The following is a 72089-nucleotide window of genomic DNA, read 5'->3' as shown; positions in this document are numbered from 1 at the left end:
TTTTCAAAATGATAGATTTTCAAAGACTCAGCGTTAGCCTGCTATGCATCGGCGAGAGGAAGAACTCAGAAAGCCCGTTGCAATCAGGCCTGCTTGACGAAGATGCCGTTGCCAAACAAGTGTAACACCCTAACTCAAATTTAAAATTCGACTTGCAAACCACGTCAATAATGAATCACTTACCGGGGCAATGTTTTGGGCGAAAACACCAATCTGTGCGTACTACAATTATTCGCCTGTGTCATAGCACTTCTCATTGGAGGCGAGTAGCGGATAGCTTAGTCTGAATACAAAGCGTGAAAGTAAATTGCTTAAAAGGAAGAGCTTCCTCGTCACTCTAGTGGCCCTCGCCTCAAGTGTGAATGTATGTTTGTTTCGTGTCGAACTGCTTTGTATCTCGGCCACCAGTGTCAAATCATCAAATTTTAATCAAAGGTTGGCAGCATTGAGATTGACACTTCTGCCTGTTTGACCAAACCGTATTGATCTAGAGACCACGTAACTAGAAAGTACTGCAAACCTAATAGACTTCCAGGAAAAGCCGAGACTTCCATGATAGTGCAAGCTTCGGAAGAGAGTGCTGGATGGAGCCAAATTTCTTCTACACAATGTTTTAACACGATTTGTTTCTCATGTGAGATTCTGGCACTGATGTAGACTACTAGTCCATGGCAGATTATCTTGTACAGTGAGGTGAGCCCAACTGTCCATAATACTGTCTGGAACTTGTAGAGCACGATAGGTTAATATTTCTCTCACTCAGTACATGATAAATAAAGGTGGCTACATTTCTCAAATGTGTGAGACACTTATATGGCCTCTGTGTTCACTTCAATCCGTTATTTGAACTTCGAAATATATGTATATGCACATATATTTCAACTTCGAAATATAGCTATGTTTCTTTTGTTGTTCTTAAATTTGCCGGTTTGGACTGCTTTGTTCAAGAATCATTTGTCGGAATTTTTTTATTCTACATTAGTATGCATGCATATAACAATTAGGTTCTCTCCCTTAAAACACACCGGGAATTGTGGAATATGAGTTTTCAGTGAGACAGTTGTTATGAATATGGTGTTTTAAGAACACTGTTTTATTCAATTTGGCCCTTTCTATTCGGTTTTCTACTTATATATAGTTCCAAGTGAATCGTCCGTATTGTTGCGCTTTTACTGGTCTGTACGTCCAAGGAAATCGAAGTCCTTTTGGCTCATCCTTCTTTCTGGATAAACGTACAGGTTTACAGAGGTTCTTCATTCATAATTCCACTTCTTAATATTCAGAGGAACTAAATTTATTTAGTGAAATGTGAGGTAAATCTTTCCGTAGCCATCGCTAGATGTTGCAGACGACACACACACAAAACAAACAGATTTAGAGTTATCTCTCTTCCACCGATTTGCATTCGCAAAATATCGGTATTTTCCGTGCATCATGCGTGATTCAATGATACTAGAGATAAATAAGTACTACCACGAAGTACCGAATCAGTTGCCACTGGCAGCTGGTTATATGAAATGTACCTCGCTTGTATTTGATTTAAACATATTTATTCAAGAGAATGGACTGGGTACAAGTTATCCCAACTTAGTGAAACCCTCTCCTCGCTTGTAAGTGGGGTACATTGAAAATAACAGAAAAGGGCTTAGTCAGCCAGAAGACGACATTTATGCGCGAGGTAAGATAATTACCATTGTCTTGAAAACAGGAAGTATAAGATCTGTGTAAGATCATCGTTTTGCCTCTGTCGTGAAACTCACGAGAATGAACGCTAACGCTAATCTGGATTCACACCTTTCACCATTGGTGAAGTTCAAGGCGAACTCTGACCTAAGGCCTGTTTGGAGTGAGTGAGTGTGCGCGCGTGCGCGGAACAGAGCCATTACTCTCTTGGATCGCAGTGTACCGTAGCAAATACAACGAGGGCAATGTCACAATTCTTTTTCAACTATTGACTTGTTTAAGGCGCCACCAGGCCATTTTAGTTTTCACATTTGCACGGTCCCATCAATCAATTCAATGGAGCTCCATATCAAGAAACAAAATGTACATCCGACAGAGACATAACTGCAGCTTGTATAGTATTTTATGTTGTATTGATGATACAAAGCTAACTTGGGATTAATTACAGATCTAATAATACATCACTGTTTTAGGTGATGATTTTGAAATACTTGGTGGTTGGTTACCAAGGATATGTAATGTTCATTTCAGTTCAGAGTGGAATACATAAGCTGGCAAGGATATGACATTACTAAATACACAGGAATTTCTGTGTTTTCTTAAATGTCAAAACACAAATTTGGCTAAGCGTTGATTTTCACGAGGATTAGAGCTAGAGTTTAATTGTATACTTTGACATAAGACGGAAAACGTGAAATATTTTCTATACAATTGACTCCCTCAAATCATTAAAGAAAGAACATTCAAGGCAAAAATGATACTCTGTATATTGTTTTGGAATAATACACATGGGACATAATCTCTAGACATTAGATAGATTTCGCTCTCTAGCTACAGTAATCGTCAGCTTGTGAGTAGTACAACGTAGCCTTTCAGCTATCAATATATGTATATATGACACTTTTATTTGCCGGTATAAATGTTGAGCATCGACAGACAGACGCTGTAATTAGTAGCGGATGATTTGACAAATGTAATTTGTTATTATGGATAGGATCCACTTGTTTGAAATAGGAACTGCATACAAAGAGAACCCAGCTGTTACCCACTCCTTTTAGCATACGGTGGCTGGGAAACAGATATATAGATACAAACCTCACTGTAAAACATACTATTAAGCGTCATGGCCAACAGCAGGTGTTGTGAGATCACATGACAGGATATACCTGGACAATAAAGAATAAAGGAATGAATGTTTGTTTCCATGGCACTCATTACAAACAGCTCTTCCAAAAAGTTTCCATTCGATTTAACTTAGTGAGTGTGTTTTATGCCGCTTTTAGCAATATGCCAGCAATATCACGGCGAGGGACACCAGAAATATACTTCAAACATTGTAGGGGAATCGAACCCAGGTCTTCAGCGTGACGAGTGAACAGTGGGGCTACCTCACCGTCCCTCTAATCGATTTAAGTTTCATGTGGAGAGAGTATTGTTTACACATCTTTAATCATGCAATTTAAATGTACTGTTTGATTTGGCATTTTAATGCAAGTTAATGAATATTTAAAAAAGCATGACACTTTACAGATGATATATTATGATGTGACGTTTCGGTATCGGTTCTCATGCGGTTGGTAAGCAAGAGCGAAATACAACAAAGATCAGATTTGTAAGCATCAAACAGGGAAAAGCTAAGACAATATATGTCTGTTTCATGCATACCCACACGTTGCAACCTCACAGACCCTCCCTGATGATGTATATATACGCTTGTTAACTAAACCTGTCATCGTTGGTTTAAACGCTTCCCCCTAAATCTGTAGCCGACACACTGTGATATAACTACACTAATCCAAACTGGCGTGAAACCCAACTCACTCACTCATTAAAGTTTAATATATATATATATATATATATATATATATATATATATATATATATATATATATATATATATATATATATATATATATATATATAACTTTTGATATATTATTTATTTCACTCTACGTAACTACTAATCAATCTCGGCCTTCAGTCAATATGATATCTGTCACTCGACGCGGCACTTACACGTGACACATATCCTGAGTGTTGGAATGATTGAGTAGTGCCAAATCCTATAGTAAGTAAGTGACATGCCACCTGCTCATTAATCACACCGAAAACCCATATACACAGTCAAAATAGGCCAATCTTTCACACCTTCTATTCTAACCATCCCAAAGAACTCATTAAGACGAATGTACGAAAACGGCACTGAAGATAACGACTTCGGATTGATTTTCTGCCTTTGGTTCAGTGAGTTGATGAGTGGATTTGGTCCTTCCGGTCAATGTCGTCTGCTCCATTGTGTCGCCTGCTCCGGTATGTCGTCTGCTCTCTAACAGTTGATTCACTATTGCGGTGTGATGATTTAGCTTCCTGAATTTGCTTGAGACACAGCGAAGGCAGACAAAGATTTAGTTTTCGTCTCGCCTTTAAATTACGGAGTGGCGATGACCTTCTCCAGAAATGTGGCTCTAGTTTGTCGTCAAGGGCGATGGAAAAACCCATCCAGAAATATGATGTTCAAATAACTGATATTTTACGGAATGAGCAATTGTTCAAGGCTAGGCTCCCCTTGCTCGGGAGAAAACAAACGAGCAGCGCCGGATGAGTTCTTTTAGATCTTGTTTTGTTGCGTTTTAGCATGGGTTACTGTACTGTCATTCATCAAAGGACATAGCGGTCTCATGTTTTTTTATAGGCTACGTTTTATTTTCTGCATGTGAATACAAAGTTGACTTTGCTTATCTTGCATTCTGAGTTTTATTGGAAGAATTACAATTTGAATCAGGAACACAGTCTCTATCGTAGCAGTGATATTACCAGTATTATATAACGACTTTCGTGACATTTTATCGCGTTTTTTGTTCACGGGACAGGGGATATATATTTCGATGTTAAATAGTTAAGAAACATAGTAACGTTTCACATTATTCATATCATTTCCAGTGACCGTTTAAATGAGACGTTCCTTATTTATTTTCTTGCAACAACAAAACCACACTAAAGGACCTGATTGTGAAACGAAATGTCGTACATTTATTGGTAAACTGGTTCACAAGGAGCGTGATCTAGCAAACTAGAGAGATAATATAGCATACATTCATGCCCTGTCCAGTTGCTCGCCCTTACGTTATAATGTGGAAAACAAGTCACATGAATTGCTCTAATTTATGAGACTGGCAAGACTTGCTAGAATGTTGAAATCTCATGTCACTTCACGAGACTTGCTAGGACGCCCAACTCGCATGTCACTTCACGAGACTTGCTAGGACGTCCGACTTGCATGTCACGTCACGAGACTTGCTAGGACGTCCGACTTGCATGACGTCCGACTTGACTTGCATGTCACTTCACGAGACTTGCTAGGACGTCCAACTCGCATGTCACTTCACGAGACTTGCTAGGACGTCCGACTTGCATGTCACTTCACGAGACTTGCTAGGACGTCCAACTCGCATGTCACTTCACGAGACTTGCTAAGACGTCCGACTCGCATGTCACGTCACGAGACTTGCTAGGACGTCCAACTCGCATGTCACGTCACGAGACATGCTAGGACGTCCAACTCGCATGTCACTTCACGAGACTTGCTAGGACGTCCGACTTGCATGTCACGTCACGAGACTTGCTAGGACGTCCGACTTGCATGACGTCCGACTTGACTTGCATGTCACTTCACGAGACTTGCTAGGACGTCCAACTCGCATGTCACTTCACGAGACTTGCTAGGACGTCCGACTTGCATGTCACTTCACGAGACTTGCTAGGACGTCCAACTCGCATGTCACTTCACGAGACTTGCTTGAACGTTCAACTCTAATGATACGTCACGAGACTTGCTAGAACGTCCACCTCGCATGACACATTGCATTGATAACGCGATTACAAGCCACGTTGGCAGTCTGTACTGTTCCCAGTACACATGACGTTGCTTATTTCTATCAGCTTAGAATCCTTGATTCTTTCTATTAGCCCTATGTACACATCTCCACCGTGCGGCTCTTCAATTTCAGTCTACTGAAGCTAATATAGAAGGAACGACAAACCAACCGGGATGTTATTAGGGACGTCGGCGAACATGCTGACAAAGCACACGTCCAACGTTTTTCTTTGTACTTCAACCAAATCTTTTTAACCAAAGGTTAAAAGCGGTACTCCATCGACATCATCAAGGAACACGGTGCATTTAGGTATTTATTCAAGACCTAATAATGTTTGTGATAGCCTCGCCAGCTATACGTCAGCATCTGCGATTAGCAGCATATTGAGTTGATCTTCATTCCTGGATGTATCGGATGTTTCCGTGTCTCGTAAAAGACCCGTTAGGAGACCCGTTAGAAGACCTTTGCTTTGATGTCCTTGGTCGGTTATCGAACGTCTTAACGTCGCTTGTTGCCGCGACCGGATTTGCAAAGCCACTCCCGTGATCAGCAGTGACTGTTACGTCACGGGTCATGTGATCTGGCACAGTGGCCATATCCTGTCCTATGTTGGTCATGCGTGTTGTCGGGCTGATGATAATTCGGACACAGACACACCTATCTGTGTGTCAGTAATACGGAAGTAATTTCATCTGTAAGTCTGTTGTCTTGTGAGACTGCTTATCCGTCAAGAATGCAATCATATATTTTTACCATTGAACTAAATCCCACGTCAGTGATCTGTACAACCACTCATTATGTTTTGCTTGTATTTTACATATCACTCGGTCTGTTACTAATCAAGTGTGGACCAAACAATCCGATAATCAATAACATGAGCATCGATCTACTCAATGGACATGCAATCAGAGAGTGTGACCACCACCCAAAAAGCTATTTTCTCGGACTCAACCAAAAAAGTCCTAGAATTTGTACATTACTGAAAATGTGTAATCCCAAATATAACATATGTTACATCCATTTCCTCGCTTGTTATGACAAGCATTTGCTGTCAGAGTCAGGGATCTTTAAGCCAACACGCGGATGCCCAGTCAAGCACTTGATGTGTTAATGTGGGGTTTAGTCTTCTACATGCGGCGTTACCCGCCCTTGGTGCTTACAAAGGCAAAATTCACTTCGACAGAAAACTAGTCGTCCGCGACCATGCCATCTGACGCCATCCCACCGCAGTGGCGTGTACACCACATAGTACAGTATTGTGTATTTTTGTCTGTTACATAAGTTATATTTTTGCTTTACAAGTTCCGTGGTTGACGATTGTGTACACCAGTTAAATGACCAATATGAGAGATCATGTCAAATAGCACATGTATTATTCTAAATGACAAAAACTCGAAATTCATACTGAACATTTCGCGACATCGTAAAGAGCGCTGTGGTTTGTTAGAAAAGTGAAGTAAAATATGAACTATAGATATTAGGAAATGTGAGTAACAAGTAACTCTGCATTTCATACAGGGAGTGAGGTGCTGTCAATTGCATCCCAGGGGTCTAGCTATCATATTAAAAGGCCGGCCTTACGCGTGTTTGCCGCTAAAAACGTTGGGCAAGCTCTCAAAACTATCAGAGATAATCTGCAGCTGTTAGAGACTCCTGATTTTACCTTCTTACCTAGCTTTGAGCACCTTACGGACATACGCGGAAGAATTGGCTTGCTATGCGCCTGCATCCATTTGGTAGTATACGATAAAAACATATTTTCATTATAGTTTATAATAAGGTTCATTGTTAAAGTTTTGATTGATACAGCTGTGAAATTAATCATTAACGCTTTCTATCAGACCGTGTAGTTGACATGAGTCCTCAAATCATGACACATGTAAACTCCCAAGTCAGAAGGCAATAGCGATGTCATAAAGTCGTATGAAAGTACCATTAGAACAGCGATCTTCGTGTGATGAAAGGGACACGATAGCAGTGCCTTTATCGGAGCTAAATGTGTCCTGATTCAGCTTCAAATTGAAGGTTTTGCGAGGACACAACCATGTCTATTTCTGTTCTACAGAGGGCGGCGTCTTCCTCAGGCAGGGTCTCGTTTTATCACGAAACGTTTTTAAATTTCACCTTTCGGGTATTAAAAAAACATGTTTGGTTTTGTCCTGTGAAGGCAGCACGTAACTGAGGAGTCACACTGTCCTATGCCTAGATTTTCGAAGCTCACTTTGCACTAGGATCGTCGCAAGTGCCATATATTAACATTAACTTACGACTATCCTATCGCTATGAGAGCCTCCAACATCTACACCCTGTCCGGTTTTTACTAAGCTCCGCACAGCGGCGTCCTTTTACGTAGTTCACGGTGTTCGTAATGTGAGTAAGTGAGAAACCCCGCACTCAGCAATATTCCAGCTGTATGGTGGTGGTCTCTAAATAATCAAGTCTGAAACAGACAATCCAGTGATCAACAGCAGAGAATCGATGCCATATGCCAATTAACTCAGCGAGTCTGACCACCCGATCCCGTTAGTCGCCTCTAACGACAAGCATAATTGTCTTTCATGGCAAGCATGAGTTGGAGATCGTAACGAAGTTGTTACGCGCTGGTCAAAATAGGGTTAAAGGATTTTGTAACGTTTTTGTTCGATTTGTGGATGTTTTGATGATAAGTACATTTCAGCCTTTCTAGTTCGGGAAACACGTCTTTGGCTTGAGACAGTGAACGATACCTCATGACCCCAATGACTCGATCCTTTTTCTAGTTACCAACACGCACTACCATCCCAACGTACCCCACAGACTCGCATTCCTGCCTAATATGACCGATCTGTAATGAGTTTGACTTGGTTTCTGAGAAACAAGAAAAAAATGAAATTTCCTCGTGACCTTGTCAGTTTGAAAAAAAGATAACCGCATCTGCTCAGACGCATCTTATTCACAACGTTACGCGTACTGTTCGGCCTCACGCTGTAATGTTTCGTGATTCCTAAGAATGACATTTTTTGTCTCAACATTCCGGTACATCAGTTTATTTTTAATGAGATCATTTGAATTAAAGAGAACTGTTCCTTTTCGCCACAATAACGGCTCCAGTGAACTTCATTTGCTTTGACTTATTGTGTTTGTTCCAGGAAAAAACAAGCTTTTGGCAGACACTTGTTCTATGTACAGCAAGACGACAAACTGATGTTGTATGAGCGGCTGGTGTGGCGCACAGGGGCTAATGCAGCGTTTATGTATTAAATCCCATTTGTTAGATGATACTGATATTGATTCAGTAAACGCGGAGGGCAGTATGAAAGCTTCGGCATCTCTTTCACTCCTTTATCTTGTGCATAGTGAACTGTTTTTGTTGGTAAGTCTTCCTTGGTAAGTTGGTAAGGCAACAACAAAATATTTTTCAAATGTTCACATCCACCGCACATCTAAACACTTTCCTGACGGATATCCCGGAGATGGGCACATTTGTCCTGTACACACAACAGTAAAACAAATACATAATTGAACTAAAATCTCTTTGAATCTCATCCGTCGAACAATGGATGTCTCGAACGATATGACAATATCTAGATTTATTGTTGGCTAATTTTCAGTTCACTGTATTCCAAAGAATCACCTGTGAAGGTTCTAGTTAGATTTGGTCTTAAGCTAACGGGATCTGGTGGTCAGGGTTACTGACTTGGTTGACACATGTCATCGTATCCCAGTTGCGTAGAATACTGTTCATGCTGTTGATCACTGGAGTGTCTCAGACTCGAGTATTTAGAGACCGCCGCCATATAGGTGGAATATTGCTGAATGAGGCAAACAAACCAAGCAACCCACTTCTACTGTAGCCAATAAAACCAAGATAAATATTTTTGCTGTTACTTAACAGTACGATAATGTTTGAAGGTGTGCTATCCGGATGCTCACCATCACTAAATGAACCATTTGGTGTCTTGAATTAGATTTTCAATTTACGTGCTCCTGATACCATGGTGAATGAATGCCAGTATATCGTGATTACATGTGTTTGTTGTCTAAAACTCTGGAATTGTCATCCTGTATAACGACGCTATGTTCACAACTTGAACCTCCCAATCCAATGATTGACACTGTGACCATCGCTCTATGCAGTTGGGATACAATAGCACGCAGACAGGAGTCTACACTGACCGTCTGATCCCGTTAGTTCCTGCTTTTGGCAAGCAGTGATTGCTGAAGACAAATTCTAATGCACCGGGCAACATGTAATGGCGGAGATGTAATCCTTGTACGCTTTTGGTCCATCTTGCATTGTTTCTTCTTGAGTAACTTCGTGTTGTTTGAGATAAACAGTATATGTTTTTAATTTAAGTGTTTAAGGGTTCGATGTAGAAATGAGTTTCAGCGATGGTGTTTTGCCGTGCCCTCGACCTTGGGTAGGTGAGGTTAGTTTACGTCGCACTCATCAATATTCCAGCTATATCGCAGCGGTTAGTAAACAACCGAGTCTTGACCAGACAACCCGGTGATCAACTGAAGAAGCATCGATCTGAGCTGTTGGGAACCGATGACGTGTCAGCGAGCCTGACGACCCGATCCCGGTGGCCTCCTCTTACGACGAGACCTATTGTACCCCGGATCTTCACGGGTACCTTGACCTTGAATGTCAATGACCACGCAATTCTCCTTTGAATACAGTTTAACGCGACCCATGACATACGAGACCCGATTGTGTTTACCATTCACACTTTATCATTAATTGTAACGTCGCATTGGCAGAAAAACGGTAAATGTGGACATATATTCTCACAAGTCTTACAACGTTTAGCACCTAAAGAAATAGAGCCTCAGGTAACCGACACCTATGTAAACACAGTGGCTGCCCAACACAGGCCTGATGCGGCGTTGGCTCGTTCAGTGACGAGGCGAGCAGGCGTCGCATCATTCTTTAAGCACATAGTTTGTTGAAAACTGCTACTGATGTATTAGTTTGGTGAGAGATTTATGAGATAGAGGAAGACTTGGTCCAAACCGCAGCCTCTAAAACGACAGATACTACCTCACTGTGTGGGTATCGGTTTCCCAGCTTAGCTTGTTTCAAGGACGGGCAATCACGGCAGTGTGGCTTCACGAACTTCTGTGCTTGCTAGAGTCTGGAACCCAATGAGCTCAGGTCGAGACTATGTCGACAAGCGGCATGGCGGCGGGGTTAGAAATACATGGAGAATAGTTTGAAATGTTATGGATTCAACTTGTCCGTCCTAAGTGATGTTCTTGATTTTACATATTAAAAAGTGACCATCATCTGAGGTCGTCTGCCCATTTCCGGATGGCATTTTTTCAAATGTAAACTTAACAATGCATTCAGTATATGTGTTCTCTAACTTACCAGTACAATCCTAACGTCGGTATATGTTTCACAGTTGAAAGCAACGTCTGTACTAGTCTGTCTCACAGTATTTGAACACCATTATTACCTATTCAAATGCTTGAACCCTAAATGAAGCAAATTAAAATTTCCCCGGGTTGTGAATCTCCTTTCTCACTGGAGCTCCTTATCAAATTAAAGGAAATTGTTTGTTCCCATCAAGTTGTATATATTCATGCAGAGACTAAGATTTAGTTTACGCATGTAGCTATATCTAGTCATTAGGCAGGCGATGTAAAGGTAGCGGAGAGTGACAATGGCGTACGTCTATGCATAATTTACTTTGCGTATAATGATGAAAGTAAGATAAAACCTGATTGGCGCAGTTCCCCCGACATGCCAACTGAATAACTTCATTATTTACAGTAGAGATCCTAGTTCCGCCTTACCGGTTTATTACGTTATTACATGCATACTGTGAGGCAACGAAACAAAAAGTAATCCGCAATGGTGACAAAATAACACAACTGCAAAATCCTTTCCTATACAGATTAACATTTTGCGCTATCACTCTAAAGTTTAAAGATAATTTTCTTTAATTAGTTCTCATTCAATTTTGGCATTCAACTTTGTTAAGAAAAGGTAATCAAATACGTTCTGGTTTCTGTGTTGAACAGTTTCGTTGCTTCATGACATAGTCGAGTGGCATGCTTTACTCGGACCGATTGGCAGTCTGCAGCCAGCTAGTAAACAGACAGATCGGTCTGTGACGCAGGGTGCTCTACATATATTGTACTCAGCTTTTAAGATAGATGCAAGACAGAGCACACACACCCCCAAAAAAAACAAAAACAAAACTGAAACAACAATAGCAAAATATGCGATTGTTGTGGTCTTGAACTTTGACCTAGTCCTAGTTATGTGACATGGTTCGGCGGAGTGATTATTGGAGCAACACAGGATTTCTCAGAAAAGATAAACGAACATCAACGGTGAAGATTACTTCCTTCATATATAGTGGTGTTCTCTGTAAATGTTTGGTTACCATGGAAACACTCCCCAAAGTTCATTTTGCCTTACTCCTGGCAGGTCTGGCAGGTTTTAGGAAACAAGTTATTCCAAGCTTTCCAGCGATACCAAGAACATCTTGTCAGTAGACGTGTTGAAATTAAATTGTTGTCACCACTAAAGAGCTGGAATATTGGTTCTGTTGTTTCTGTCATCTCAGAAGCCACGGCTTTAGGGATACAATTGGATGGATGGTTACTAAAATGTGGCACGACGGTGGCATCAAGTTTCTGTTAACGTTGGCCATTTCTCTGGTTCACTTACGAGATTCATTCTGCAGCATTCCGAAACGGCACCGCCATACCGTCACCTAGCCACTACCAAAAGGTATAGCTAGATGGACAACTCCATACGGGAGAACAACTGTTGGTAAAGAAGCGACTTTATCAGTTCAATGAGCACGACGCCACTTCGTCAAGTCGTGGTTTTCACGGAACCCGCACCACGCTGGACGCTCCTGCCTGTGTATATTTGGACCTCCTTTCACAAAGCACTAAGACGATCATGATTCACTAAGGTAACCTAAGTGCAGTGTTAAAGAACAGGACTTAAGGCTAACCTTAGTTTTGGTTACTTCGTGAAAGGAGCTTCTGGAGAGGAAAGATGTCTCTTCGGAGGACGTTCCCTCGCAGTGGCGGTACCGGTGGAGAGCTCTGTTCCCATCCTCCATTGTCGGCGCAGTTCTTTGGCTTGTGTCGTGAGACTGCGTCTTGCCAGACGAATTAGGATTCGGCCATCAAGGTTGTTGGTCATCATCGGTCTTCCAGGTCTTTGATGATGATTTGCTTGACCGATGGTCACGCGCTTCCTCACAAGTAGGCCAGCGACCGTGTGGTTAATGCCCAAGTTAACACCGATAATGCAATAAGACATGTCATGCAAACTAATAATGTGTCGTTATCTAGTTCCTGAAAATCTACGTCTTGGGATATCAAGAAATGTTATATTCTTATTTCAGGCGTCTTTGAAATTGTTTAGAAAACCGAAGAGATATTGTGCGATGCATTCTAGTATACTTGGTAACTATGATAGTCTGTTTGGATTTAGATGGGGCTTAATTAATGCTCGCGTTGTTCAACTGTAATCAGTAGTTGTCCCACAAAGAGTGTATTTTGACAAGATAAGCACAAGGTTTATATTCCGAAGATGAAAATATCACCTACACCGGATGCATATAATGTTTCTGTCCGAGTGATGAACAGCGTTTCAACCAGCCTTTTGACAGAGAGGTTCCTAGCCCCCGCCCGACTGGCAATCATTCAACGTAATGATACAGTAACTGTAAGTGAAGCTGCATATTTGTCCCCTGTAGGTGACAGACTATTCTGCTCGGAGTGAAGACTCAGCAATTTTGAGAAAATAAGCAAACTTTGAAGCCGTGCCAATAAACGTATAGACCTCGCCAACCCAGGACGTTTGGGTAAAATACAAACTGTGTGAGTTTCATAAGATCTCCTTTGAGAGACACAGCCGTAGTGTAGTGTCGTAATATATGATGGTTTGAAGTTCAAATCGAAAGCAATTGTCTGAGGGGACGCGTTTGTCCAAATTCAGTGACGGGATGAGAGTCGCAGATTTTGAAGATTAGTAGATTGTATTTAAACGATGTAATGCGTAAATATACTCAGTGGAATAGATTCATCAGCACATGTGCGGCGTGCGGCGTGATGGACCTTCAAGTGTACGGGAGAGCACTGGCAACGGCGGGTAAAGGTCACGTGATGCTCTAGGTTCGAAGACTAGATTGCTTAATATCCGTTCGTTTTCGTAATAATCATGTTTCCAAGTTGGAAGGACACGCACGTAACTATACTGGGAGGTCGACTTTTGTTTGCACGATAGACGCGGCCGACAGCCAATAATTTTCGATTATTGGCCGTTAAATGGCAGGCTTAAGTCAAGTTCCTAAGCGAACTGGGAATGGGTTGTATTTTTCTTCCATTACTATGCCAAATTGACGTGGCCGTTGCATCACCAACCATACCGTTTGCTCTCACGGTGTTTATTGGTTGAGAAGAACCCGTGTGTGTGACATTCGCGATCAACTGGTTTGGCAAAATCGTTGAAACAAAATTCTGACATTTCCCTAACGAATCAAACTGCCGACAGCTGCAGAGGTATCTCAATTTAAGATTCTTTTAAAGTTGCACCACTCGTGTGTGAGCACGATGCGCGTTTCCCGCATCGGAAAACTGTAGCAGACGGCAAGCCAGCTATATATCTCTTCTTGTTTTACAGACAAAATTGAAAGCGTTGCTCATCTACGAATGGTGTCTTCCTCAAATGAAGCTAGCTAGCTTGTTTGTTTAGCATCAGGGTGTGATTAGATAGCGCTGATAGGATAAGTAGAGTGCTGTAGAACAGGGACAAGCGAAGCTCCTTGGGGTCAAGCACCTAGAACTAATTCAACGTAACAGCTCAGTTTACAGTGTTACGACACACAAGGGGCAAACGTTACTCAATTCATGTCAAGAGCGGAATTTAGAATAGCTGCCAATTCTCACCAGCCTTAAAATCAATTATCAAAGAACTGTTTGGTGTGATGCATCGCAACGAACTGGTGTTTCCACCGGGGAGAATGGTCCACGGTTCCATTGGTTTGAATATTTGTGCTTCTGTTTTATTACATATTTTTGACGAAAAAGTGTTGAATCCTCAAAGTTGCAGATGCAGGGCTGACGAATTTAGACGCTTCCCACCGGGAGGATCTCCTACTTTAGGTTAATTAGTCCCTGTCATATTTTCATGGACATTGCCATGTTCTGTTACATCGCATCAATTCCTCAAGAAATTAGGTCTTTTCTTTTTTTAATTGTGTTGGTTTGACGTTGATGAATTGGCTCGCTGAACCATTGAATAGAATTCAGTGGTAGCACACCGTGATAAATACAGCCTGACCACATAAGTATTGTACCCTGTCCCTTGGACAATATGTCTGTTAGGAGCTTATACATAAAGGTAAAGGTAAAATTGCTGGTTTCGTCAGTATATCGTGGTTTAATCCCTGTATGCAGGAATGCTGAAATATTGCATGGGTATATTAATTCAAGTGGTGAATGATCATGAAGCAAACATCTCTCACACAGACCTCAAATACATTAACCCAAATTAGTCTAGCTGAACAACAGTGTTCATGAATTATCTGCGAAATGAGTGAGTTGAGTTTTACGCCGCACTTAGCAATGTTCCAGCTATGTGGCGGTTGTCTGTAATCACTCGAGTATGGACTTGACAAACCAGTGAGTGGTCAACAGCATGAGCATCAATCGGCGCAAATGGGGTACGGTGACATGTTTTAACCAAGTCAGCGAGCCTGACCACCCGATCCCCTTAGTGGCCTCTTACGACAAGCACGAGTTACTGAAGACCAGTTCTCTTACTTACATAATATACTAGCACCTACCATCAACGTACACCACGGGCGTAAGTCATATGTGGCAATCTATTCAGATGATGTAAATCTTTGCTCACGCTTTCAGTCACCAGCCTGTCTAATCGAGACTCGATTTATGATTGCCTGCCTCCAGGGTCTAGTGGATGGAGTGTCTGACCGCACATCTTGAAGTTAGTAGTTCGATGCTGCTTCATGGAAAAATGTTACCCTGCCTGGTGCCCAGCATAAGTAGGTAAGTAGGTCAGTAGGTCACGGCGCCTCGCGAGACTTTAGCTCTTCCAGTGACAAACAACATTTCATACCTTTTCGAATGGCCTCAGTTGTCAGTTGAAAGTAAGGAAAATATATTTGTGCAGGAATAACAGATTTCCCATCTAACCATTCCCAAATTAGCGACATATTTCGACTGTCAACAGCTCTGACAGTCAAGCATAGTCGTTCATTTGGTCCTGTCAGTAAAGTCACATTTGCAGGTCGCACAATTTGGAACTGGAACTTGTCCTTGAATATACGCTCGTCATCGGAAATCTGGCACCGGAAGTAACTTGCATATCAAGTTGGTGCGCATATGGGGAGCGGTGAACCAGCATAGTAGGGAGACTTACAGGCCTTGTATAATATATATTATAGAACAATGTCTCTGAGCATTGCATGACTCAGAGATGGGTATCAATGTTAAACTACGTTTGGTATCTCAGAAGGATAACTCTTTACAAAGAGGCACTTATACAGGCTCACGGTATTTGAAAAATGGTAATTACTGCAGTTCATTCACTCACTATGTGCAGCTGTTTTAAAAAAGTGGAGAGAGAGTACAAAACCTATTTCGACTGTCTGTATGTCACCGTGTCAGGCCACTTATATCAATGCACCTAACAACGTATTCATATGCACAGAAATGGGTTTTTTCAGCAAAATATTTAATTAATGGCCACTGGCACTTTCGTTTTGATGAACCTTTTTGACATGTTACACTGAAAAAGCTACGAGCTCCCAAAGCCGTGTTCAGGGAAGTAATGTCACTTTAGGGACAGATAGCACATCTTTGCGCGCCTTCAAACAGACTATCATTAAAGATGTTTTTGATGGAATGAGTGCGATACTTCATCAGAAGACAGTGGCAGGCCGGACTCCCCAAATCAGATTGAAATAAGTATTAATCACCAGAAATGAAAATATAAAAAATAATCCGTGAAAATAAAAGCTTTGATCTTGTCATACAATTAAATAGTCGATGTTAATGGTTATATTCCCCTTAATGACTGCACTTCTGAAGACGTTTCCTATGACGCTGTTTTTTTTAAGCATGAGATGATGAAAGATTCATGTTGAACAGACCTAGAGCATATTAGACACCAGTTCAGTTTTTGCATCGGGCAATAAACGTGCAACACTTAAACCCTGCCTTTGAAGGTTGAAATACAGCTGAAGTCACTCGGAGTATAAGAATTGATTTCAACAATGCACCTCACAACTCGATGCAAATCGTGAACGCTTCAAACGTTTGATTGCTATGAATGAGTAGCCTCAAAGGCCTCTCGTTATATGTTTGACAGATGGGGCGATGCCCATAGAATCAAACAGTGTCTGTGCGAGGTCTCGCGGAAAGATAGGCTTACTCGTTTAAGTGAAAATGTACGTTTCTCTTCCGGGTTTTCTGGTTGTCCCGAAACTCAGGTAGTGAAACTTTGGTTATTGCAGGTGTGTCTACACTGGGGTTCATAAAACGTATTTTTGGTGGTTAACGAGGTTTCGTTTGATACGCTGTTTCACCCTGAAAGTATTTCGACATGGTGTTGTGTTACTTTATTTTCGTTTTCTACATGCAAGGGTTAAGTGCCATTTGTAACACTTGGGTATAATGCACACAATCTTCATTGTGACGTATTACTTTGTGTCTTCCAGTTCTTCGGTACCTATCAATGGCTTCCTGTAACTTCAGCTCGCAGCTGTCCATATGCAGCTGGCTTACATACACACACACACACCCACACCACACACACACACACACACTGCATATCGCTATATAGATGCAATAATGCTGTACTTGTTCATTAATCAAATAGAAATTCTTGTCCGGTGCGATAAACAGACGTTATTCATAAAGTATATATCATACTAAGAAAACTGAGAGACGTATCGCCATTGTTTACTACCAGACACTGTTCGACGATTTCTTAAACAATCCGCTTAATAAATTTTACTCACTCACTCCAGGATTATTCAATGAGATCATATTGAAATTGATTGTCAAGCTCATGTATTGCCAGTGTCTTAGAAATGAGTATTTCAGGTCTGTAATGGAAACCAATTCACGAGTGAGAAATACCATGTTTTGTTTCAAAACTGTCTTGAGGTTTGATGGAGATCAAAGTGTGTCTTATCCACGACTCACGATGCTTCAGTAGCTAAAGGGCGCAGCTCTGCAAATCTTGCAGAACGGTGAATTTTACAAACATCATTGAAAAGCTTTAATGAAAGACATGTATTTATATGTTAACATGTCACCACCCATTTGCCTCGTAGTCCACGAAGATATTACTTTGAACGAGGTCAAATTAAAGCCACACCAGTTCAAGCTATGGCCGTTTCTTCCATGGAGATGCTCTCTTCCTCGGCTCACGTAGGTTGTTTCAATGTACCTGTAAGCGCAGATCAATGTTCAGTTACCCTTACTGTATATATTTTAGTCATCTGATTCTATGTATTCTCATATTTTTTCGTCGTCCAAGTAATCACGTCAGTGTAATATCACCGCTGTTCAACAGGGAAGAAATAACACAAAAGAACATTTAATTGCTCTGACACTGACGTCTAACGTTATCCTTTATTACCTTGGCCAGTGGCACTAGGTCACTTTCGTGACTGATTGTCTCTGAAATCACTAACCTTTCAGGAATATCTTGATGTTTGACTTTTTAAATTATATTACGTTTGTCGACAGTTACAGTCTTATTAGAAATGTTTCTATAGATTTGAAACAAGAGACAGTTGTGAACCAATCGATGCTAATGAAACGAAACAATTTGGTTTCTGTTAAATTACTTGTCAAATATACTGGCGCACGAGAGGAAGTATAACTCTTCTCTCTACTCCTTAGCATGTTCAGGGAAATTACGCCCCTCGCGTTCCCCGAGACGTCACGTGCTCGTCACTGATGTGACGCAGGTTATATCGCCAGTGATAGTTACCACCAGTCTTGGCTGTACAAGGGCAGCGGTTTAGTCGAGTGGTTAAAGCGTCCGATCGTCACGCTAAAGACCCGGGTTCGATTCCTCACATGGGTACAATGTGTGAAGTCCATTTCTGGTGTCCCCCCCACTGAGATGTTGCTTGATATTTCGCAAATCCAAATTCACTACTCACTCACTCACAGGTGCACATTTTCCTGCTCGCCATCTGTAGTTTATATAGTCTGTGCCCTTCAGCATTCCTTTTTTGTGTTTGATGATATTTTTAATTACCACCCGTTCCATTTATTTCCTGTCTTAGCTGACGTGTCTGTAAAGAATGTCTTAGTACGAACCGCATGCATCACTGGGAAGAATTTCTTTTATCAATATCTTAATAAGAACCGTCAATATTACTGCAAAGAATCCGTAGACACATTAAATAACTGTGCTATCAGCAAGTCCAAGATTAGTTCCTTGCATCTTGGGACCTCTATGATATAAAGGAACTTAATCAATTTTTCATTCACTTTTTAAACCGAAATGAACAGATCCGACCCTTGGGTGTCTTGGGTTCTGGCCCGGTTCGGTTATCCACGTGAGTTCAAGCTATTTTAAGAAGTAAGGTTTCTATTCATAGGTTCCATTGGGCTTCCAGATGTTTTGCAATAATTATTGTCATCCTGTTTCCTGAATTGCCTGGTTATATTTTATCCAATTCCCATGTCAGGCTCCCAGCAAGCTTTGCGTCTACGAAACGTGGCCCCAAGACAGCAGACTGACCAATGACGTCTCAGGCCTGGTTCAGGCGCTACGCTCGGGAGGGCACCTATGGCGAGGTTTTATTTAGATTGATTTGAGAAGGTAGTTTGGTTCGATGTAATTGTCTGCTTATTGATATAATATTAGGACCTGGTTAAAATAGGATGAGCTTCCTCTGGAAACCAATTACACAGCGTGATACTCAGGACAGGAGCAGTCTTCAGTTTGTTGCTGTAAAATATGGATGTCTAACATTACAAGGTGGAACCGCTTATCATTCCAAGGGTCAAACACATTTGGGCCGCACTGGGGACGAGCAAAGACATAGATTGGATTTATTTTTTCTTTTCCATGTATAGTGAAATTTTGGTGACATCCAAACTTGCTTATGACTAGAGTGAGAGAGTGGGTATGAGTGGGTGAGTGAGTGAGTGAGTTAAGTTTTACACAATATACCAGCTGTATGGCGGTGTGTAAATAATCGCGTCTGGAGCAGACAAGCCAGTGATCACTAGCATGAGCATCGATCTACGATAGGGATACGATGAGATGTGTTAAGCAAGTCAGCGAGCCTGACTACTCGATCCCGTTAGTCGTCTCTTGCGTCAAGCATGGGTTACTGAAGATCAGTTCTAACTCACAACTCCACAGGTCACAGACGATTAGATATTTAGGTTTGTTGTATTTCAGATCAGTGTATGGAGTAGTCATTTTAAGATAGGCAACGTAAAGATTGATTTATCTAACACACGCTTGAGGCAAGATTGTCCTTCTGTGTTCTTAATACCCTGTCTAATCAATACCATGTTCAAATAGCTCGTTCTTAGCGACCATGTGGATAAGGGTCCCCTTTCACAGAACTGTCGTAAGTCTAAGGTCTCGTGACTTCAACAGGCACGAATGCTACGAGAAACTCTTAGGCTTACGAGAGCTTTGTGACACGGGGCCCAGGTGACCAACCTGGGTGACTTGTGGAACGATATTCAGAATATCAATCACTATATTCTTTAGATTAGACTTGTCATTTACTTTCATGTTGCCGAAACACTGGCGAGGACCGGTTTAACCCAACAAACAACAAAAATAGCATCCAGCCATCTCTTGTTTCATTGATGCAATTGTTGAGGACACCGTGATTGACCATGAACAGCCTGAAACTATTGCTAACTATATTCCAGACACACCTGCACTGACCAGTCTGAATGTAACTGACCTCCACTCCACATCCTTGCTTTCAGCTGTATAGCATTTAAAGCAAGGTTATATTCAGTTAGAAATCTCTACAGAAAACATTATGGTCCATCACCTAAATGTACGTAGTTTCATACCCTAGAATATGGAGATTTGTTAAAGTGTTGAGATACCTGTGGAGATTTACGGCGATGTATTCCGACATTCTATATATTACTTACCAGTATACATCATAATGTATGTTGAGGCGTATCAAAGGAAATACACTGAGGCATACATGTTACAGCATGAAATGTACGTAAAAGCAAGACTTTTTATTCAATTAATACATCATCACATTTCCTGAAGTAGACAAAAGATTTATGGGATGACTAAACCATATTCAGTAGATCCCGTGAAGACGTTGCACCATCTCTCGCAACCCGAAACAAAGGTACTCTATCTGCCAAGTGCTCATAGTATTAATGCTGCAGACGCAATAGGGATATACATAATGAAAGAAGAATATCAATCGATACAGCTTTGACAAAGACAGAAAATGTCAAACGTACGTTTCCCAGCTTCTATTGATTGAACTGCGGAAGCATCATTTTCGTGTGTGATTTGTTGAACGATTTCATACACAATATTTCGTCTGCAGTCTGCAGCGGTCCGTAACAGCGCTGGAATTGCATGAGTAGTTGACAGGGAACAGGTACATCAGTGATAGGACAACGAGGAGAGTCATGCATGAATAGGAGACAGGGAACAGGGTTACCAGTAATAGGACAACGAGGAGAGTCATGCATGAATAGGAGACAGGGAACAGGGTTATCAGTAATAGGACAACGAGGAGAGTCATGCATGAATAGGAGACGGAACAGGGTTATCAGTAATAGGACAACGAGGAGAGCCATGCATGAATAGGAGACAGGGAACAGGGTTATCAGTAATAGGACAATGAGGACAGTGGTGCATGTGTAGGAGACAGGGAACAGGGGTAGGAGTGACAGGACATAAGTTGTCGAACATGCTACATAGTCATGCTTGAGAAGTGTAACAGTATACTGGCATGAGAAATATAACATGGAACGAAATATTTCAGTGAAAAGATGTATGCGTGAGAACAGGGAACATTTATGCACTGCACATAAAAGGGATAGATTCACGTATGGGAAACATTACCGGGACAGAATCATGCATCCAGAATATAACAGGGACAGACATGCCTGTTCATGCCAGACAAATATAACAGGGCTAGATTCATGCATGGGAAATATAACAGGGATAGAAGCATACATGAGAAATATATCATGGACAGATTCATGCAAAAGGAATATAACAGACATAGATTCATGCATGAGTATTATGTGAGGCGCAGATTCATGCGTCTGAAATGTAACAGGGACAAATTCCTGCATGAGGAAAATAACAGGGATAGATTCATGCAAGAGAAATATAAGCTGGTCAGATTCCTGTATGAGGAATATACCAGGGACAGATTCATGCTCGAATAATATAACAGGGACATATTCATACATGAAGAATATACCACGGACAGACTGATGCATGAAGACTATATCAGGGACAGATTCATGCATAAGAAATATACCAGGGACAGATTCATGCATGAGGAATATACCAGGGACAGATTCATACATGAAGAATATACCACGGACAGACGGATGCATGAAGACTATATCAGGGACAGATTCATGCATAAGAAATATACCAGGGACAGATTCACGCATAAGAGATATACCAGGGACAGATTCATGCATAAGAAATATATCAGGGACAGATTCATGCATAAGAAATATACCAGGGACAGATTCACGCATGAGGAATATAACAGGGACATATTCATACATGAAGAATATACCACGGACAGACTGATGCATGAAGACTATATCAGGGACAGATTCATGCATAAGAAATATACCAGGGACAGATTCACGCATGAGGAACATACCAGGGACATATTCACGCATAAGAAATATACCAGGGACAGATTCATGCATAAGAAATATATCAGGGACAGATTCATACATGAGGAATATAACAGGGACAGGTTCATACGTGAGGAATATACCAGGGATAGAATAATGGATGGGAAATATTACAGGGGCAGATTCATGCATGAGAAAGATAACAGATTATGCATGAGAGTTATACCGGGGACAGATTCATGGACAAAGGTTTTTTTTTCAGAACCTATTTAAGGATTTGCGAATTGATGTTAAATCACGCTGCCCTCAATATATTTACATATCACATGCGCATATTAGGCAGTCCTTAAAGAGCATAAGGTTTTATGCTATCCCGGCAAATCTCGTTTTCTCACTTTGAATGCCTTGACAATTAAGGCATGTCCTTTTCATAGTCTTCATCGAGAACTATTGTGCTTCAGCCGTGAAAACAAAAATTTCATACATTTAAATAGCGTCTTCTATATAATTGTAGTATTTGTTCTGAGTAATGGGAGTACCAATAACTGACACAGAGCATATGATGGGCTTTATTCAACGTGATAAGAGAGCCGATTGAAGACAAATAGCGTCGTGATGCCTCAAATAGCTGTAGCCTACAAGAACAGACTAAATATATATCAACTTGCCTGAAACATCAGTCATTGTTTTCCAGTGCCATTTGTTAAAATACCTTTTGGTAATTATCCTTCTCGCCATGATAGAAAATGGGTTCTTCAGGACTGTGGTACCAGTTCCTATTAAACAGAATATATATTTGAAATTCTTAAAGCGGCACAAATATAAACTCAAACCGACCAAAAATATTGTACAGTGTGAGCATAACTGAATTCGTGTTTCAGGAATCGAGACGCTTGTGACAAATAACTACATATCAGTTAGTTGTGTAATAAGGTAGACAGTGGACTTTTTGATTCCATCAGTAATTAAGTTTCAGTTGTGGATCTGCTACCTCCGCTGCTCACGGAGCTTATGAAGATGTATAGAAACAGAGCCACGCTCCACAAATCTCACATCTCTCAGGGCCGAGGATGCAAATTAAATTTGGAAGTCTGGTCGTAACCGTACAAATATCAGCTCAACACGGACTGTTTCTTATTTTATTACGGTTGCCGCGTTGTGGAGACCAGTTCTTCTGGCAATGCTCCTGTGCTGACCGTCTCTCCATTGTTGGACTATCCGCTTCAGACGTCATGATTAAGTTTGTAATGCCTGCATCACGTAAGTCCACGGGCTTGGAATTGAAAACAAGCTGTCATGCGAAGATTAGGCTGAAGACGCTGAGGATCTGTCACGATAGGAAATTGTGCGAAGATGAAAGGCAGGACATGATTTGGGTAATTAATCTTACTCATGACAGTCTGGGTTTGACTCCATTTTTTGTTAATTGGCGATGGTGTCCTTGGTAGGGGTCTATCCCCATGAGAACGACAATGCGTGTGATGAGTTGTAAAACAACCGTTGCCCATCTACATCTGCTACCTACAGAGTGGCGTGGATATGCTGAAGTCATGTAGCGACAGACGATAGAGATCTTTAGCCAGATCCCACCCGCAGGATATGGCAAATTCACATTTGTCTTCATAATCCGGTTTGGGTTGTTGATACTAATGTCGGGCTCGTAGGACAGGGCACACATATCTTATACGGGCAATGGTAATGCAGAATAGGCTAGACACATATCAGCTAATCTGGACAATTAGGAGTGGGTGGACATTACTTCAGCTAGACGGGAGAGTAAGCAATGGGTGGACAATCTTTCAACTACACATTAGAGTGCAGAATACGGCGGGCAAACTAAACTAAAGGGGGTTGGAACGAATCAAGTAGACAGACTTTAAACAATACACTAGTAAACTAAACAGGGTGGAAAGAATAAGCTAGACAGACATGGCCCAGCACACGACAACGATATTACAGAACAGGATAGAGACTTCAGCAAAACAGGGCAGTAAAGAAGGGATGGGCAATCCTTTGACCATGAAGGACTATGGGATGGGTGGATGGATGGTTTGATTCATGGATGGGTGGATGGTACAGGGACACAAGAACCTACGTGGAACATCACATTCTGTATCTGGTACAGTCGGTTAGGAAACAATACGATTACCTATGTGTATCGGGTGTACGGACATTGAAGCCATCTTGCAGCTGTAATGCTGTGCACCAGCACAGAACGGCGAACGGTGACTACAACACTACAAGCACTTGTACAGATATGCCGCGTCTGCAGGCAGAAGGCTATGCTGCAATCTGCAGGGACTGAAGTGAGCATCTCCACGACCCCCTGCTTCACAGGCCAGCACGCCATCACCGGAGCGAGGTACAGATAATAAAACATTATGTGGCTCTGTCGTCATTAATCAAAACGAAAATGTAAATAAATCATGTAGCCCTTCAATCGCGCAAAGTGGAGTATTGAATAAAATATCAAATTTGCGAAAATGCTCTCCGTGATATAAGCATTCTTGGCATGCTTTTCGAAACTGGTATTTTAAAGAGCACATCCTGGCTGTAAAACAGCTAAAAACAACGTTACACCACACAATCGGGCTGAGTGGATCATAGGAATCACACATTATAAATATCATAAAAAAACCCAAGAAACACAATTTAGGAAATGCTAAATTCTTGTTATCTGGACATTCCGATACATCACATGACCAGTAAATAACAAACGCCACTTAACTAATATCATTCTCAAGTAAATAGAACCATTCGATTTTCACCATCGAAAATTTTGTTTTTCGTGTATGCTCAACTTACACTCGATCAAACCAGGCTGTCATGCCTTCAGATTGATAAAACTGCACTTTATTTTGCAGAAACTTGCGCCACCGAGTTGCATATTTTATATCATCAATTTGTTCTAGGCAGTCTTTTGTGGAATTGTCGTATCATTCCGGCGCATTGTAAATTACATTTTAAACGGAAAACGTGACCGGACCGTTCCGGAATGGCTGAAGCAAAATCCAATATCCCACATGGACTTGGAGAGCACGGCATTCCATGAAGGCGATCTAAATCAATTGGCATTTGCCGTTCCAGGTCCCGATGTAGAGAACACCCACTCTCACTACAAGAGGAATAACGTAACTGCCTCAACAGCAGATAATTGAGATAATGAAAATGGCGTTATTTTGAAGTCCTTCATATCCATTTGGATTTTATCCCCTTTCAAATAATTGGTGGTATTAATGTGTTGGATCCACATTTACAAAAGAGAGACACGTCAAAATTTCAATTAAAAATTAATTTTTTTAAAAGGTTAATGGTATTTTAGTTTGATTTCGCCAGAGAAGAAACTAGCATGATCTGACATTATAATCTGACGTCATGTGTGAGAGATTACGATCAGTGCGTATTTTTGTCTTACGAAACTTATGGTTCTACTGGAAGAGAAGGTTTCCGACTTGATTTTCTGTGATCAAGTCATCCCCATCGAATGAGCTTACAAGGATAATCGAGGCTGGCCATTCTCTGGCCTTTACGTCTTTCATTTGAAAATTAACATTGGGTCAAGTGCGGCCTACAACTAACCCAGACTCAAACACACTAATGTCGTTTTACCTCGATGATTTGTTTTGGGTTCAGCAATACCTCATCCGTAGTGTGAACCTGGGCTCATATATTGAATCTACTTTAATCTGAACCCCATTATACAGGACATCCACTTATAGATAACTCTCAGGCTTCAAATGACAGTCGGTTGATCTTGGTGAAAGCGACACGTTTGTAATAACGAAGATTGAAGGACACTAAACTGCGAGCTGTTGTGTAACAATACGTCACAACGGCATCAGAAAGACACAAAACGTTTATAAGTGCAGTCTCGCGTTGTTTTAGAGACAAGACCGACAATCTCCCTCAAGGATGCCAATGAACAGCGTTCGCAAACCATCGATTTTTATACAGAGAACTAGCCTGAAACATGATAAATCTTTTGCGCTCCCTCGCTGGTGGAAACTGATTGGAAACGACTTTGTGCCTTTGACGCTTGCCTGAAAAAACGTCGCCTTCGATTGGAGAAATGGCAAATAAGCACAGTGATAAATTTTCAAACCGAGAAAGACGCAAATATCGATGAGCATTAAGCTTTGTTTATTTGAACAGAGGCGGTGCGTCTATTGATCTGGATACAGGATCAAGTGTCGTGTTGTATCGCGCTACGTGTTTCCACAAATGTGTCTAACGGTAATTAGATTAGAAAGAAGGTGTAACGAAGTAACCTTAACGATCTATCAGAACTATTTAGAAGCAAGGGACGGTGATGTTTTGCATAAAAACACAAATGTAATAATTATTAAGAAAATCGCAAACTAACAGGGCGAATTCAGACTACACGCAATTATAAATGAATCGGCTAATGAAAGACTGAAAGTCTGTGTTGGCATCATCATGTTTTCAGCGACTGGAATAAGACACCATAGATTGATAAAAAGGTCCCGTGATATAACTGAATGTGAGATGGATCATAGAATAGATTCAGTTCATAGGCTGAATCATGATGATACTGTTGGGCGGAAAGGAAACTATGGTCATAAACTTTGATTGAGTGACGGCAATAATGATGATCTGACGATACATTTAGATCGCCTTGTGTCACAGCAAATCCTGGCCAGCCTAACAAAATCTCTCATTGAGAGCGTTAAATATTACACTGTAACAAGAGTGTTAAATAGCTACACATTACACTGTAACAAGAGCGTTACATAGCTACACATTACACTGTAACAAGAGCCTGAAATAGCCACACATTACACTGTAACAAGAGCGTCACATAACTACACATTACACTGTAAATAATTTTATTGGTAACCGGTCCGATTTTCAGGCGTTCAAGACTCTTACTGAGTCTCGCTAATGTTACAAGGGATGTGCTGTAAGACGGTATCAGCGTGTGTAATACGTGGGAGTGACGGCTTAAACAACGGTAAGGTCTGTACGAAGTGGGAGGAGCGCCCGAAGCAACGTCCTCAACGTCTGTATCGCCTTCACGAAACCCTAAGAGTTGGATCAATGACCGGCAGACTATGTCTGATAGATCTATTGGACCACCAAATCACGCTTCACATGACGGAGGCCCTGATAGCTTTTAGTGGCAGCATGATTGATAAATATACTTCGATTCTCTCGTCAATCATAGTAACAATTATCCATCATTAAGCATTGCCATAAATTTTCCACAGCATCTCGGGACAATCAGACAATTTGCCTTCCAGAATTGATATCTGCTGACGTTAGCAGAACGAAGACGGGTCCGCAGTATCTGTCCCATTATCAATATGAATTTGGGCAATAACACCACTTCCCATCTTCCACCCCCGGTACCTTTCCCCCAATGTCTGACAGACACCATTCCTCACAACCAGACCTACCTCCACTAGACATGTTAATGTTTGCATGACGAAGATGTACAGGGGTGACTATTCGATAATCTCTCGAGTTTCTCAATGATGGATCTATCGTGGACGCTAACTCGATTTTTTTATTTGATCAGTAGAGAAAACACATCAACCTGTGTACAACCTTCTATGAATCGGCCACAAGGGAGATGGTTTCTCGAGCTGTCGACGGGGTGTGCACGCACATTACTTTAATTTTCCCTGATCTCGTGAATAAAACATGGCCGGTCCCTTAGGTGCTGACACTCGAATGAGCAAGACACAAGGCTAGCTTCCCTGTCGTGTTAAACGTGTTGAAATAGAATTAGACTTTGAATAATTGTTGTGGAAGGTATGTTTCGGAAGTATTCAAACAACCTTGATCCCTTCCAAAGAAGTTAGCGTTTTTGCAGCAGGGAGAAAAACCTGTTACACCGAAACCGAAGCTGAGGAGGTTGTTAAAGTTGGAAGCGGGAGTCTGTTGAAGGTGATTTAAAGTACATGGTTCCCGTACACGAACGTCATATAATTTTAACACTAACTGAATGTAACCTTAAAGCTTCCATACAAACATCAAGTGGTGGTTTCCGTTATTGAGTTGGTCCAATGTCTTCCATTGCCGTCATAGTTGTTGTTGACGCTGTTGTTGCTGTTGTCATTTGCTGTTGTTTTCGTCAGTAGCAATGGGGTCAGTTATTGTTCACTGATAGGGGGCTGGGCATGTGCACATGTGAGCAACGCGTGCGACTGCATATAATTTGTTCTGAAGTCAGCCATGTTCTGCGCCAGAGACTGACACAGTGAATAACAGTGTGAATATAATTCTATGCAATGTTTCGGAAATGTCAGTAAACAATGAACGTGTAACAGCTGGACTATCCTACGGCCAGAAAATCATAATGTGCACCCAAAAATAGCTTTGTGTTTGTTTGTTCTAAAATAGATTTGTGTCTGTTTGTTCTTCAAGGCCGCACTGAGGAACACAACGGCTTCATGAAGGAGGCCTGCAACTAGTGAGTGAGTCAGTGAGTTTAGTTTCACGCCGCATTCCAGCTATATGGTGGCGGTCTGTAAATTTTCGAGTCTGGGTCAGACATACCCGTGATCAACAGCATGAACATAGAACGCAACGAAAAGAGTCTGGACCAGGCAATCCAATGACAGACATCATGCGCATCATAGGTTTGCGTGTCAACCAAGTCAGCGAGCCTGACCACCCGATCCCTTTATTCGCCTCTTATGATACGCACAATGGCCTTTTATGGCAAGGCCTGCAACGGAAAGAGTCTGCACCAGGCAATCCAGTGACAGACATCATGCGCATCTGTCAGCGCAAGTGTCCGCAAGTCAAACCATGAGCCGCCTACACCTCTTCAAACAGACATAGGTGGAAGTTTGCTTCTAACCCGACCCGGATCCCCACGGGTATGATCTTTTAGACAGAAAGAGGGATGTAATCTGCTGTGTCATCAGGGGCTGATAATATTGGTTATTGACAATATTAGACTTTCATTTTTTCATTTCCTCATGAGTACTCCTTTTAGTTGTGAACAAAATTTGACCAGGAATAAAATGTTTCTTGTCATTAACATGTTGGCCAGATTACCACGTCTGCATTTGCTCTCTCTTTTTTTTTCTATTGACCCCTCGCACACACACCCACCCCTGCAGTAAAATTTGAACACAGTTGCCATTCACTAATATTGAAAACGGAATTTCTAACGGACGAAACCATGAAAAACTACGGCTCTGAAACGTCAAAGCATTGTATGACAGACATGATCATGAATGTTTTCGTTGTTTTCCAAAGGTGAAATATTCTTAAATTCTATTAAAAAACCAACTTTCTTTGGGTCTTGAAATGTCTATGATTATGTACATGAACTCTGGTGCAGAAATAAAAAATCAGAGTCGTCATTTATGAAATCCATGTCTGTCAGTTCGGCATCAACATTCATTCTAAATATTCAATAGTTACATTTTACATGCACCGGGTTAGTCAATCGACTAAATACATATTTGCCTAGGAGGTTTTTAATCTTTAATGTTGACTTGATCAAATACTATAGACTCCCTCTGTAGACATAAGCCAACAGATTGATCCTGGGCGACCACTGACAGACAGACACAGACATTCCCAGATGGGAGCTTGAATAGGCTACGTGTATGCCCACACATCCCCAAGACGGTTTCATTACAGATTTCTGGATAGTACTATCGATTTCTACTTTGAACATTTACAAAAAAAATGATCAATTAAACATATCATGGAATGTGCTGACGACATCTTGAAATTATACGTCTAGTTTCCCAGCGGGTGTATTTTGTCCATGGTGTATGTAGGAATGACGTCATTAATGACGTCATATTCACCATACAAAGCGATTCTTATAAGTGTATATTGATTTTTTTTTCGATGAAGTTAGTTGTAATTTGTTACTGAGACGGCGGAGTTTTGACATTTGTAAATCTCTGCAACTTGTCAGTAACTGTGAGCGTTTCCGATTTACAACGGTGTGTGTCTTTGTAAGTGTAATTTCAGTAATCTGATTGAATACGGGCTCCTAATGGTAATTTGCAGCGGACCAGCTTAATACCCGTCTGACTGATTTCAGACGTACTAATCGATAATTAAATAGATTAATTTTCAAAGGGAAATAACTACTCTTAGAGACGAATCGAAACGTGTTATTTTCTTTTCTGTAGTGTGGCGAAATCGGAAAATTGAATAAGGTTTAATTAAACGTCAAAGGTCAAGGTGACCCTAGACGCGTGAACTATTTATAGACACACTTTGTCCTGGGAGTTGATCTCAAGTGTATCATGGGCATATCAAGAATTGAGTTACTTCTTATCAAATAATCGCAGAAATAATATCATCCCTTCCTCAAAATATGTCGAAGTGATTGTAGTTGCACGCGGTGGTCTTTGTGGTGGGATTCCATGCATCGTCTTTGTGGCGTTTGAAGTGTCCGAGTCGCACTGATTTGATATCGATTTTCTAACAATTTTCAAATAAAACTGAAAAAAACATAAGTCTATTATGGTCTTTGAAAAATATATATGCTTTGAAAATTCAATTCACGTGAAGAATTTCCAAAATTTTATTCGAAATGATCAAGATGTGTTTAAATATGCAACATATCAGTTTAAAAAACATGTTCTCCTGAAAATTCAATTTTATGTTATGAATTCCCGACTTAGTATCGTCAGATTTCAGCATCCAACATCGCCGGCGACTCGCAAATGGGAAGCTCCACCACAGCGCATGTTGCATGATATGCTCCCTGTACAAACACTGCAGAAACAAGATGTCGATGTGAGGAGATTAGTGCTTTAAACAGCTACGCCACAAGAATAGATGCCGATCAACTCTGGTGATGCTGAAACGGTGTCTTCAACATTCATGTAGGAAGGTTGTAAATATTTGAAATAAGACTTAAGTTAACTGTGGTGTATAAAAAGTTTTCATCAGGATAAGTATTTGGATTCCGGCGCTGTTTGATATTTAGGTTCATATCAACAGATGATTTTAAGGAAAAGGTTACAGTTACCTTTGGCGAGTATTGTGATCCTCGCGTCGCTCGTTAAACCTGAATAGTCTGCATAGATGTATGGTGTGATGTTTGGGCCACATTTTCACCACGAGCTTCATCAAGAGCTCCTTGTCATTCACGACTTAATTTACCCTGCAATATGGAACTTACAGTTAGCTCCAGCTGCAGTCCTATTGCGGCAAATAGTGGCTACTAGAGATTAGGTGGTAACAATGACTTATGCAAAGTTAAGACACGCGCGCGCGCGCACGCACGCACACACACACACACGAGCAATGTACGCAGTTCTTGATTGTACATGTCTTTACGGCGCAAAAGCAAACATCGGTACTGTCACAACAATATCGTAGATCTCGGTGCAACACTCAGAGGTACCCCATTTTGATGTGATTGCCATTTTGATGAGAGGGTGGCTCAGTTCAGTGTCTGACGTCATGAAAATCTCATTACTGGAAGCCAAACAACTTAAAATAGCATCCATACATGTAAATAGCATCCATACAATGTCTTCCCAAAAGCCATGACCTTGAACCCAGGCAGTGCAGGAAAACGTCGACATGAGAAAATATACCCCAATGCGTTCACAATGATCATGATCTTCAACCCAGACAATGCAGGAAAATGTCGATGTGAGAAAATATACGCCAGTGTGTTCACAAACAACGTTGGAAATAATCGCCGGCCCGGAGGCCCAGCGTTGTTGGGGGCCCGGTTGTTATTGCATGGGATCGACAGTTTCAAATACGTGCAGGCCCCTATTGGCTTCAGAAAATTATCGGTCAGTTATTTTTCATCTGGAATGTTTCCCCTTTTTCTGTACTAACGTTCTGGAATTATCCACGATTCATCATGTTACGGTAACGTACGCTTTGGCGTAGGAATGTCAACATTAGTCTAACACATAAAAACTCCTGTGTGCCACAGGTTTCGCTTAAAAAACAGTGTGAAATAATGCAGTCTATTTTGGTTGGTTTTTTTTGTTTGACTTTAACCAAATGGGCGTGCAGATCCCATTCAGGGCCTGCATATTTTAAAGCCTGCAGATGGCAGAAGGCCCTGGTGGCCATCTGGTAAATTAAAGTATTACATACACTCGTCACAAAGATCATGACCTTCGTCCTAGACAATGCAGGTAAACATCGACATGAGAAAATATACACCATTGTGTTCACAAAGATCATGGCCTTGAAGCCAGACAATGCAGGTAAACATCGACATGAAAAAATATACACCATTGTGTTCACAAAGGTCATGGCCTTGAACCCAGACAATGCAGGTAAACATCGGCATGAGAAAATATACGTCATTGTGTTCACAAAGGCCATGGCCTTGGACCCTGACAGTGCAGGTAAACTTCGACATGAGAAAATATATGCCAGTGTGTTCACAAAGGTCATGACCTTGAATCCAGACAGTGCAGGAAAACGGCGATATGAGAAAATATACGCCAATCTCTTTACAAAGGACTAGGCTGAAAATGAGAATTAGAAATGATGAAACTCAAAATGGAACCAAATCAAATTTCTACAGGACAAAATAGAAGCTGTAATGTTCTGCAATAAACAGGATATTTAGGACAATATCAAATTACTCTTAAGTCCCTTAAGAGTAACAATGATTTGTTTACCAGGAAGTCTGTTATCAGGATGATTTCATAGAGAATGGTGCACACTGAATTAATGGGATTGCACTGTAAATCTCTGTGTAGGTTGAGAGCACCGAGTAACTGAGCGTTTCTTGGACATGCAAACTTGTGACCAACTGGAGGCAGTCAGGGTTGCCTCTCCTTGATTGCAGAGGAAATTGATTAGGGTGAAATTACAATATGATATCAGCGTCCATATGTCATTCCACGTCCATATTTATGGTGTCTGGATATTGTTTACACTCTGATAACCGAGTCTGTCTAATTAGACGACAGTCTAGGAGCCTGAGGAATGCAGACGTGGGTCAAACCAAGGTCGCGTGACCTTGACCTACATCCATGAACACTCTAATGTTTTATTGCCGTCGCGAGTGCTACTGATTGCTGCATTTGCAAAATCTCTCGACAGCAGCAGTTCTCGCAGAAATGACACAGAATGGAGAAGTGATAAGGCATGACAAGGATTTTGTGTCTATTTACTGTTCTATTAGAGAGGTAAAGTGAGTTGACGTGACATAATGTAAAATTGGGTTTAACGTCATCGCTTTCAGGATTATATGCCCCATGAAGCGACGTGCATACACATGTTTGTGCGTGTGTGTGCGTTTGTATGCATGTGTGAGTGTCACTACTTGTGGGCCAATATGTGCTGGTATTTATTTAACGTAAATACCAATCTCAGACACATTATATTGTTTTACATCCTGCGGCTCCTTGTTGGAAGCTATAAACAAGGGCGTAAGCAGTAACATGTTTAAACGTCTTTTGGTATAACGCGTCTGGGGATTGAACCATTGACCATGTAGACGTTTCTATCCAACAGCCCACAAAGTCGGTATCATCCAGCACAGAATGCTGTTAGACCCGCACAACACATACAATAGGTGCCCATAACAAGATATTACAAAACTACCTGACTCCCTAAATAAATAAATAAATAAATAAATAAATAAATAAATAAATAAATAAATAATTGCACCTTATCACCAAGCCACCCCCCATTCACACAATGCCCAAACGGTACACATAAAAAATGATCTTCAAACATGGCATTCCATGGTATTCCTGTCTCATATTAACATATTAACGATTCTACATTAAACGAGAGACGAGTGACGAATCACCAAGGACGCAGATATGCCAAAACCTGGTGTCTGCATCCCAACAGTTCCCTCCCTTGTGTCACATACAAGACCCGGGGAGCGTCGGCAGAGAGACAGGAAACCTGGACTTGGTCCTTGTGGAGAATGCACTAGCCTGTCCCCTCCCATAGATCATCTAACTTGTTGCAGCTGGGAAACTACATGAGGGTTACAGCGGTAAAAACGCTTCTCACTAGAGAAACCATTTCGAGAAAATGAAATTGTACTGAAACCCGATGAAGCGAGATTTCACGCAGTCCTATAAATTAGATTGTAGATGGGTTAGAATAGCCGAGTTAACTGCATCGTGATGTTGCAGAATTGAATTATTTTAATGGATTTGTTGTGTGATCTTACTGTAGTAGCATGACGTATATTTGGGTTATATTGGGCCAGGTTGAGTTTAGGTCGTCGTGAGATTCAGTAACGTGTATAATCTACAAAGGCATGAACGAACGAAACCTTCTAGATTCCTAGAGACCCGTGAAGGTCACGGGGTACATTAGGCCTTCAGCAACCCATGCTTGCCATAAAAGGCGACTATGCTAGGCGACTAACGGGATCGGGTGGTCAGGCTCGCTGACTTGGTTGACACATGTCATCGGTTCCCAGTTGCGCAGATCGATGCTCATGTTGTTGATCACTGGATAGTCTGGTCCAAACTCGATTATTTACAGACCACCGCCATATAGCTGGAATATTGCTGAGTGCGGCGCAAAATTAAACTCACTCACTCACTAGATTCCTGGAGAAAAGCGAGACTAAGATCAGTTACTTGTAAATATGTCTGGTCAGTTACAAATGTATTTACTGTTCTTCGTCAACAGACTTTAATTCTACTCTAATACAATAAATAATTGTTGTCGTCACGATATGGCTGAAATATCGCCGATGTGACGATAAATATTAAGTCACCCACCCACTCACGACAAGTTTTACCCATGTGAATTTGATTCGATCATAATGATATTTCAAAGTACATAACCAAAGAACACTAATTTGTAAAACTGCCTACCATTTCCAATGAGTCAACTGTCAATTCGTTAGTGAAATACGAGTGTAATCTATATAACATTATCTTTTCACCTTGGTGAAGCCGAAGAGATGATTCCACGAGCTATGCAAATGCGTTCTTTCTTCTGGTCTTGGTTAAAATACTGGAAAAACCGACTCCACAAAATATACAACCCTCTTTTTATCCTGTTCATCTTGGAGACGTTCAGGAACTACTGACACAGTAAAGCACCATACACCCTTGTTATTTCATCTCTCCCAGTGTTTTACGTGATGCTGTGAAGCAACCAGAATGCTATCTACCACCGGCCGGCTTACTTCGTGCAGCTACAGAGACGGTAAGAAGGCAGCCTACTCAGATATCTGTATGTCATTATCTCAACATTCAGACAGGTCAAGAACTACAGGCAAACTGGTTAATCTGATAGTCGAAATGATAACAGAATCATAACCCAGCATGTGAATCCCAAATCAGACGATTCAATGTCACTCCATTTGTTGGGACGGGACCCATGAGACCACGTGGTCTCAGCCGCTGCAACCAACTGCGATGATTGGTTTTCCTTCCAGAGATGGACTTTAATGCACCTTACAGTCGCAACATATTTTTCACGTTCATTCTACATCAGTCGTAGGGCTAGGACTACTGGGGTCCTAGTCTGAGTTTGTACCTTGTTATGGTGTACGGTCAGCTCAAAACTGGCTTGGACATTAAGAAGGGCCTTTATTGTATAACTATCTGAGTTCATTGCTCATGATGAAACCGAAATATTGTCTCTGATCACTAAGGACATTCATTAACACTTCAGCTGGTGACAATTTGAGTTAGTTGACAACCAGAGTTAACCACGAGATGCTCAAAAACAAACTAGGAGTGCAAATTACAAAAACATCAAAATGACACTGAATATATATTATTAAAGACTAGGGCTGCAAACTGACTAGGTCTAAAAACTGCAAGAACATTGAAGCCCAGATGATTCCTCCTTCAAGAGACATTATAATCGGCGTGTTTGTGTGAGGTCTAGACGTAATTGATAAATTATTTTTTTACTTAAAGTTGAGTTTACAGACAAAACCGTTTTGAATTACTTGTCTGAATCTAACCAGGTCTGTGAAATGACCTCTGTATAGCCTCCCATTAAACTCAAGTCGTTACTATTGTCGGAGCCTTTGTTCTGTTTCCTGTGATGTTTAAGATGTTCTTTGTACTCGGTTGTGTCTTCAATATCCTTACATTGACCCTAATGGAAAGGATCCTTGTCACAGATATAGCGTGCTGAAGAGACATTGCTGTGAGGTTCTATCGTCCTTTGAGACCTCTGTCTCGAGAAAAGTACTACATCTACGTTCCGACCGCGACACCAACACAATAAATCTTAATCATAAGATCATTTGATTTCTATCTTATCAAAATGAATGAGGCCAAACTAGAAAGAGTACAATAAATCTACCTTCTGAAATACATCTTGCGATGGTTTCTGTGCAATAGGCATTTTCTATTGTCTTTATTCGATTTATTTAGCAGATACAGCCAAGATGAATGTTGCTCTCTTCAATTTCATCACGTTTGTCCATATCATTTAGTGATCTGTGTTCGTTTCGAGGCCAGGGCCATATTTGGAGGCCTGTGATGGATATCCACGGTTCAAGTCAGGCACACAGTAGCATGGGCCCGGATTCAGTATACGCTACAAACAGCGATCTGGAAAGTCTGTCAATTACACTCTGACCTTTGTAAATTGGATGATTGATTACTGGGAGATGGTCTATTGATAGCGTTTCTTAAGCTGATTCAAGACTTGCGCAACCAGTAACGTTCCTACTGGTCTCTGTCGATATTGATAATGGTTTTATATGACAGCAGTAAGGGAAAACCTACGATGTCCGTTCTATATTGTAGTTCTTAGAGTGTTGGTTTTCAAAGTGCCATCGGCTCTCATCCGTGTTTCGAAAATAGAGCCATGCACCTTAAAGGCACAGCAACGTTTGTAGACTTGCCGGAAGAACATAGGTTAAACATGAAAGTATTCTCAATGTACATTTATAGGTGACATTAGCTTTGATTAAAAAATATGGGTTTTTTTTGCCAAGAATTGATAACAGATACGAAAGAACCAGTATTGCAGAGTGGATTAGAACCACTCTGTTAAAGTTAAAGTTCATGTTAAGTATCACGCCACGAGTGTTCTACTACAAACATAGTCACCTTTATGGCAAGCATGGGTTGCTGAAGGCCTAGTCTACCCCGGACCTTCACGGGTCCACTGAGTAGAAGTCGGCTCGAATGTCATACTGTGATTAAAGGTCGAGTATCAATCACACAACGAGTGGAAATCAACTCTAAATCACCAACCGCTCCAAAAGTAGACATCAACCAGCAACCTAGGAACGGAAGGCGAACACGAACTAACAAGTGTTCACACCACTAGTAAAAGTCGATTATCACACCAAGAATGGAAGTCAACCATTACATCAAGAGTCGAAGGCAACCATCACACCAAAAGACCAAAAGTAGACCATCTTCCCAAGAACGGAAGTCGATCGATCGTCACACCAGCAAAAGTAGAAGTCGACCTTTGCACCGAGAGTGGAAGTAGACCATCTTCCCAAGAGTGGGAGTCGATCGATCGACCATCACACCAGTGACAGAAGAAGTCGACCATCACACCAGTGACAAAAGAAGTCGACCATCACACCTAGAGAAACATTCGACCATCTCCTCAACAGTTGACGTCGATTCATGTCGTCCATGACCTAACAAACCAAGCTGAGTAATACATCGTTAATTCTGACTTGATGTATTCTGACCAAGTTGAGAATTACATCGAAACACGTTGTCAGTATCTCTAGAACACTGTGTAGACATCGACTGGAATCTGGCTGCAGATTAAGTTGGAGTCAGGGTTCTTGAGGACGGGTTGTATACATGGTTTGTTAATGTCGCATTCTGTATAACTATAGACCTCTACTTATTCTGGAAATTTAAGTTTTAAAAATGGTTAAAAAGAAAGATCATAAATGTTTGATCTGCACGGTATATTAAAGTTCAACCTCCTCAAGAGAGAGAGAGTACTCCCACTTAAGATTTAAAAGTGGTCTTTCCGCTACGACGAGCGACGCCAATGGCTATGAGTGATGTGCGATCCACTAAAAGCTGGTGGGGTGTTAGAAAATACAACTACTGCTATCAAAAACATTATCTCAGATGTCAAATCTCAATAACACACTTTCTTACAGTTTATTCAGTTTTAAGTTAGGCATACAAAACTCCACAGTTTTTTTTTCGGAAACTAGATATTTATATATGCATTTTTCGTAGTAGAATGGTACACTGCCTGTCAAGTAGAGTGTCACACGACTGGAATTATGTAAGAAAGCAGTAGGTACTGAACGATAAGTTCATAGATATAAACTAATTTTAATCTGTTTAATATGTAAACCTGGGTTGGCGAACAGTAAAAAGGAACACACTGGGCGTCATGTATATACTGGAAGTTAGACTAATATTTACAATCTGTATTCTAATGAAGGTTCGTCCTCCTTGTCGTCTATGACCAATTTCGTAAAGCGCTACAACGACCTTACTGCCTGTATTAGTTATGGGATTCATGGCCACCCTTAGAGTTTCGATTCCTTCGTGAAGCGGGTCGAGGTCGAGGTTTACTAATCGGCGGCATGGAGCATAAACCTTATTTCGGTTTCAGGTTCGTGCCTAGAAATAAAAAAAAGCCCCGAAGAATATAATCACAAAGAACTCGTAGCGCTAACGTGATGGTAACTACCGCACTTTAACAAAGACTACGATAGACGTTGATCTACGATCGCTTTGTGGAAAGAGGCTCCCCAGATGCTTCAGATCGTGCACCAGTTCATGCAAGTCACTTGTTCTGTGGCAATCTGGACTCGAACCAGGACGGGCAGGCCAGGCGGTGCACCTTTACAGGCGTTTGATGAACATTATTTCAAAGTTCCCACTCTGCGGGCTGCACGGTGAAATGTGTTATACAACTTCAACACACCATCAGGTACTTGAGATGAAACAAGCTCATGAAGCATGCGGGACACGGAGCGAGCGGGATTCATGACCAAATGGTGCATGCAATGACTGTAAGTTAATACAAAAGTAGATTTCACGTGCGCGGCTTCTCTTTCATCTTACCCGATTTAACTATTCCTACAGGTATGCAGGCTAAAAGCGTTTGACAGTTGGTATTATCGGCATTACATCAGTCTGTGAGAGATCTCCAGGAATATATCCCCTCTGACCCCTCTTCTTCTCGCCCGGCCGACGGCGGCAGTCACTATGTTCTGTGTGAAGTCCCTACTGTAACCACCATTGTAACTACATCACAACAAACTTTTGGCAGTTGCATTGAAGGTAACCTGCAGGAGTTTTACACACTTCCAAGTATCATCTTTGTGTTACAAATAAAATCGGGAAACTATTTCGGCCTGTTGATTTCGCAATTTGTTGTTCACCTGTATAATCACATGTTGACCGCAGTCAGACGGATTTAGGCCACGTTTAACTTTAGGTCCTCAAAGCCACTGAGTGTGACTCGATGACGATCTTTATCGTCTCCTGATATCAACCATAAATGAATTGGAGCCATAAATATCACAGTAATGTCTTTTTGGATGTTTTCAAGGGCTATTCGACAGACTGAAATGATGTCACTTCACAAACCAGATTTCAAGTTTGAGTTTCAGAAATCTAAAAGTGCTGCAGCTGAACGCGACCTTCTTTGTCCTTGTACGCTACATATGGATACGTCCAGTGGGTAAAGTGTTCCATCTAAGATCCAGGTTCGAGGTACCACCAAGGTATCTTTTATGTAACTGCTTCTTTAAGTCTGTCGATGTAATATTGTGTCTGTCAGGACACTGTTGTAATGTTGTGTCTGCCAGGACACTGTTTCGCCAAAGCAGTAAAACCCAGGGCCATTTCATAACCAAACCTCCCTCGTTAAAAGCTACTGGATACGACGCCATATGACCTTAAACCTAGCCCCACTCCTCCTCCTTTACCGCTACCTGACTTGACGCCATATGACCTTAAGCCTAGCTCCACTCCTCCTTCTTTACCGCTACCTGACTTGACGCCATATGACCTTAACTCTTGCTCCACTCCTCCTTCTTTACCGCTACCTGACTTGACGCCATGTGACCTTAACCCTTGCTCCACTCCTCCTTCTTTACCGCTACCTGACTTGACGCCATGTGACCTTAACCCTTGCTCCACTCCTCCTTCTTTACCGCTACCTGACTTGACGCCATATGACCTTAACCCTTGCTCCACTCCTCCTTCTTTACCGCTACCTGACTTGACGCCATGTGACCTTAAACCTTGCTCCACTCCTCCTTCTTTACCGCTACCTGACTTGACGCCATGTGACCTTAAACCTAGCTCCACTCCTCCTTCTTTACCGCTACCTGACTTGACGCCATGTGATCTTAAACCTAGCTCCACTCCTCCTTCTTTAACGCTACCTGACTTGACGCTAGATGACATTAAATACTCTATAAACCCAACTTATATCCTCCTTTACCCCTAGCTGACCATACGCTATATACGTTATAAACAAATGAAACCAATTTCTTCATCGTTCATTATGATGTCTGGCGACTGTAGGTTCTAGCATATTCCCACTGTTTACAGTACTGTCTGATGAACCGCTTTATTATGTGTAGAATGAATATCAGCTATTCGACAGTCTCGGGAACAACAATTTATAAGCAGCGACATCTTGTAGGTTCATTTAGCTTTAGAATATCCTTAATGTTCAAAAACAGGCTACATATTACATGAGACTAACGCTTAGTCTTTTAATTCTGATACAAACAAGGAGCCCCAGTAAGCTGAGAGATTCTGAAACTGTTTTCATCCAAAGCTTTTGCATTGCAGAAAGGTTCACAGATACTCATGAACATATTTACATACAGATGGAACCGGGGGCGGTGGAGTAGCGTAGTGGTCAAAGCGTTCGTTCGTCACTCCGAAGACCCAGGTTGTGTGGTATCCATTTCTGGTGTCTGTTTCCCCCAGTCGTGATATTGCTGGAATATTGCTAAAAGTGGCGAGAAAGGAAAGTTTAACTTATTATCTCACATAGAACCACATTCTGTGCCAGTATCGTGTGTGATTGCACATATTATCCAGTCCATATTTTACCCATTATTTAGAGCTACGAAGTATATACCGCCTGACACGCGTTACACAGGACCAATACTGGGTGCACTTTGCGCACACATGTCTGTCTCTGGCGGCACACGCAGAGCTGGGGGTGGTATTTCCTGTACCTCCTGCCTACAAGCGTGTTTACACCTCTTAAAGATGGGGTGGAGTTCAGCTCGCCTGCTCTTTACATCCCAGGCAGGCCGTCTTCAGGATGAGAGGAAATGTCGACTTCACAGACTGCAGCTACTTTGTCAAATATAAACCGCTTCACGCTTTAGACCCTACTTGCACATATTTAACGTTGTCAGCAAGAAAATATTGTTTCACATGGATAAAAAGATAATCAGGACGACTTCACGAACCTGTTTCCTTTCAATTTGTTCTCATTTTTCCTCAAGGTTATTATCTTGAAACGGGATTTTAAGGTTTATTTCGTCATGGTTATCATAATTTTAGTAATTTGATGTCATCATAACAGTCATTAACCAGAGAGGGGAAACAGAAAGTATGGTTTGGCTTTCGCTTTACGGAGTATTCAGCAAAATCCCATTTATATGGCGGTGGTCTGTAAATAATCTGCTTTGGACTAGACAATTCAGTGATCAACAGTACGAGTATAGATATACGCAATTAAGGTACCATAACATTTGTCAACCAAGTCATGGAGCCGTAGTTCTGGGATCCCTGAGACTCGCTCCGCGTCAGACCGGACTCTCGAGAGTGCACTTTCTGTGTTGGCAGAGCGTCACGACCTTTTCTGCGGCGGTGAGAAGGCCTTTGGGAAGATAGGTCGTCGGTCTTTCAGGACCTTCGACTGTTATAGCCCATGAGAGATGGCCACTGTGGGACCGTGGATCGTCCTGTCGTATGTCAGCGGGGCTTCTGCGTTCTGCGTTCGATTCGGAGGGGACTGGTTCGCCGTGCTCCCTGACTGCGCTGCCTGAACCAGCTCTGCGATAGCCTTCGACATGTAAGGATCAGTGACACCTGATCGGTAATCCACCCGTCCAGTTTTGAAACACGGACCAAGAAGGCCAACATGTGCGTAGTCATTGGGTCCTACGAAACCTAAAGGCGTATTGTAGGTGAAGGAAGGTTCGGCCCGTGGGTCGTCTCTTTCCAAAAGTATGTGTCATTAAAGGCCGATTCTAATCCGAATTTTCACGAGTGACTGCTTCAGCATCTGCAGCAGCGTCAACGTCAACGTCAACGTCAACGTCAACATAATATTTGGTTATCTCGGCTCACACACATTCACACTTCCTAAACCGAATATAGCGAATCTCCCTCACTAAATATGAAGTAGATCTAGTATGACTTTTAACCTTCAGCTCCAGACAAAACAAACGGACCTAGATATGCTTGCTAAAATCTGCCATCCACGAGGTTCACGTCTAAAAACAACCCGATATGAAGACACTTATACACAAATTCACGCCAGGCTGGTGGTTGGGAGAAACCTGTATTCATTCACTATGCATCCTGACAGATTAAGAGTAGGGAGATGGATGGTGGTTCCATTCCCATCACCCACCCTTCCTGGACCTAATCCAGATGGCGCTTGTCCAAGACGTTGTATAACCAGGGGAGACAATCATGCTAAACCGTAAAGTCCCGAATGGCTCTATGATTGAATAGGGCAGTAAGTATTTGATAAGGTGTAATCCGCCAGGACGGTGACCACACGTTACGCCTAATGCCCGCCACGTACATTCAGACATGTTTGAATAAACCATGTGTTTTTGATTGCCGAGGAACTACTGGTTTGTAACCAAACGTCTCGGCCGTGTGAGATATGAGTACACGATAACCCTCGGGACTAGAAACGGAGGGAATGTATATATGAATGAGACGATTTTATCATAATTCTTTGACGGGTGAAATAGTTTATTTCAGTCTTTACCTGACTAGAGACTAATGATGGGATAAATAGTCCACGCGTGACTCCCCTGCGTCAGTTTACGTTAAATTTGCATTCTCGCATTGAGTAATATATTGGCCACTTAAAGCGGGCGGCTGTTATGATATTCACTCTGTGCACATATCAATGCGTCGACTTCACAGCTGAAAGAGCTTACCTCACTGTGCGAACAACTGTAAGGCTGGCTTTATGAGAAAAGGCAAAGTTAGCCATTAAATGTTATCCGTCGTCATCTGATAATCACTGATTCAGTGCTATCACGTAGAAGCCTCTGGGTAACAGGTGACAGGCTTGAAAGGGTGACTAGCATGAGTTAAGGAAAGACTAACGGGTGCCAGGTGAGAAAGGGTAGCTGGCATGTGATAAGGAAAGGCTAACGGGTGCCAGATGAGAAAGGGTAACTGGCATGAGATAAGAAAAGACTAACGGGTGCCAGACGGGAAAGGGTAGCTGGCATGTGATAAGGAAAGGCTAACAGGTACCAGGTGAGAAAGGGTAGCTGGCATGAGATAAGGAAAGACTAACGGGTGCCAGGTGAGAAAGGGTAGCTGGCATGAGATAAGGAAAGACTAACGGGTGCCAGACGGGAAAGGGTAGCTGGCATGTGATAAGGAAAGGCTAACGGGTGCCAGATGAGAAAGGGTAACTGGCGTGAGATAAGAAAAGACTAACGGGTACCAGGTGAGAAAGGGTAGCTGGCATGAAATAAGGACAGACCAACGGATGCCAGGTGGGAAAGGGTAACTGGTATGAGATAAAGAAAGACTAACGCATGCCAGGTGAGAAAGGGTAACTAAATGTAGTATGAAAAAATGAAAGACTAACGGGTGTCAGGTGAGAAAGGGTGACTGGTATAAGATAAGGAAACACTAACGGGTATCAGACGTGAAGGGTAACCGCTATGAGATGATTGAAGAGTAGCGGGTAGAAGATACACAACAATAGGTTGACATCCGATATCAGTAGAGGACAAGGGGTACTAAATAAAGAAGTGCTGACGGGTACCACAGAGATGACCTTCACATGTTACACATATTGGAATTGATGTACCGTATTTTTTTCTGAACACTACTAAAACATAAAATGAAAGCATAAAATTAACAGTCATAGCCATATGACAAAAAGGTGGGTTCCCAGTCACGTGCCAGCAGATTTTCATTTTAAGTAAATCCCATTTGCCCACTCAAACGATATCTTCGCGCTCGTCACAAAAGGGTTGATAACGGGTATCATGCTTTCCCCGATAGTTGCCTACTGGTTTACGCGTTCGCTAGCAACCCCGGAGATCCGAGTTCAGTTTCAGCAATGTGTAAGAGTGTCATTTGTGAAATTATTCGTATATGGCTGAAACGGCTGAAAACCTCAGTGTACGGCAGTGTTGACAAGTTCATAACAAAGAAATGTTCAGTAATATAGAAGACCCATCAAACACCATAGCAATCTACTCTGTTGTAAAAGAGCATCCATATACCACACACATATATCTGCCACTATTCATACTGTTATTGTTGGTGACATTGCCAGATACAACGAGGTAGAAATAAGTTGGCGTCTATACTTATAGCTACTGCCATAGTTTTAGACGGTGTTCGGGTTCGGTAGGTTTAAATGAACATTCCAGATGAATATTTCATAGGTCAGTTGCCTATGTAGTTCAAAAGCAAATGTGAAATTATCACGATTTAGAATGAAAGAAATCCACTTTATTTAAGCTGACGAGTAATACTCTTTGCAATATGATTAGCATGAGCACGGGTCTATTTCAAGTAATACGCGGTCCACGGCGATTAACCAATTAAGCTATTGATATAAATTATCCAGAAGCAAGCTGAACAAAGAATGACATGTCTCAAATCGATGTGAATCTGCAGCACGGGCATAATTTCTACCACGTGCTTTTCGTGAAGGTATACCCCACGCCACGCCCACTTGCACAATGTGGTTAAGACAAAGCCAGTGAACCAATCAAGGTTAACAGGTGCCGCCATGTTGACATAGGTAGTCTGGGATTAGGGACCAGTCATTGCTCATCAATAATATCTTTTGTTACTTTTGTTACTCAAACCAGCATCCCCGTTCAGGTGAACCCGAGGTGAAAGTGTGTTTTTATTGATCGGCAATAATTTCAATTGCATGTTCCCGAGAACGTTCGATTTCGGAGCTATAGACGTTATTCAAACGATGACACTCTTAACAGAGTCAATAAAATGCGATTATGTTTGTTCCGACACTGGTCTGCCATCTTTCTTTTCCCGTCATGATTTAATTAATACGTTTTTCAAAAGAAATGAACTATCGATTATTGTGCCAAATGGTATTATCGCAAATTGTAATTGTATTGTGTTTTTGGCAGCGCGACCGTAATCATTATTATTAGCTGCTAATATTTCGTCCCTCACATTTTTCTGCTTTGTATGAATGCGACAGTTATTAATATTATCTATTGATGAAACAGACAGACGCTGTGACCTTAAGTATTGACATAAGCAGTTTAAACCACTGCACAGCACGAAACGCGCTCATTCTTCAAGTATCTATCTTTAGCACCTGGGAAGTGCTGTCGGTTGCCATAGCAACCAATTGCACGTGAGCAGGTGATTTGGAATTAAAATTGAAATCAAAGGCTTCAGACATAAAGTAATCTCAGAAAGGCTTGACGAGCTATGAATTATTAATGGTACGAAAGCGATACTATCCTTTTTTCTCAAGATTTCTTTTTTTTTTTGGCACGTGTTGATTTGGTATTTTGTGTTGTATTTGAAAATCAGGGTTTATAACGTAGTGGCATGCTGTGATAATGTATGTAAATTAGTATTGTCTTATACTCAGTCCTTATGAAGGTCACGCCATGCAGCATGAGTCACGCACACTGACGCAGATGACACTTTCGATTGAGTGTCATCTCAACCTTGGTTGACATGTCGTCACCACTAAAATCTCTAGAATAGTTAATTGTAGCACTTTAAGGCAAAGGAAGCTGTTTCCTTTGCAACAATAATGTCTTGAACTGGGAAAGGGATTGTCAAGTAACATATTCTTGTGCAGACATGTAATGGAAGAGGTGTCGTACTAAATCGTATTAGACCACATTAAAGAAACTATTATGCGTATTGGTGATATGACTTTTGATATATGATGAGATCAGGGAATACTCTGTGTGAATCTATATATGGTGTCCATCATGGACAGAGCCCCAAAGGTCTATCTATGCACAAGCCATGTGCCTGCTCACATGAACAATTGCTGTTGTTACCCTCGACCTATTACTTTGATCTCAAAAGAAATTTAAAGATGATATTCTCTATTCTTCCAATATTTAATTATTGTGATTTTCTCGATGAAAAGAGAATTTTATCCGTCTGTTTCATGCAGAGTGCTTTGAAAATGGCCAACAAATCCTAAATAGGACTTTGGCAAGGTTTAGGTCCCAGGAATTGGCATGAAAGGAGAATCTGACCCGCTTTATACTGGAGTGCGGTGTAAAACTAAACTCACTCACCCACTCATGTTTTATATCGAGGGATTGTTTCAGTAAAATCATGGGAATCGTATCATAATAACCTTTAACAACAATGACACAATTCTGGTCACATCAGGTACATATGGTTCACAAAACTTAATCAGATAGAACAATGAAGACCAACACAATAGTCAAACAAAACTTCTCACACAGACTGATAAGAAGGTTCACGCAATGATCTGAACAGATGGTACTCACACAAGTCTCACAAGACGGTTTGTACAATAGAATGAACATAAGTGTACATGCAATATCCAAACAGGAATGTCTAACAAGATGGTATGCACATTAGATTGAAAATCCACACATTCGCCTAACATGACTGTTCACACAGCCTTCACAAGAGGGTTTACACAGTAGCCTGGCAAGAAAGTCCAGATAATAATCGAAGATGCAGCATCGCAATAGCCTGACAAGATGATTCACACAATCGTCTGGAACAGGACCCACAGATTGTTCTGACAAAAAGGCCCACAGAATGTTGTGACAAGAAGGTCCACAGATTGTTCTGACTAAAGGCCTACGCAATAATCTAGCAAGTGGGCTCATACAACAGCTTGGCATGGGGACTCACACAACATCCTGACAAGATGGTTCACACAATAGACAGAAGGTCATGACAATATTTTGACAAGCAGGTTCACATTGCCTTCAGTAGACACTTGGTTCGAGCTCTGTTTGAAGCTAATTATTGGATTTCTATATACCTACATGTTGTCGGCGAGGCATCAAGACCGGATACACACATATACATAACAAATACTCACACGGGCAAACTTAATTCATGCAGAGCTAAATAATCATAGATAGATGCGAAAAACTGTCCTATACATCAGTTAAGACTCATTTGATTCACGTATTGAAAACGTGTTGGATGTAGGCCATATTAACTTTGAATACCAGGTTCCTTACCACCCAGTTCCCACGAATAGTTGTATATAGTTCATTAGCTCAAGAAGGACAGTACACCTTGAACATACAGACAGGGACGTGAATCAACTCACTTGAGGTTCTCGAATTTACCTTTTGTCATGTTGTTTCTAAACAGCATTGAACAAACTATTGACAACAACGTCTTTTATTTTTATTCATTTGAGTGCGACTTTTCTATATTGATTCCTGTACCTTTGTCAAGCAGGAAACGAAAATATAAGTTGTTGTCCAAGTTTGTTCAATCACAACGTCTAAAATGCCTCTCAAAGAAGTACTAAACTGACCATGTCTCGTCAAGGGCTCTTTAAAACAGTGTCTCGAAGGAAATAAAACCGAAAGCGTTTAATGAAATGACTGGAACCTAACGTTCATGCTGTAGGTCGGCGTACACTGTTTGCAAATGCTTGCAAATGCTCCAGGATGCCTTCATGACGTCAGCATGTGTTACAATATACGTACGGCTAGTAGCATCTAGTTCGGTGGTATATGATGTTGCTACGTTGGACAGACACATGCTGTGCATGTTGCAACTTGCTAAAGCTGGCACTGATACAAGTCGCGTGTACCACGCGCTGTGTAGAATCACACTGATAACAACATTCTTTGATGTTTTGCGGGTGTGTACATAGCGCTATCACATTAGCATCGCTGTGGACAACAATAGGTTTTTGTGAAGTCCCTGGTGGTAATGATCTGTGGAATACTGTTCAGCTTCTTGTGAAATGTAGCTTCGGTATAATACCCGCAGAGTCTGATCGACGTTTAGGCAACAATTAACCTTAAAGGGGCTTCGTCATTGCGTACACGTATATGCTTGTTGTTGTATCATGTACCGTGCGACTTGGCATGATGTGAGTGTCAGGTAGTGTGAGGTATGCTTGTGGTGGGCTTGTCTCTCCGTGTTCTACATTATCCCTAGTTTGTCACACAGACCCTGAAATAAACATAATCAAAAAAGCCCAACCAAGAATATGTGGTAAGTCCCTAGATTTCCCCAGTTTCAGTTTCGTTCTCAGGGATCCTATCCATTGTATTTTATTTCCTTTGTACAATGAACATTGTTTCTGTAAAAAATATGTTCATTTCAGAGACTAAGTCAATACAATGTGTTCGCTCTCGCCTGGTTATAACACACGTCATTAATTCGTACTCCTTTTCAATGTACTTTGTCATTATATTTATTATCAACTGGCTATTTTATTCCGTTCATTTCAGACACAAGTTGATAGACTACATTATCACTTGGTGTTGTGTATGAGTGACATATGTTTGTAAGCGTTAAAGGTGTGAGATGTGACCTGGAGTTAGTGTTGTATGAGATGTGACGTGGGTTTGGGTTGTGTGAGATGTGACCTGGGAGTGGGTCGTGTGAGATGTGACGTGGGTTTGGGTTGTGCGAGGTGTGGCCTAGGCTGTACGTTGTGTGAGATGTGGCTTGGGTTTGTGTTGTGTGAGATATGACCTGGGTTTGGGTCGAGTGAGATGTGGCCAGGGTTTTGCGTTGTGTTAGATGTGACGTGGGTTTGTGTTGTGTGAGATGTGATCCGGGGTTTGTGTTGTATGAGGTGAGACCTGGAATTTGTATTGTTTGAAGTTAAACCTGTGTTTGCCGTGTGTCAAGTTTTCTTTAGTGAAGTGTGATGTGTGGCTTGTAATATCTAATCCTCATTTGCACGTGTTATTATTCAACATTGGACACCTGGTGTCTGATCATGAAGCACGTGTGCGACGAGAACAAAAACCGTCGGAGGACATTTTCACACTTAATGTTCATACCTCAATGCCTGCTTAAACACCAAATACCTATCCCCATGACGCACTCGGCTTCCATGAATCTTTTATTTGTCCAAAGAAACTCCCCCCAAACAAACAAACAAACAAACAACAACAAAAATAAAAACAAAAAAACCCTCAAAACCCTAAAACGGCAACACCAGGAGATCACATCAGAAGGATACCCAAAAACAATAAAGTACATTTATAAGTGAAGACGTAGATTATCAGCTCTCCCTACAGGGTCTCTAGTTCCGTAAGCGATGCCCATGAAGTGTGAAGTTTGACACGTTGTACATTGAGATGAGCGATAAAACTACACCTGAACATGCCTCACGGGTAGAGGCATCACATATCGCCTTACCTTCGGGGAATGAGGCTGGTATTGGTTTACTTCAGAGCACCGCATCCGTGTCCTGTGAACAAGTGATGTTGTTAATTACTGTTGTAGTAGACATTCCATCCAACAGCTCGTGGTCGTGTAGCTGAACGAGAGCACCCTGTCGTGCTAGTGTTAATTAGTTTGTGATAGGCACTTCGGTAATAAACAAGGGATCAGCAAGGGAAGGAGGTGAGTCTGATCTGTTTCCATATTGTGTTGCTGGGAGGCGGTTTTTGAAAAATGAGATGTGTTTTGTGGAACAAAATCGTTTGAAGAAGTGAGTTTAGTTTTACGCCGCTTTCAGCAATATTCCAACAATATCACAGCGGGTGACACCAGAAATGTGCTTCACACATTGTACCCAATCCTTTACATGTCCAGGGTGTACGTTCCGATGTCTTCACTGTACCCTGGATGCATTTGCGATAATTTTATTACCTCCCTTGGCTGGCCGTAGATATATCAGGGGAATAGTGGAGATATATCGGAATGTAAACCTTGGAGATATCAAGGATGGCATTTTACCCATGTGGGGAATCGAAAACGCATCTTCGGTGTGACGAGCGAGCACTTCAACCACTAGGCTGCTCCCAGCCCCTGGTTGAAAAAGAAAACGTTAAACATTATAACGATTAAAGTAAACGAGGTTTATAATTCCAGATGATTTGAAATGAGGTAGGGTTATCACAGTGAATGCAGAACATTGGCAACAGACAATAACTAGACTCGGTTGAAAGAACGGATTTGATTCAGCGTTGAAGCAGTTTAACGGTGTAAAGTATATAACTAAATAAAAAAATATCAGGACAGACAGCTGGAGTGAACATGGCCAGTTGCACCAACCAACATGGCACACACACCCTGCTCTCATAATATCATACATTTGATCCCTTACTCTAACTGAAAATGTTGTTGACTCGAGAGAGATTGATTGTTCTGCAACACAAATAACACCCATCCATCTTCCTTTTCAGTCCAAATGTCAAATATAGATAAGATACAGTTGTCAGTGATAAATTCGGAACGGATAATACCTGAGTAAACGATGCGTTTTTTGTGAGTTTTGTCGTAAAGTGACATAAAGTGAATACCACACACTATTCTCATTAAAACAATAGTCATAACAGGGCCTGCAAAGGCGATTCATAGCTCTTGTTGGAAGGTACATGTGCCGTTCCTGATATTCATCACAGCCTTCACTAAATCGGGCCACTTACGTGGCCGTCATCTTGAGTGATTCCGTCTTCTTTTTAACATTCAGAAACGTTTGCAAAAACCATTTTGTATGCATCGAACATGAGCCAGCACTGTTTGCGATAATTGCACTCGGAATCACCCGCGGCTGAACGTAATCTGTAGGAAGCTTCCGATCGCTTCGAAGCCCCGCCCACTTCCCGCATTGGACACGTTCATTGGCTTCTTTCCAACGCCGGTAGTCAGAGTCCTTCATGCGGAGAGCTTATTGTATCTTTTTTCTATTAAATCAGCCCTTTCGAAGAAAAGGTACGTGTTGGCGTTTGTTTATATCCGTTCAGTTATCCTCTCAGAAGCAGATTATTCAGTGAGAAATTGGCTTAAGCATAATTTTCTAAAGGTATAAACCATTTAAGACGAACTTCATTTGCAAATCCACACATGGAATTCAGTTGCATGTTCGGTATCAGCAGTAATGATATTGTTGCTTCACATCTGACGAGCGGTGTTTGGTATCCTCAAATATAGGTTGAATGTGAATTGATGTACACATGTCAAGTTCAACCACTTTCTATGCCACTCACATGGAGTTAAGGAGCAGGCTATTCTAAATATTGCCAGGTCCTGAAACAAACATTCGGGGTGTTTCAGGTTTGTGATATAGACTGAAATAATGGAAACAGGACGGCAATGCTGGGCAAGATGTTTTTTTTCTGTGATACTGCTGAGAACAGACATTGGCCCGCCGGCCCGTGACTTCTAAAAATCCAGTCTGGACAGTAAATCTGTACAGTCACTGGCCCGACTGGCTAGTGAATTTTCATGGGATTATTTCGTAAATGTGTCACTCTTTCCCATTTGATAAGTTACAACACACTTTTCTTGAAATCACGCTGGAATAAGGCCTGATACAAATTTCATCATCTCAAAGCTCAGGCCAGTGAATTTGTGGACAAGTAACTCCCAACATAGCTAGCCCAAATGGTTGGCAAAATTTGGAAACTATTTCGCACAACGCTGAGAATGTGAGTTGTGCAGATCTGCAGCAGATATTGATTCTGTTTAAGATAGTTGTTGAATCCAGTAAATAGATGGTGACATATACTCTCAGTTACGTTCACTTACAGCTGAAATTGTTTCTTTCCTAGAAACTAGTGGAACGATAATCGGATATCTGTTTCTTCTATTTTACCCTGTGACGTCTCCATGATATGATATTATTAAGTCTCTTAATTTTCTTCAATACTCCTGTGACAGGTCTGATTTCTTACATTTAATATACGAGACCGCATGTGTAATGACATTGCCTATTGCTGCTCTCTTTTTATCCAAATTATTTGGAACTTGTTGCCATGGCAACCACTTTCTCAGTTGCAAGAATGTTTATTACATATTGAAATATGTAAGTGTGTTATAGTGAACACGTAATTAAAGTAGCACGCCACTCTACAAAGATTGATACGAAGGTATGGATGTGGATCATTGAGATGATACTCTAACATATTAGTATTATATGGAGTTGGTACTTAAAGGGGCTCTATCACTTGGTGCACTGACTGACGTCAAGGTACTTTCAGGGTGCGCTGATTACGAAGTACTTTACTTCAGACGGAAATAGGTTGAAGTACGTATTTCTGACGTCTGGAGAGCATTCCATACTAACTGCTACCTTCATATTTAACTCCATCTCATCGGACTAATTGCTAGGTCCACGCTAAACCTCTGCACCAAGTTCCAAATTGCTGGATTTATCGCTTCGAAGACATCTGCCGACTGACCTTGCGTAGATCATCTTAGCGCCTCGTTCTGACATAAGTCTTGCGAGGAACCACGAGAATCTCGTTAGTGTCTGTCACCAAGCGTCCTTACTCATATCGGAAATGTTAAGACATCATTTGTTTTTGAACCCACTCCATTGCCAATCACTGTTCTTTTTGCCTGTGTGATATGTGTGTTAGCACGGTAGCTGGGTTGTCGCTTGTTGTACGCAATTACAATAGATTGGTAGATTGGAGATCTACCAAATTGTCGGAACATTGACGACGGCGCGATTCCAGAAGTATTCCGCGGAGGAATTACTGCAACGTTATATCATAAACACGTGTCGTTAGTTTGCTTGTGACTGAGTGAATGAATGTTGTTTTACGCCCTAATCATCCACATCCCAGCCTCTAGATGGTTTCCTGTAAATAAACGAGTTGGTAAGGCAGTCCATTATACAAAGACCACGAGCAAATGTGCACGCAGTGTTGGCGCAATAACATATCTTGTGTACATACTGTACCCGCCAAACCCACAACTCACATCTCTCACAACTCATCCCCGATTGCGGGAAACCTAGCCGGCCTAGAACAACCACCGGGCATCTGCTTGGTAGATATATCTACAAAAAATTAAAGTTTACGGGATGATAGAATTCAACAAATGTTGTAGATAATGACTGCGCTGTTCAACAACCGTCAAGTAATAGTCTTTACTGATTGGAGCGGTTGAGCACGATGAAATATTTTTAAAAAGTGACTTGACTTAAGATTGATGTTTGATAAAAAAAATACACCCCCCTGTTTCAAAAACGATTCGACTATTCTCAAAATTGCACGACGACTGACGGAAGTGCACTAATGCAACACTCGGATTGGAATTCTGGGACGACACACTCATGTTGTCCTATTCTGTCCTTGACCTTGTGAAACGCAGATTCACACAGTTTAGAGTTAGTCGTTCCTATAGATTAATACAAATAATCAAAGTCAGTAAATACAAGAGAACTTGTCTGTTGCTTCTTATTTACTGACCCGTGAAGATGAGGGTTAGATCTTCAAATAACTAACGCGATCGGGTTGTCAGGCTCGCTGACGTGGATGACACATGTCATCGTATCCCAAATATGTAGAGCGATGCTCAAAATACTCACTTGATTGTCTGGTCCAGACTAGCTAGAGTATAACAGACTGCCACCATATAGCTGGAATATTGTACTGAGTGCGGCTTGAACAACAAACCAATCAGTCCTACTTACTGAGCACATCCAGAATGACAATTAGCATCTGAACGCGTTTCGAGTTTAACAGCTAGTTTGATCAGCAAACATTCACAAGTAATCACTGCTGCATGTATCCTGAATGGCAACTTTAATCAGACCTGACATTTGAGCATATATAACTTTCTATTGAGCTCCGGAGACATTCATGAGATACACATGTCAAATTACCCCACAGTTCAGAAAAGTGTACTGTATCCGAGTGCAGTTTTGTTATTTTTTTTAAGTTTTCCAACCCGCAGAAGGCCGCTACTGTTTGAATCTAAGCCTACATAGGTGCTGTCAGTGTGGCTGGAATAAATAAACGAGTTTAAAAGGTGAGTTTTCGCTGTCTTGGCTAATCCGTTATTTTGGTGTGGAATTGAGGAGGTAGCCGTTTTCGGAGATTCATGGCGTATAACTTTTGAAATAATGATCCGATTATGACCATTTAGAGCTCATTTTGAAGGGAAATCATCTAGCTTAGGATCCGTTGGACTCGATGGGGCCTTAAAACATTTTTTACGTGTTGAAATCTAACTTTGATTGAGGAGAGTGGTTTCGTCGTTACATCCATTTCCGTTAATATAACGTAGTAATCGAGTTGGATGTCTACACCAATATGTCTAGTATTTCTAACGGTGTTTCCAAGGGAGACTACCCCCCCCCCCTATAGGTAGGCCGAACTTCGTTTAACAGACAGTTCACACTTTCACATATATTAACTACTTAAATTGTAGATATAGATGTGAAAAAAACCAACAGTTTTGGGTTTGGGTTTTTTTCGTTTTGTTTTGTTTCTTTTGGATTTTCGACAGTGCTTAGTTCCTGTAAAGAAACCTGATGCAGTAGAAGATGACAGCAACATCTGGATCATGCCATGTTAGCACAAATACATACTAGACATCTGAAGCTCTACTATCGAAGGCCAAAGTTAATACTGGTTTTCGCTATTGCCTCCCAGAATCAAGTTCCTGATTGGAATCCGATGAAATCTGACACCGTTTATAGGGAGAGAATCTTGGCACCGCGAAACAATCTAATTACAGGCATAAAGTGCGGTTTCCCCATTAATTGGCAGGTAGATGCACTGGCACGAACCAGAAAAAAAATCTAATCCAACACAATCTGTTAGTGCTAACATGTTTTTAACATCAGTAGTCGTTTGTGACTCATTATCTACTTAAACGGTTTGTAATTTGAATATGTAATTTGCCATGATAGTGTCGGTAACACTGTGCTATTTCCGCTTCGTCTACAGCTTAAAACACGTCTTTTATGAAGCGGCTTTGGAACGGTTTGCTTTAAAGGAGAAGAATGTTTTGATGTTTGCCATTATCCCTGATTAGAGGAACAGCCATCTGGGTATGGGACGTTAATATATGGGCCGCCTCTGTTGAGTGTTTGTACCAATTCCAGCCGTTGACGTGTACACTTTGGCTTGCAATATAAAATAAGTATGTGACACAGGAACATATCCTAGATGTTCCACTGTTCAGTGTTCGAACTGGTTCAGGAAAATCATTTCTAGCAGTTGGAGAATACGGCACACATTATTTGATGAACAACATATTTGTTAAGCATGCAGATAGCATTGCATATTTCTCTATGTTCTCACCGGCCCCAAATATACCCTTTTAAATGTTATGCCCGATGCAGTTCACTACTTTGAACGTTCCCGATTCTGTCAGATTCTGTCCCGAAACAGCATATGTTTATGGAGGGTGCAACAAGACTGGATATGCTCACTTTTTCGCTAATACTTATCGTCACGGTTGGATTGTGATTCCTAAACACACGGTCATATCATCGGCATTGCACAGTCGACTCTTGGCCGATATTTCTTATAAACGTGTAAAGCGTTTTGTCGCCCCTGGTTACGTTAAACGTGTGTGTGTTGACCAGCTGTGTAGGAGTTTGTTTATTTTTCTAACCAAAAATGAACGTGCTGCGATAATACACTCCCCTCCATTCCTACATCCCATCGTGTCACATCTCCAATGAGCATTAGTGTAAGTCGATCTATTCGCGTACTATACCGCCATGGTGCCAACGTGGGACAGCTCTATCCCACGTGAAGACTATCGTTGAACATTATCCCCATTAGGTAGCCTATGTTATGATATGTTTGTGTAACCTTATACGCCAGTGGCTTTATCAGTTTTGAACAAAAAGAACAGAAGCCTTGACATCATATCAAATGCCCGGATGAGCTTCATCCGAAAATAGCCTCCATCTGGGCCAGCCGAGAGTGTGGGGCCCCGGTCGTGTCAGACAGTCAACACAAGGCTGTGGACGTAAGGGTTTACGTCTGGGGAAACTGGAAAAACACAGACCGGTCGGTGTCACGGCATTGCTCCATGATATCACACCTATCACAACCATTAACGTGCAGGCGGGAACCAAGTCTACCAGACTGTGTGGATTAACATTGAGGCTGAGATTTCACCTCTAGGGTCAACTCAACCTGTCGGCTGGATTGTTGTGAAAGTTCATCGCACAATTCAATCAGATTTTGTACCGTGGGGATCTGTGTGTCAGACTGGCTTGTGCTGGGAGGGGTACACGCACTGTGCACCCCACCAACAAGCACGCGAAACGCGTACAAACGTTAACCCCACCAACACACAATATCCAGCATGCCCGGAAGGGTTTTATTAACAGGGAAGCCAACGGACATATCGTTTTTGTAAACCCACGTATCTCGAATTCTGCAGCAGTAGGAGATACTCAAGCCCGATCTGGACAGCATCAGCGCCAACACTTCGGATCATGGCTGGATACGGAAACTTTTATAACGTCAGACATGGTTTCTCGGCTTGTTTTCTTCTACGTCTTCATCCGTCTGGCAGTTTCACTGTCTGCTCACGAAGGTAGACTGTAAAACGGTCGAGCAAACTGATGACACTTCCATTTTGATTAAGTAGTTCATCATATCTGCATCCGTCTTGAAGGTTACCAAAATATAAACCACAACACTCTCAATCAGAGGGGTAGAGAAATACATGACATATATCTCAAGAAACATATGACGATGTTGGATGAGAAAGCGATGTTTTGTTGATTACCATGGTAACAGTTATGTAAGATAAACATAACGCCACTAAAAACAGAACAACCGCCATCAACTTTATGGCCGACACTATGCATGACTAACGCTTGTAACACGTCGGTACATATACAAAACTTAAGTTTGGTGTGACAGAGCTGTATTGTTTATTTGGAGATATATCTATGTCTGCGGTCTCATAATTATTCTTCTGTGCGTAAAATAGAGATGTTTTATGAATGTGCTTACACATCTAAGTACACCTGGTGACATCTAATATGACACTTTGCCAGGTTACGCTACTTATGGGTTCGAACCTGACCTTCATCCAGAAAAAATGGTCAATGGACTGCTGGCTTTAAGACATGAAGCTGATGCACTTGTATAAATTAACGAAGCTGACATGTTCTTGCCTCTGTAAGAAACCTTCTGTGACGACATTTATCCCATGGTTTAGGGAGATTTCTGACCTTCTCGAGGCCAGCATCTTATAGTCGCTCATTTTTTTAAAATCAAAACCCTTTATGCTTTCTTACAATTCTGGTTCTTTTTGGATACAGGTATGATCTGTCATTCCACAAATCCACAGATACACACACTAGCAAACAACTAGCAAGGCTAGTGTGTGTATCTATGGATTTGTGGAATGACAGATCATAGCATTATGCAACAGTCGAGCGAAATGGACGATGGGGTGACCTAGTGGTTAAAGCGGTCGTTATGCCGAAGTCCCAGGTTCGATTCCACACATGAGTGCAATGTGCATTTCTGGTGCCCCATGCCGTGATGATATTGCTGCAATATTGTTAAAAGCGGGATAAAACCAATCTCACTTACTCACCCAAGCGAATACGTATGGTTTTACACCATCATCAATATTGAGCAATATCACGGCGGGGGACATTAGAAATGGACTTCACATATTGTTCCCAAGTGGGCAAGAACGTGACAAGCGAATACTGTAACGACAACGCTATATTCCAGAAATTTTCCATCTGCATGGCAGCAGCCTGTATATAATCGAGTCTGAATCAGACAAACCAGTGATTGATAGTATAAACAATGGATGCGATGATATGAAGCCGACGAGCTGGAGTTGATTGACCCAAACGTCCTCACCTAACAAAGCATATGTGTCTGGTCTCAAGTTCTAACGAGGTCACTCCTCGGGAGCACGTACATTTACACAGCGACACGCAGACACATAGAAACACGGGTGTATATACGGACACTCAAACCAACGGTACTTGCACCTTTAATAAACCTGACGTATAAAGCTTTCATTCTACCGCCAACATAGACATATCCAGATGGCCCATCAAGCTATCGGATACATAAACATTGAAGCGCATCTCCCAAACGCAGCACTCACATGTTTACATCCACTAGCCGGCCTTAAGGTAGATGTGTATTCAACAAAGCCTTCTGTTGCTGACGAGGATCAAACCAAGTGATTAGGCAGAGGATAACCGCCCTGTTCGCTGACAGTGTAAGGTCATCCTGTATCTGTTACCACTGCCCTGGATGAGACCTCTAGCACAACCTGCTAATAACGTACAGAAGAGGGGTAAGGGGGTTCAGGGGAAACTGTAAACACCAAGGGCGTACGAGGTCAGGGGTGGTTTGAGCACAGGTTGGTCTTGTTGTCACAATGTCGCCCAAATAGGAAACAAACTGGATTTCATTAAAAAGCCAGATTGCAACCAGACGGTGGAAACTGGTGTGTTGCCATTCCTCGAGCAGGATGGTTGCGGGGGATCTGAGGCAGCTGGGGTTTCATTTGTTGTCTTGGCACTGAGATTGGTGAGATGGGATGATATGCACGAGTACGAGATAACGGTGTATGTTATGGACACGGGAGAACACATTGTATAGACTGTAGGTTAACCATACTGACAGCCATTAAAACGCTATTGGTAGTTGTTGTCCCGGAACTTACAATACTTCTGATGAAGATTTGTTACCTGTGATACAGAGGATGTAGGGATAAAAGGCTGATGTTCTTACCCATTTCGAATTTGATTCCCAGAGCATTCCTCTTTTATGATCGTCGATGCTTAAAACTGGACCTTTGACATTTCCCGTAAACACAACCACATTCATGAAACACGTTGTGCACGTGCATTACCTCCACCCAGGCCCTATAAAAGCACAATGAATTGTGAAACTGAATCACTTTGAGAAAAAAGCCACGTTTGACACAAGACGACAAGAATCAGGTTCTCGGTAGGGTAATGATTGTCAGGATTGTCAGGATTGTAATGTGCATCCATCCACTGCTGGTCAACTCAGACAACGTTTTCGGGTCACCTGGCGCATCACCTCTGACTACATCTCTGCAGGACCGCAATATCCGAGTCTTACACTTCCCAAATCGGTTCAAAACAGCTGCTGATGCTGCAAAGAGGACAATTGTGACAAGACAATGTCATGTCTGTGCCCAAACGGTGCGAAGATGCCTTAACGCAGGTTTAACGTAACCTTTGCAGATGAACGTCGACGCCAACGGATTTACCGACGTCGAGAAGAAAGACTTGCACCAAACTGTGTTTTTGAACATGGTCGTTTTGGAAGGGGTAGTGCCATGACCAAGGGCAAGTGCGGAATTGACACCGACCCATCAACATCACTGGCAGACCATCCCACAGCTGTTTCTCAGAAAACTGTGTCTTCCAATGTCCCGGAGACTGTCTTGCAGTGCACGGTGGACACACACAATATTGATTGAAAGTGACCCCTCCTTTGTTTGATGTCGTCACTGACGTTGTTTTTGACTGGGCATTTTCCGATTAAGTTATCCACAGATGTTTATTTAAAACAGATCTGAAAGTTACATCTATATATGGTGATATTTGTGTGAGTAAAGAAAGTATGAATGTCAAATTGCGTTTTAATGGCTTTCAGTATATAAAGAGGCATTAAGTCTTCCGTGACCAGCCATGGTGTGAGTGAATGTTCATGGGGTCATTTTACAAATATATCACTCTCCCCGACTTGTTAAGTTATAATACACTTTAAATCATGCAAAATAATGGGCTGATCTAATTGTTCATCATATTAGCAGCTTAAGGACGAACCCCATGTCTTATTTCAGATCTATATTTGTAATCTTTGGCTTAGTTTCCACATTCAAATATTTCGGGCTTGTGAATTATTTTGTGGGCTAGTAACTTTCAGACATAACAAAATTTGGAAGCTGCTTCGCAAACTGCCGTGCACCTACCATCATAAGCCGAGCTTCTCCAGTGTGCCAAAAGATAAACATTCTTCCATAATTAAAAGGCTTCTGCCAAAGCGACAGATGAGGACATCTCAACTGATTCTCCTTTGCCAAAGTAAGATATTCTCCAATAGCAAGGGGGTTTCTGTTAAACCAAAATATGAACATTCTCACATACCAATACATTTCCGACGCAAAAAAGACCATCTTAGCAGACGGACAACCTTCAATATCTTGCAGACAGACCTGCAGACCAAGTTAACGGCCCTCTCAAAAGTAAAGCACATAGGACGTCTGAACAACACAGAAGGACGTTCTCAAATACAGAAGGCGGACGTTCAGGTCTGTGGAAATGAAGCGTCTGTTGTACAATGCAGACACGCCGGCACTCTGTTGTATGGAGCTGAGAAACGAAGCCTATTGTCTGCGTTTGTAGTCATTAGACTATTAGACCTTTCAATCAAAATCTAATTTAATAGCACACTCTCAAACAGTACGGATTCCATATTCTACCTACTATTTATAGTTTCGCTAAGCCAGGGCCGTACGGTATATGTTGATGTATATGCCAAATCCGGCAAGCCCTAAGATATTCCCGTTAGAACTCGTCGGAGGGTAGGTTTAGGCAGAGAATCCAGGAAATCCAACAAATACCAATTAACAAATACAAGGATTGATGGCATTATAAGGATGACATGTTTATCACAATAACAAAGATACCATGTCGTGCAAGGTAAAAATGTGAAAACACCTTTGTACATAAAAATATAAGAAATGGTGAGTTCACTTCATGTTTTAACACACCTGAATACCTCTTTTTCAGTTTAATGTTAAATACCAAATCTGTAATTAAAAGAAATAAAATCAATTTAGGAAAAAAACCACCAACTCTTTTCAAACACGTCGTTTGTTTGTTGTTTAAGGCTGCACTCAGCAATAAATCCACTATATAAATATTAGATATTAGAGTCGGGACCAGACAATTCAGTGATTGACATCATCAACATCAGTGTAAGCTACTGGGTGAGTGAGTGAGTGAGTTTAGTTTTACGTCGCACTTAGCAATATTCCAGCTATATGGCGACGGTCTGTAAATAATCGAGTCTGAACCAGACAATCCAGTGATCAACAACATGAGCATCGATCTGCGCAATGGGGAACCGATGACATGTGTCAACCAAGTCAGCTAGTCTGACCACCCGATCCCGTTAGTCGCCTCTTACGACAAGCCTAGTCACCTTTTATGGCAAGCATGGGTTGCTGAAGGCCTATTCTACCCCGGGACCTTCACGGGTCGTAAGCTACTGGGACACGATGAACCAGGTGAGCGATGCTGGCACCGGATCCGGATCACTTCTTACGGCAGGCGCCATTGCCCCTCACGACAAGGGTTAGTGGAGAACAGATCTTTCCGGAACCAGCACTTTGTGGTATAACACATTGTGTTGGATTAACCAACACAAAGACACGGAACGGTTGTTTTCGCAACTTAATCGAGAACGTAACGTGCGTTCATTCATCGAATAAAAATATCTTTACAAACAACCTCACTTCACCTTGCCGACACCACAGCAATGTAAACCATATGCGTGCCGACATACATCCACTAAATCTCATCCGATCAAATAGGTGCACATTTCTGCACAGGTAAGCATAAAGACTTAGTCAATGTAACCAATTATCTTGTCTAACAGACTGAGTACGTATCAATCAATATTTACGTGGCAATCAGCTCCTTCCACTCAGAAAATATGTAATACCAATAAACATGTTCCACCTCGATGATCCCGTTAGCGTCAGGCTAAAAGGTGCACAGCACGAGAGGCACGTGCAAGACGTGTTCCGGTGTGCTTAGGTGCAATGCGCACTGGCGTGGCAGTTTCTGGGCACACGCCGAGAAGCTGGCTGCAGCATGCGGAGGTTTTGTTCTTTGAAGTATGTCTACTCGCGTTTCGGAATTATGGTAGTTTGTGGAAATGTTGAGATACTGTTGCTACAACAAAGACGAGGCAATTACTCCACTGTGTGCTAGCTGCAGGCGATGGGCGAAGGGCAGGAGGGATGAAATGTTCTGTACCCCATTCCTGGAGAGTAAGGTTAAGGGCAGATAACTGCTGATCGCCTGGCTGAAAGATGTTTACGTATCGGGTTTATGTGGGTATTTAGGGAACCTTGTTGCTAAAATGCGAACGTCCACCTTTGGATCCAAATTCTCTCCCGCCAAGAATATAATATTGAGTAAATACCGTCGATTATTGCGAGAATATGAGAGTTGTTGAACATTGCTTTGCGCCGCATCATCAAATTTAGTGAGTGAGTTTAGTTTTACGCCGCACATCAAATTTAGAAGAGTTGGGGAAGAGGGGTGACGGTGGACAGGGAAGAAGGGAAAGGGTAAATCTGAGTGATGAGGTGCGAGTGCTCAGTGCGTGGATAAATACGTTCAGGTCCAGTTTGGAATATGAACCAATGAATGTAACCATTGATAAAATAGCTCCTGTATCCAGTTGGTTAATTCAGCTAGCAATGTCATCGAGGGCAATATTTGGTAGAAACAAGAAAACCAAAACTTGTGATGTGCCATGAATTCACGGTGAGAATATATATGCCAACTCTGCTCATCATCAGTGTATGAAATAAGCCAAACACAGTCAGAGATCAGGTCTGGTAACTTGAACATGTCACAGACCATCGGGCTGTAAATTTACATCGTCCATCAGAAATCTAGTCCGTCTCGAAAGGACCTTATTTCATACACAGTCATCATGTATAAATATGGCATTCTTTTGTTCTTTCTAATTCCCTCTACTTCACTGCCTCTTTTATTTCGCCAGAATGTTTAAGATCATAGGTTCGAATCACGGTTCGCCCTTGTTATGTTACCCGTGAAGGTCCGAGTTAGAAGTGATCTTCAGTAATAAATTCTTGGCGTAGGAATTGGCCAACAGGATCTGGTGAGTAGGCTGGCTGACGTAGTTGACACGTCGTTGGTTGGTAATCGTATCCCAGTTACGTAGACCGATGCTTGCGCCATTTACCTGACCAATACAGATCGCCGACTTACAGCTGGAATAGTGCTGAATGCGCCGTAAAACTAAACTCACTCACCTTGTTACGTTGCTTAATTTGTCATCACTATATCCATGCGGATGTATTTTGCCACTACATTAAGAACTTGCATCGGTTCCACCACGGCGTACAGATCCTGCCATTTAGAATCTGTAGTTGATGACGATGACGAGAAGGGAGATGAAATGCCAGATAAATATACTTCAGCAGTTCGTCGTAAATGGGATAAAAGTTTTTTAGTTGCCTATACAACTGATCACTATAATTTCAGACCATGAAGTAGAGAAAAATCTATTGAACAAACTTTCAACATTGTCATACTGAAACAAATATACCAAATGAAACCCATGCTAGTCTAGAATGTATAGCTGGTCTACATTGCAGCAGTATCTGAAAATGAAAAAAAAAATGAAAAAATGTTCGTCGCTCCTTTATGTGATATTTTAAGACTATAAATCAGTAATTTTTTCTGTGAAATATGTTGATTTCAGAGCTAACATGTTAGCCTACGTTTCAAGGTACGCTACCCTCACCCCGACAAGATCCATAGTCGGGGTGACGAAACTGTAGAGAGAATTACATGGATTACATGACGTACCAGTTTCCCCTGCTCCTCAAAGGGGAGCTAGAATCGCAGTGGCTGAAGACCTGGTTCGATTCCCAAACCGATAAATAACCCACTGTTTTGCTTCTCTCTTACATTATCGAACTGTACAGTGAACCGCTATATCATTGATCGGTTTCAAAAAAATAACTGTAACCTGAAACATCACTCTCAAGTCTGTTACACGCTTTTGTATCTTTTAGTTTTGTGGTCAAAAGAAAGAATATTTTTTCTAACAAAATACGACATTCGCTAACAACCTCTGTCTTCAACCTAAATTATTATATTACTACATACCTGTTTCATACTGTTAGAATATTTATGAACAAAGTGACGTTGTGTAAACGCTGGCAGGTGAAGTAAACAGGTGAATGTGAATTATCGACCCTTTTTTCACACGTTTGGCAAAAGCCATAATTGAAGTTGGTGCGAATCGTTATGCCTCTTAGTACGATCAAATGTTCTTCTTTATTAGCCGTGGCTTCTCAAAGGGCCAGGCGCGAGTGAGGAAAACATCATTTGGGCGGTAGTGCTTTTTTACAACTGTTTACATTCAGTAGATTCCAGGAAACATGTTGAAAGAATGATCTGGCCTTAAAACCCCCAAAGCGCGGAAAGTGTAATACTGGTGATGGGCCACAAAAGCTTCCAGATTTTGGAACTGTTTTGTGCAGGTATGCAATCGGTTTTTATAGAAATTATCCACTGGGGATTTTCTTTGGCGTGTGGTCTAAAGTTAGTTGTCAGGATAACAACTTCACCTGTCGAAGTTCCGCACGTGCAGTTTGGCGGTAAATACCTTACTTGAACCTCATGTTAAAGACTGGCATGCAAACTACCAGGACGCATCTTTACATCAAATTATTTGCTGATCAGTACATTCAACAAAAACGTTGAGTGGAAAACCTACCCGTTGTGAAGAAAAGAAATGTATGGTTGTAAAGATGATTGGATTTGTGACTTTTTTACTAGTTTCAGGATTCCAAGTAACCTTTAAATGCCTTTGACATTTCAACAAGAATGGAATAATCTTCGTCGATGGCAAAAGATCGTTCATAGACGGATCAGTTATCATGGCATTTCGCAACAATGATAATATGAAACTCAAGTTGTATAAATAGAACACCGGCAAACGCCTACTTCTTTCTTTACTACTACTACTACTACTACTACTACTACTGGAATACAGGATACATGAAACGAAATAGCCAGTATGTTGATTCTTACGTTTGTTGAATATTTCTTTGAAAGCTGTAACGGCCCGCTAAAATAGTATCAGATGGTCACAATGTGACATCTAGTTATGTATTAACACATCTCAATGGCAAGATTCGCTGCAGATACAGCCTGTTTTCAATACAAACGTCACACACTGTGACACGTATCATTCGTACTCACTCAAACACGCCAGTTTAAACATTTCCCAATTAATTTGAACAATTTGGGTGAAAATAGGTACACTCTTGTAGAAGATCTGGCAAAGCGAATTTTCATATGAAGCTGACTAGCCTCTGACATGGTTCTGAGTCCGGAATGTGTTTGAGCATTCAACGATGACTATTTTTTGCTAAGCAAACAACATTTTCTCAGGTTCGGTCAAGTAAATATGCCATAATACTTGTCTGGTCTTTGAACTTGCTTGTCAGTTGTGATATTTAGTAGATTAGGTTCAAACTCGCAGATAATTACAATAACGTACGCGTCTCGAGAGAATATCTACAACTGGGTCAGATGTGACGTTAGATCGTCCCAAGCTGACTTTGGGATGAACTTGACGGAGAGTAGTTCTTGTTATCAGGAGTTCATCACCAGATATCCGTTCATATCTAGTCCAACGCGTTTGACTGGAAGGACCCATATTAAATAGATTGTCATATCTATATTAATATCTTGTAGCCTACCGACAAGGCCAAATTTACCCTTGGAGGGAATGGACATATTTGTTGGTATTTCCTGTTCTAGTTCGCTAGAAAGCAGCATACGTGGAAGGAAAGCTTTAGCAGATTGAGGGATTAAATGGCAGATTAATTTCGAATTGCTTGTATTTAATTGATATATTATGTTAGAGAGAATTAGTGAGTTCAATTTTTACGCCGCCTTTAGCAATAATTCAGCAATATCACGTCAGGGGACACCAGAAATGGGCTGCACATATTGTACTCATGTGGGGAATCGAACTTGGATCTTCGGCGTGACGAGCGAACGCTTTAACCACTAGGCTACCCTACCACCAAGTACCTTGGTGTTATATCGCATTTCCGTCACTATATGAAGTTTTACAAAGCTGTTAACCCAGAAATTAGGATAATGTAGATATATTTTTTCAGATTTCCCTTATACTGCGTTTATGACACGAAGCTACTTAAAAATCAACATCAGGTGGTTTAATTGATGTTTTAGCGAATGTTTTATCAAGGATATGAAACGTCCTCTTCGTTTTCTAAATTCAAATTCTAAAGTAGCTCTTAACATCAAATTTAAAGTGCTTGAATAAACGAAGATGAGCAATTCATTTTGGCGGAGATAATCTATCTTATATCTCAATGATGCGAGAAAACTGACACTAAAAGCTTCCCAAGCAATATGTAATGTTAGGTACACATATCTGCCCCATCACGAACACATGGGATTCCAAAACGTAATTGCTACCAGGTGATAAAATAACCTATGGGATGATCCCAGATGCTGACCCATCTCTTGTTTATATAAATCTGTTGGGCAAAACGTCTGCTTCCGATTGAAGATCGTGACTTTTGCAGCCCCCGTTGATGAATCCCTTGATACCCTAACCCTCTCCCCCAAACCATCCTTATCCCGTCCAACTGCCGATCCTCCCCAACCCCATCCTCCGCGCATACTTTCAACATGGGCAAGGGTAGACTGACTTCTGACTAGTGAGGCTGTTCAGTTGGTGTACTTACATAGCTGAATGTATCGTTTCCCCACCACAGACCCCGTCACCTGTCAATACTTCCGTAAAGACACGCCCCACCTGGCTCGATATGCATGTTTTTCACGTGTAGGTCTTTACATAGCCGGTGTGTGTTTCATGCACGCTGCACATCTGACGTGCATTTCGAGCAGGTGTTTTTAAATGGTAGCAATATCTAATATATTTTAACAAAAGGTCAACAGGGGTCAAAATTAAGTGCCCGTTATGTCGAGTGCCAAAGAACAGCCGGGATGAGACACGTAGAGGATATATCGGTCCGCAGTTACGTTTATCTCCCGCTGCGGGTGACATCACACATTTGGAAACATTTTACAGTTTCAGGGGATGATACGCTGTACACATGTTGAGATACAGATGTTCGAGATAATTCCCATAGCGATATCGTGTTATTTAAGAAAAGAACATTTCCCCATTCCCGCTTGCGAGGCGATTATGGCTAAATCTGATTCTAGCAACGTTAACCTGTGGCGCATGTAGTTTTGTACATATTCTGGAGGTTGTATAACGTTGTAAACACTATCTGACTGATTCAGTATCTTCCTACAAATTGTGTTCGTTATAATCATAAACGTAGACGAACACCTATTGTGCCAATTCCCAGCTTATAAAATTAACAGCCTCGTACATCCAACATGAACCGCAGGGGTGGATACAACGTTCTGAGAAAGTGGGTGCACCCTATTGATAAACGGTGTGTGTGCACACTTCATTTTAACGAGAGTTTCAATGACAATTTAATAAACTTTCAGGACAAAATGAGGGTGCGCACCCCCAATATCTGGATCCGGCTATGTGCCGTCACCTGTCCTTACAATCTTTTATCAGTCGTAACCACTCCTGTCATCCCGGCTATCAGCGGGTCACAGGTCGCAGAAAGAGGCGAGTAGTTACGAATGAATCTTCTACAAGCCGGTGCTGTCCTCAGTGGTGGTGGAGTGGTCAGATGCTTCACGAGTCTATTGGACAACTGCATGCAGAGGGCACCAAGGATACCACTCAGGGCTGACCGAATACGGTTTTCAGGCTCCGTGACAAGGTTCTTCATCTAGAATATCTACCTGAATTTCATAAGATCATCAATCTGGTACGCGACAACTAGGATACTCCCCTACCTGTTCCCCTCCCCGACACCAGTGGGTCTGATTATCAGATCCGGTTCAGATAATAAAGGAAATCCTCCCTTCTACCTTTCTATCATGCCGTGACGGATTTGAACTGTGAAACTGTGCATGGATATTAGAAATGAATATTGTACCAAGAGCATATCACTCGAACACAATTAATCCCATGGTGGCCGTATTATTAAAATTGTGTTTGACCATGCATTATACGTGAAAGTAACAAAAGCATTCTTGCATTCATTCTAAGTCAATATTTGAGGTTTACCTGACGTGCAACAGCATTCATAAACGTGCACACACATGCAAGCAGAAACAGTGACACTCACATTCACCAAAACTAACACGTGCACCGTGTCAATGGATATCATTCTTTCTTCTGAACAGATCATTAGCATGTTTCACTGTCAATCGCAGCAGTTTTCCACACACTAGTATAGCACAGACGTTATAGTGTTCGCTTGTCATGCGATGGCACAGTGTTTGATTTGCGGTATGACTAAAATCTGCTAAATGTTCCATAAAATGGTATTCACTGTAGCACCCAGATCCCGCGGCTGACAAATAATGCTCTCTGTGTGGAGATCAGAGATTTTGAAACAAGACCGATTTAATTATAAGCAATATCGAATATTTTGGTTAAGTGTGCGGTCAGCTGAATCTAGAAGGGAAACCATAATCATCCTCACAAGGGAAGTAAACTGACGATGAAAAGAAAGTTGTCAGTAGCTTTGGTAAACTCTGAATTTAAAACAAACACTCACATCACGTTGATGATGACAAATATTTATATTTCATCAATTTGTCATTACTCTTGCACAATTTACAGTTACTGTTAAATATTGGGGGTACAAAAAGTTCCACAAAACCTGTTGAATCAACATTGTGCAATATGTTGGCAATGTCTGTGATTGGGGCTCGACAGGCGTCGTCAGTACCTCGTGTGACCTCTGTCAAGAATGCACTTTTGATCACGTCTTCGCATAGATGACGTAATGCATCTAATGACGTTAGCTGGTATACATTACCACGTATCGTATAGGGCTTTCTCCAGCTCCCGAAGATTGGTTGGCTGGTTGGGACGTCTTCTTAGCTCTCTACCAAGGTCCCACAGGTGCTCTACGGGAGACAAGTCGGGTGAATGTGATGGCCATGGCAAACCGTTGACGTTGAGGTTGACGTTGTTTGTGAATTGCCGTGTGATCCTTGCCGTGTGGGCTTGAGCATTGTCTTATTGAAGAGGGGTTCTTCCTTGTTGTTGCCGAAAGGTAGTACAGCTACGTTCCTCTGGACTTTGTCAGTATAGCAACAAGCTGTGTTTTCTGGTCGCTACAAATCCCACCCCAGATCATGATCCCGCGCCTCCTCTTGGGTGAACACCTTGGACACAATTTGGAGCCAATCTTTCGTTTCTACGGCGGTACGCTCGGATTCTTCCGTTAGCATGGAAACATATTAAATCTGCTCTCGTCGGTGAAGAGAACACGTTGCAGCGTAGTACACGTCGCGCCCGCTGTAGTCTGGCGAGGCGATGTTGAGCGGTCAGCGGTCAGCGCCATCCAGCGGAAGGGTCGGTAGGCCCTGACACCGACATGACGTAGTCTTATCATCATCGGCTGATCCGGAAACCCAGTGCTGTTGCCGCCGATTCCGTCACTGTCAGGAACCGATTGCGAAGATATCTGTCTTGCCCGGTCTTGTGGCGCGTTTTTATGATTGATGTTAAAGTGTTTGACCATTTCAAATTTTATTTTAAAGTGGTACCCGTATAGAGATTCCATGAAAAACGGGAAACCGTAGTTTTGGTTCTAACGCCGCAGCACGTGCGGTGACGAGTACACGTCCTGGATTCTTTGGAAAGAAGCAGGTTGTCTTCGCATGTAGTGTTTCCATAAGCAATTGTCATGTCTTTCAATTTGTTTGGGGGGTATTCAATTTTTTTCGGTGACAACTTTCTTCAGTTTAACTAGCCAAAAAGGTCAAACTTAGCTGAAATTTTGGAGTTACGTTTTGGTCGGACAAACGAGTCTATGCATAGTCCAATCATGCCCTTCAGATTTCGGATGATTGCAGCATTTGCTCGAAATTGGCACTTTCAACCTTTTAATGTGTTAAATCAGGTACGTTGATAGACTTCGCAAGGTAGGAACCAATGTGTGACACTGTGTATTATATCATATTGTCTTAACATAGGTGCCATTTTGTTTGAAGAAACTGGCAAATAGGAGCTCCGAGATATGTAGAAAAATACCTCATTATGTAGATGCGGCGTAAAAGATCAAACAAACAATCGGCATGGTACATCATCAGATAGGAATATCACTAAGCAAGCATGGATATTTATAAACATGCTTGAATATGAATAAATGCAAATGAACAGGTGTTGATTTGTAGAAAGACGTGCAGGAAATCAAGGTCCAGGATATTTACCATGCTGGATATTTTACGTAATTTTACCTCAACTCGTCGAACCATCGAACTAAATATAACCCTGTGAAACGCAATGAAACTATTTTCTACCTTCATCATGTATCCATGAAACTCAATGAAACTGTTTTCTACTTACATCATATATCCATGAAACTCAATGAAACTGATTTCTTCCGACATCGTGTATCCAGTTCAATGCAGATGCAATAATTTCTTGCATATTCATAATCTCCTTAGTTTTCATTTATTTTTTTTAAATTTCAAAGTTTACCCCTATGAAATATTTCTTCCTCAGCATGTGTTTCCATTCAGAAGGTGCGCTGCCAGTCCATCATATCTAGGGCTTGCTATTTTTTCCGACCGACTAGGTCCGATTTGACACATGGGTGAATGTCTTTTCAAAGAGAAACCGTAAAACAGTGATTACTGGCCCCAGTGTTAGTGTTAAAAACCAGGTTCAGTGAATAACTCCATAACATTCAGATCCTAATTACACAGCAATGTACCTTTTCCCAATTTGTTCTTTCGATACAGTGACATTCGGCATAATTTTCCTTTGATATTTATAGTTTCGCGTAGAAGACACCCGGTTATAGTCCGATTAAAGGTTCGTATTTAGTAAATTAGCAAATCGGTAATCTATAGAATGATAGAATAAATAAATCTAAAAAAGTGAATCGTGATCAGGTTTCCGATGCGTGCAGGAAGCAAGTATACGACTAGGCAAGCTCAGAGATGATATGTCACAGTGCACAGTCTGGGTCAGACATGTGAATTACTGGTCGGGGCGAGACTAACACGGACATTAATAATCCCCATAAGAAATTGACAATCTCAAATGGTATGTCTACAGTAGCAGCGAGTTAATATTCAGTATCATCCTTCAGATTCTAAGTCAACCTGACAAGTCTGCAGGTGTTATTGATTTCAGGGTTGTACATTTTTGTCTATTTCAGCGTGTTATATTAATCATATTGACTGTGTTATAACGAGCACTGTGCTTGGTTACAAGATCGCCCACGGCTCATTTCATTCACAGTTGATGATTGTCTGTTTCTTGTACATTTCATATCTTTACAGCCACATCATAAAACCATGAAATCAGGCTGGGGTTTCATTTTTTTGTGCTTTGTTGCATCTAAAGTGACAATGTAAGCGATGGCTGTGTGGAACGTATTATTCAGTGAGAGACTGGATGTTAAAATGGCTTGAAGCAGTGCTTTAGAGTAACTTGTACACCTCCATCGATAAATGTACACAATTCAATATAACATGAAATCGGCGCATCTTGTTTCAGCTGTAATGTTAGTTACCGCTAAGATAACGGACATGTGTGATTATACTTTATTAAATAAAGCACTCCTGAAAACTACTGTTAAAATGCAATGGATGGATGTGTCGGCAGATAGCATGGATCGGTTGTGATGAGATACAGCTTGTTCTGCTGAAGCGGATTGGTTTATCTGGAAGTGATGTTTATGTTCAGATTTACAGGTTTTCAATCATGTAGCGATCAGCTGCTTGGAGGACATGCGTCTG

At 41.5% G+C, this 72089-nt stretch overlaps 1 protein-coding gene across 1 annotated transcript; it reads right to left on the bottom strand.

Annotated features, from left to right (window-relative positions):
- Positions 1-40153: 40153 nt before the first annotated feature.
- LOC137291917 (uncharacterized protein DDB_G0282077-like) lies at positions 40154-40699 on the bottom strand. Its single transcript, XM_067823475.1, has one exon. It carries the CDS (start codon positions 40697-40699, stop codon positions 40154-40156), a length of 546 nt encoding a protein of 181 aa, XP_067679576.1.
- Positions 40700-72089: the final 31390 nt, after the last annotated feature.

This window comes from Haliotis asinina, chromosome 7 (assembly GCF_037392515.1).
Source record: "Haliotis asinina isolate JCU_RB_2024 chromosome 7, JCU_Hal_asi_v2, whole genome shotgun sequence".
Taxonomy (NCBI): domain Eukaryota; kingdom Metazoa; phylum Mollusca; class Gastropoda; order Lepetellida; family Haliotidae; genus Haliotis; species Haliotis asinina.
Note: the sequence above shows the minus strand (reverse complement) of the source record. Positions and strands in the feature narration are given on the sequence as shown.

Excerpts from the sequence above, each read along its gene's own strand:
- LOC137291917 (XM_067823475.1), bottom strand. The coding sequence starts at position 40,699 with ATGTCATCTAGCGTCAAGTCAGGTAGCGTTAAAGAAGGAGGAGTGGAG.